Source organism: Lissotriton helveticus, chromosome 6, assembly GCF_964261635.1.
Source record: "Lissotriton helveticus chromosome 6, aLisHel1.1, whole genome shotgun sequence".
NCBI lineage: Eukaryota > Metazoa > Chordata > Amphibia > Caudata > Salamandridae > Lissotriton > Lissotriton helveticus.
The window spans coordinates 1,880,784,200-1,880,856,288 of record NC_136067.1 but is presented as its reverse complement, the minus strand read 5'-3'; positions in this window follow the sequence as shown (position 1 = coordinate 1,880,856,288).

Genomic DNA, 72,089 nt, shown 5'->3' with positions numbered 1-72,089 from the left:
TTGGGACTAAGCTCAAAATGTCAGAAAGTGCATGGCCCATCTCCAACCCGTCTGGCATTTTGACAATGACTCAGTACTATGAGAATAGGGAAAATGAACAGCGAGACAGAACGGATAAAAAGACTAAGGACTTAAAGATGAAGGTCTTACTGCAACAAGCATACCCAACCCCGACCCAAAACAGAGGTGCCCCTAAGTTTCAGCGAATAGTTCAGAGACCTGCCCCTGTGACTCCTCGCCCACCGCTGGGACCCAACCAGCGCGCTTATTGTTGCCAGGGGGGTCATTGGCGCGATGAGTGTCCCTTGTTGCCTCAATACAACTCTAAAAAGTAACAAGACTTTACGAGCCCTTATGGATGAATAGATAAATTGCGGCGCAGGTATAAGTGTTGCTGATATAACGACACCATATAAAAAAGAGAAAAAGGAAAGCGGGCCTTAATTACTCAACGTGAACAGCCAAACTAATATCAAGTAGTATGTACAACTCGACAGTTAGAAAGCGTAACATACGGCATAAGTACCTGTATTCTGATTTCTACCGCAAACTAGCTCCCATCGGTGGAATTCCGGCGTCTGACGTCATAAACGGAAGTGGTCGATTAAACCAGATCCTGATGGTTACCGCTAAATATAGTCCGCGGCCCGTGGAGGGAGTTACGGTGGGGCAGGGAGGCGGGGAGGGGGAGGGGCGGGGTGGAGGGTGCTAAAAACCGGCATATGGATAATTGCAGGTAAGTAAACAATTTAATTAATAAAACGAATTTCGTAGCGCGCACTGCATCGCATTTTGCGATGCATGGCGTGCTACCAATTTCGTGTTATTAATTAAACTAGCAGCCTGTCCCGACCTTGTCTGGGAGCAATCAGGCTTTAGGGCCCCCGCCTGCCCCGCCCCCGCCCGCCCCGACATTGTCCGTGGGTCCCCCGGGGTAGCAGCCCGTCCCGACCTTGGCTTCAGGGCCCCTGCCCGCCCCGACATTGTCCGTGGGTCCCTTGGAGCCTTACCTCATCTGCCGCACCTCCCCGCGCTCCTGAGTTCACCGGTCCGCCGCTCCTCGCCGCTCCTCGCCGCTCCTCCTTGCCTGGCCGCCGCTCCTCCCCGCGCTCATGTCCGCCGCTCCTCCTCGCGCTCCTGGACGCCGCTCCTCCCCGCGCTCCTGATGTCAGCACGCACGTCGCGGCCGGCGCTACTTCCATGGAACTACTTTTTTTATTGTAAATTTTTTAAATAACTTATATATTTTTAATTTATATAGCCTATGTCCATCTGCAGACCCTGACAATTACAACGATGTATCGGGTGTGTGGATTGGCGCTGTGGTTCCCGAGTTTACCCGCCTCAAAGGTTCAAAGTTCTTCCTTTATAATAGTAGTATAGATTGTTTACTTACCTGCAATTATCCATATGCCGGTATTTAGCACCCTCCACCCTGCCCCTCCCCCTCCTCGCCTCCCTGCCCCACCGTAACTCCCTCCACGGGCTGTGGCTGAGTGCTAGGCACCCCTAGTTATCAGAAACACTTCACTCTTTTTGTACACGAGCATAACGGTTGCGCATTGTCAGTATTAACACAGCATTTTGGTGACAGACAACGCCCCTGTGCATATTTTTCTGCAGTACTAGACCTCGTGGCCCGCGCACTACCCAGTTGCTTGAGAGCTGCAGCTGCAGCTGCCATATCCATTTGCCAATCTGCTGGCCTGGTCCTGGATACTGCACTTACAGTTATGGTTCCTCACGCAGTTGACACTTTATTAAATATGACAAAAACTCAACATCTCACTAGTGCACGGTTGTCCGGATACGAATTGACTCTCTTAGCCAGTCATATCACCATCCGCCGCTGCACTACGCTAAATCCAGCTACATTGTTACCCTTTGTCGATAGTGACACTAATTCGGATCCACATGATTTCGTCCTCCGGACGGAGGATGAAACTAAAGGCCGCGTGGATTTGACTGACATACCCCTCACTGATCCTGATGGTACCCTGTATGTGGATGGCTCTTGCTTTAAACTCCCTGATGGTAGCACAATTGCTGCCTATGCTATCACCACTTTACAGACAGTAGTGGAGAGTGAGAGAATACCTTACCAATCAGCACAGGCCTCTGAGTTAGTAGCACTAATAAGAGCGTGTGAACTGAGTACAGAGATGGCCGTCAACATCTACACTGACAGCCAGTACGCCTTTGGCGTGGCCCATAATTTTGGGCGCCTTTGGGCTGAGAGGGGATTTTTCACTTCTCACGGTACTAAAATACAGCTTGGTCATCTGGTCAGCAGATTGTTAGAAGCATCAAATGTAGCACCCAAAAGAAAGTGACCGATGACATAGGAAGGGGTAATGCATTCGCTGACCAGACTGCAAAGAAAACAGCCAAAGATGTCTCTACCCGTATGTATGTAACGGGCCCCTCAAACTGGGTACCGGAGAAGGGGATGCACGAGGATACTATTGAAAATGTGAAGGAAATACAGGCAGAGGCAACTAGAGAGGATAAGGCTCTCTGGGAAGAGCAAACAGGCCTGTTAAATGAGGGTGGCTGTTGGACGGACCTGTCTGAACAACAGCGATGGTTGTTACCCGATGCCTATGTTTTGCCAGTGGTCCCTATGGCTCATGGCCCGGCCCACATTAGTGCAACAGGTATTTGCAAATTGCTATCTCCAGTATGGCAAAACAAACACATCCCAAAATATGCTGAAAGATTAGTCAAAACGTGCATGATTTGTTTGATGCATAACCCGGGAAAAGGCACACCAACACCTGTTGGGAGTTTTGCACCCCCATCTTACCCTTTCGAAGTGCTCCAAATAGATTACATACAGATGGAAAGGTGCAATAATCTCCGATATGTCCTGGTAGTTGTGTGTGCCTTTAGTAAGTTGATTGAGGCCTACCCCCTTAAGGACAACACTGCCATCAGTACCGCAAAAATACTGTTGAAAGAATTTTTTCCAAGATTTGGAATGCCCAGAATTATCTGGAGCGACAACGGAAGCCACTTTATAGGGTAGATAATGAAGAAAGTCTGTGTAGGGATGGGGATCAGACAGAAGTTCCATGCCGCCAATCATCCCCAGTCAGTGGGTTTGGTTGAACGTCACAATGGAACACTAAAATTGAAAATGGCAAAAATACAGGCTGACACAGGACTGTCCTGGCCGGATGCCCTACCCCTTGCCCTCCTATCAACTAGAGCCACGGCACATTCTCGTACCGGACTATCTCCGTACGAAATAGTGTTTGGTCGGCCAGCAAATGTTTGGGGAGTACCCCGCCCAAAAAGCTACTCTGACATTGAATACCCGTTGTTAATTGATTACTTGCATGAATTGACCACTAATTTACGTCTCATTCATCGTCAGGTGCAAGATATCCTGCCACCCAAACCCGAGGGCCCCGGTCACACCATCCTACCCGGTGACTGGGTGTGTGTCCGGAACTTCCAGAGAACAAAGAACTTGGAGCAGAGGTGGAAACCATCCCAGCAAGTGTTGCTGGCTACGAGGTCTGCAGTGAAGGTGGCAGGAAGAAAAAACTGGGTTCACGGTGTGCACTGCAGGAAAGTGCCTCTACCGCTACCATACGACCACTGGGTCAAGGAAGGCCTGGGAGACGACGAGTGTGAGAAAGTCCCATGCTTTGCACCCTTCAGTGACGCCAACATTGCCTGGGCTTCATCTGAACGAGAGGACGACGACATCCTGCAATCTGCCGTTCCTCCGCATCTGAGGTTACGGGACACTCAACAGCCAGAGCCCTTGTTTGCTGACCAAACAACGCCCAGGTCCATCCGATACAAGCTCTGACCCAGAAAGAAGGACTGAAGAGACAAACATCTCTGCCCTCTGCTCGACATGGTCTGACAAATCGCTGCAGGGCTGTGATACACCAGCGCAATTTTTTAGATCAGAGCCGGTACAGCGGATCGGAGCGTGTCAATAGGACTGACGGAATCACTGACCGGCGAAGCAACCACCAATCACAGGCAGCACCTAGGGAAGACCAAGTGAAACAGACGATGAACAAAGTGAACACTGAAAGCTCGAAGAGCAAAGAAACAAGAAAACGAGAATGCATAAAGACAATATGTGGCCGGTACTCGATCTGTCTAATAGTATTACTGACTATCTCACTGATACTGGCCTGCATCGGGTGGGTAATACATGCTGAAGCACCTGAGTTTCCTACCTCCACAGAAACACCTCACCAACATGTATCATTACCCACCCATGAGACAAACAGAAGGACAGGTTTCTTCAACAACACCTTCATTCAAATGTTACACCAGCACCAGCTTGTGGTGAACACAACAAACTGTTGGGTATGTGGTTTGCTGCCACATACTACAAGTACCGGGATGTCCCTGATTCCTGCTCCCTTCTCTTGAGGTGGTTCTGCCTAGAACTGGTTCACTGTGCTCTTTGATGCATTCTATTCAGGTGACACATTCACACAATCCGTGGGGAAGATCAGTAGCAGACAAGCATTCCGCCACATCATGGCTGCGGAATGGCCAGGCATGGATAAAGTCTCAGCAGAGAGAAATGCGTATGAGAACAATCATGGGTCCTTTTATCCACAAAGGTGGGGGAAAGAAAAGACTGCCATCTCTCCGAGATCTCCCTGTCTACCCACATCCCGGAAAGTACTGTATAAAAGGCAATGGAACAGTATGGGTTGGGTGAAGTGACTGCGCCTACACACTCCAGCTCAATGGTTCGACTCCCCCAGCTCTGGTGTCCTCGCTGAACACGTACTTTGTGTGTGGGAACAAGGCCTACACCTGGCTGCCCAAATCCTGGGCCGGCACCTGTTACATTGCATGGTTACTCCCTCCCACCTACACAGCTGATGCAACACACCACATCCAGAAGAGAGGTGTGATTGACGCTGACGACACAGCTGGCCAAGAGTTTGGGGACTTTGCTAAAGGGTTCCTCCCCTTTTGGGGCCCTATGGTCAACAGTCGCAATCTGTGACACCTCACAAGGGGGTAGAGGCCACCATAAACGCAACTGCCGGTGCCCTCAGTAACATCACGGCGGAACTTCAAGCAGACCGCCTCATGACCTTGCAGAACAGAATGGCACTCGACATCGTACTGGCAGACCATGGGGGGGTCTGTACATTGATCAGGACAAGTTGTTACAGCTACATCCCCGATAATGCACCAACAGTCTATCAAGCAATACAGAGACTGCATAAAATAGCTTCCGACAACCATCAGGACGAAGGGTCATGGGCCTTAACAGGCTGGTTTTGGAGCATGGTATCCCAGTGGGGAAGGAAGATAATGATCTTCGTTGCCATCATTGCAGCCGCAATGTTCTCTTGCTGCCTCTGTGTGCAATGCATGCCCGCACTCCGTGGGCTCTGTGCAACTTCTCGGACATCCAAGCAAATGAAACTAAGCAATCACAATGCCATGATGATGATGGAATGAGAGGTCCAGGAAATGATGGACATTGACCTAGACGACGATTGATTGTTGCCTCTGCATGGCAAAAGGAGGGAACTGTCGAACTGTATTTTAAAACGACCTACACGACTCCATTTTGTGTTGCTATGCTCTCGGCAACCTGGGGCCACGTCCCTGTTAAAACTTGCACAACCCTCCCTGCTCCTTGTGGTCGGGCCGATTCCGAGAAACTGTCTGTGTGCCTCAACCCCCCCCAGCTGTGCCAGAGACTCGGCCGTTTCCTGTCCATTGTTGGTAACCCGGCCTGTCACGACCAACTGCCCCGTGACCACACCAACTGATAGGGGAAGCACGAGGCGGTGCACTATGACTACACCAATGGACAAGTGAAGCACGAGGCCGTGCCCCATGACCACACCAGTTGGGCAAGGAAGCACGAGGCTGCGGACATTGTGCAATCGGAGACAGATGTCCCCCGGTCCCGATTGCACCACACGAGACTGACGAAGAACTTGTCAGATGAGGAACTTAACTAAATAACGGAACTTGTGTTGTGTAAATGGGCGTGGCTAGCGCTATAAATATGTGTAATGCTGTGGAGTAAAGCAGCAGTCTCCGTAGAATCGATTTTGTACCATTCTGGGACCCTGTCCTTAGCTCGAGCTAATAAATTACTTACTTCCCTCCACGGCTGGTCGTCCTGGTCTCTTTGGTAATGTATGATTTGTGCAAGAAGAACCCGTAGATTCTAAGGTGTCCCTCGCACCACTGGCTTTGACTCTCCTAGTGAGGAGGGGTCTCCGAAAGCCGGTTCTACAATACCTTCACTTGCCATGGCAAACCATGGTACGGTTCGGCTGCATACTTGCACGGCTCAGCTACGCGGCTCGCCACGGCATGTTCGGAAGGAAGTCGTGTCCCCGCCTGACGCACTGACCAGACTCTGTCATCCTCCTCGCGGAAAATCCAGCTCCAGTGTTTCTGACTCCCCTTGCGGGGTGTTGGAGATCGAGACCCGGAAAGAGATTCCAACCTCTTTCATTCTAAGGTATGAAGCAGACTAGAACCTAGGTGGACTCTTGGCAATACTAAACTGTAGCTCGCTATACTTTAGAAACAGAAAACAGCACCTACTTCTTACCACGTACTACACTTAGGTTAGGTACACTGGGGGTAGAACTACTTAGAAGCACCAGATGAGTATTCACATTTTAGCCTGTGTTTTTATGTATGTATTTTTATGAATATATGTCATAGCTACAAACCATGCTATTGCAGTATTAGTTTATCTTACTTCTAACGGTGTACATATTATACTTCGCATTCTGTCTTACGATTGTAGCAGTACATATCTCTTGCACGAGAAATAAGACTGTTCAATAAACCCTTTTTATTGAAACGCCCATCTATCTATTTCTGTTTAACTCTGTAGAAATGAAGCATGCACGATTGACTGAGTGAAACTGTTATCTATTGTTTCCACGATTCTAAGACGTGTTCCGATTCTAAGGGAAACAAAGTTGTCATGTTTATGCGGTTGTCACAGGCTAATCGCTTATTGTTCATTCGAGAAGTTTCTAGTGACCTCTGAGTTAGCTGGCACACACAAGTAATTAAGTTTAATGTACCCAATAGAGACATACTGACCTCAGTCCTATGTCAAAATTATTGTGTATATTATTCCAATGCGCAGAGCCTATCAGGGATATAGGAACTACACTACTGTGGGAGAATGTATCTTCCATGGGCCCATTCAGTCCTTGGTCTGTTTTGTAGAGGGCATTCACAGTGGTGCCCGGCTTTGTTGGCATGTGGGCCCTTGGCAGTAAGCACTGCTTCAATTTTTTAATGCGCCGCGAGCAGTGGGCCTTGGTTCCATTGGTTGATCGGGCTCTTGGAAATAAGGCTTTGTTCTGTCTGTTTACTAGGGCCTTAGGAGGGGATACCACACCTATTTATGATTAGTGCTACCGGTTTTATGGCATTTATTTTTTCATATTTCCCTCTGTATTGATCCATATTTATTTTTTGTCCATCTTATTGGTATTTATCCATATTTATTTTGTGTTTTGAGAATGAATGAATTTGTTAAATTGTATATTTCCATATTTATTTAACTGATAAACATGTACTTATACTTTAATGCATGTCACGTTGTAGCAAATTAAGCAGCCAAATATTACAAAACACTACACCCACAGCTAAATATTAGCATAATATGCAAATATATCCTAACATTTGGCTGTAATTAAGGAAATCTCATCCTGTTTTTTAACTGCTCATGATGTCTTTCTGTTCATCTGTTGGCCAGAAATTCATGAAGTACAGCTTAGAGAGTCACTCACATGAAGCCCAACTTTCTGTTTTTAAAAATAAGTACAGCGAGGAAACACATTGGGGATTAATGCTCCAGGTTTTATGGTATTTTTGGGGGGCATTTTTGTCTGTATCCATATTTTTTGTGCTAATTTTATCAGTATTTATCCATATTTATTTAGGGTTTTGTGAAAAAATTCTGCTGAAACTTGTATATTTCCACGTTTAGTTAAACAATAAATATGTACACACTCTTGAATGCCTGCCAGGTTTCAGTGATATGAACACTCACAGAAGAAAAATCAATGCACTTATTTGAAAATAGGCAAATTTCAGTATCAACCATGTGCATATCTACTGCGGTTTAAGGGCCTTATTACAAACTTGGTGGTGCGGAAGCGGGCGGTTCACCACCGCCTTGCTCCAGCGCCGACAAACCCAAACGATGCCTACCCACAAGATCACAATACAAATCATCAATGCTGCAATAAATGAGCCTTTAATACTACCCCACCGTACGACCGCCACACTGTGTTCCAGCACGGGTTGAACTGTAAAGTCCATGCTGTGCTGGAAAAGGTGGGGTGCTTCCACACAGGTGGGCACAACATGTGCCCCCTTGCATGCATCTACATGCATGGGGTAAGGTGGGCCCTGTAGTGCCGCCTTTGTTTCCCTGCAGCCAGCTTTTACATTGTGGTGCACACCGTCATGTAAGGCCGGCAGTGGGAACACCAAAATATGCATGGCGGTGCCACATACGCACCACCAGAATATTCTGAGCACCGGACTGCCGTGCCACCACCAGGGAATGCGGTTTCCTGGCAGTTGCAGTGGTAAAATGGTGGTCCAACTGCCAATCTTATAATACGGCGATAAGGCCACCGGTGCTGCCGTGGCTGAAACACCACTGCTGCGCCCCCACAAGTCTGGTGGTCCATGGACCGCCAGGCTCGTAATGAGGCCCAATGCCTATTTGCAAAAATTCCTTTCTTTTTTACCCTCTTATCTATCAATACACATAGCTATTGTCATGGCAGGGAGTATTTAGAATCACCCAAAAAGCAACCCAATTGCAGTTTTTATCCAAATTTAAAAATAAATACAAACGAGGATATAAACGGTTTTATGTCTGCATCTATCTGTAAAAATCAGTAAAAACAGAAAACAGGGAGCCTTATCTATGATTTATGGGACCCAGCACACTGAGCCCTAGCTACTATTGTATACTGGGTCCTCTGGAGTATGCATTGGTTCTGTTTGGAAATGGTGGCAGATGTATTTGTTTATGAGGTTGTTTGCAACTCGTTTTCACTTTGTATCTAGGGTCCTTAAGACAGAAGTCTACCTTTTATTTACGGGAAGTGTAGATCAAGGATTATTGGACCGCCCAGTGCTCACGCTTCTTATTTTCCAGTTATGAAATATTTGTACTGTGTGTTTTTGGGTGATGTCCGGAGCCCGTCAACCCATATCTGTGACAACACAATTTTTTGAGACGATGAAGTTGAGCATTCTAAGTTTATGTTGATAAAATGTCATGCCCACCAACATGTAGGTTTTCCTTAACAACAGTCTCCAACACAAGTTTCATTTGTACAATTTCCGTTTGACCTATACTTTTTTTTGTTATTGATTTTATTATTTGCACAAAACAAAATCAAAATCAGACATAAAGATCAGAAGATAGCTTGGTGTCTACTTTTCCGGAGCGAAATAGGAGAGTCGTGCCTAAGAACATTGTCAACGTACGCAGTTACAGAACAATAGGCTTAACTGAGTGATGCCACCAGCAAGCAACATCTACATGCTCTCCATTGCAACAAGGAACATCAAGAAAGACAACCAGGCTATATAGTATATGACACATCTACGGGGGAAACAGGGAGGGATAAGGGCGGCGGAAAAAGGTATAACTGCATAGACACTCAAGGTAAGTGCTTATCAGAAAAGAAGGTTATGAAACTGAGGGTTAATGCTCTCTGAAGCAGTGTACGCCATGCGAAGCCTGTGCATGTGGTAGTCAAAGGGTTACACTTGGTGTAGTTGAGGAAGATGGGGCGGGAGGTGTTTCGTCACGGTCCAGTACAGTCGCAGGGAAAGAGGCAGTGGAGTCGTGTTGCAAGGTTAGCAGATATGTACGATATATATTTGCCAGATTCCTTAGGTTGGGAGATGGGAAGTTAAAGTGTGGTGTACATCTCAGTTTGTATATCGCAGTACGCCATACTGCGAAGCCATGCTTCTGTTGTGGGTGTTGTCGGGCTCTCCAATGCATTGCAATTTCCCTTTTGGCTAATAATAATGCTGTCCCTAAGAACATGCGGTAGCAGGTTGAAATGTAAGAGACAAAGCCCAGCAGAGCCAGCTTGGGAGTAGGCACAAGAGTTGTGGAGGTCATGTCAGGCAGCATCTGAAATATCGAAGCCCAGAAAGCAGATATGATTGGGCAGAACCAGGTCATAAGTGCGAAGTCAGCATCTGCTAGCTGGCATTTTGGAATTTGGGTAGTTTTGTAGGGGTTGTATTTAGCCAATTCGACAGGTGTGATATAGCTTCTATGGATGAACTTAAAGTGCAGACCCTAATGTCGAAGGTTGGGGAAAACCTTCTTAATTTGCTCTAGGCTGCAGGCCCATTCTTTGTCAGAGAGTGGCTGTTCCAGGTCCTCCTCCCAATGGCATCGCGCCCCTCTGTCTTGCACCTGTCTGAGCCGAATACCCTGTGGGAATATTGCCTCCAGAGAGGTAGGATCGGACAAGTTCTGTTCGGGTTTGCTTTAAGGTGCGTCTGGGTGAAACCAGTGATATACAAACTGAGCCTGTGCGGCCAGATAGTGTCAATTAAAGTGGTGGACTGAAAATCCACCGCGCTCGTAGGGGAGTGTAAGTGTATTCCAGGCTATCCGTGGCCTCTGACCAGCCCAAACCAAGCGGAGCAGTTGACCTCGTAGCTGTGAAAAGAATGCCTTTGTTAGGGAGATGGGTATGTTTACGAATAGATATAGAAACCGGGGGAGAACGTTTATTTTGGAAAGGGCAATGTGGCCGGCCATGGACATGGGTAGCTGGTTTCAACTGTCCACCTACAAGGCTAGCTTGTCCATTCCCGGCCCGTAGTTTAGGCAAATTATTTGTTCTTTGCTTCTATGAAGAATAATTCCTATATATATGGTGGTGTTTGTCGCCCAATTGAAGAGATAGCTTAATCAGTAAGTGGGAAAATCTCAGACTTGTCCCAGTTGATGCATAGGCCCGACATGTTTCCAAAGCGGCCAATCTCGGCAATAAGGGGATGCAGGTTTGCAGCGGGGTCTCTGAGAAAAAGCAGTATATCATCTGCATATATGGATAGGAGCAGCAGCCTGGGGCGGAACCGGAGTCTACGTTGCATATGTTTCTCATGCAGATGTCTGACTAAGGGGTCCATGGCTACTATGAAGAGTAATGGTAAAAGCGGGCAGCCCTGTCGAGTGCTGCATGGGATCAGGAAGGGGTCAGATAGTTATCCATTTACCCAAATCCTAGCTGTGGGAGAAGAATATAAAAGAGAGACCATCGTGATGTAGTTGGTGAGCATACCTAGCTTACTGAGTGTTGCAAAGAGAAATGGCCATTCCAGGGAATCAAAGGCTTTCTCTGCATCAAGGAGTGCTAACGCAGTGGGGATGGTCGGGGAGATCCTATTTAATACTGAAAAGACAGTCCTGCGTTTAAGTGTGGTCAATCTATGCGGAATGCACCCGGATTGGACCAGGGAGAGAATTTGGTCCAGCAGTAGCAACAGCCTGTTAGCAAGCATCTTAGTGAGTATTTTATTGTCAAAATTGATCAAGGATTAAGGTTGGTATGAGGGGCAGGTAGTGGGGTCCTTACCAGGTTTCAGCAAAAGAGAGATAGCTGCCTCTCACATTGGAGGAGGAAGGGTGCCGTTAGTGAGGGATTTGGCGTAGACTTCAAGCAGATGTGGTATCAAAGTTTGTTTGTACTTCTTGTAAAAAGGCCATCTAAGCCTGGAGCTTTTGATCCATCAAGGGGGTTGATGGCCTGGCCGACCTCCTCTGCGTTGAAGGGTTTGCTAGGAAATTGTGCCTGACCTGTGGTTAGCCAGACCATTGCCACCTCCTCCAGGTATGTAAGGTGATGAGTCAAGTCAGTGAGGAGTTTATTAGTGTATAGGGACTTGTCATTTCTCACTAATTCTGTCAATATGTCTGTTGTCAGTTGCAACACTACTATCAGGTCGCCGTAAGGATGTGATATATCTGGCCCTACAGGGGTAGCGCACAAGGCGTGCAAAGGCCCTGCTGGGCCATTCCCCCTTGCCATACCTATGTGCTATTTGGTATTTGTCTGGTAGTGTGGCTTCCCTATCTGCGTGGTTATTGAACTCTACTAGGAGAGATTCCCGTTTACAGGAGGTGTCAGACGTGTCGGAGTTATCTAGTTGGGCCAGCTCAGTTTCAAGTCGGTGGAGACTGCCTCGTATCGCTCGTCACACCCCTGCTTGTTTGGAAATGTAAATGCCACTAATGTATGCCTTAAAGGCATCCCATAGTACTGAATATTGCATCACCAAGCACATGTTAAGAGTAAAGTAGTCGAGGATCGCATCATGCAACTCCGTTTTAAAGAGCTCATCTAGTAGTGCAGTGGAGGGGAATGTCCATCTACGTTCCCAACCAGTGGAGCAAGGAATTACTAGGTGAAGTAGCACAGGCACAAAGTCTGATAAAGTGCTGGGCAGTGTTTTTACATTGCGTATCCATTGACAAGGAGAGGCTTCTGCAAACCAATAGCCAATTTGTGTCCATGTCGAGTGCGGTGCAGAGTGGAATGTGTTACCCAGTTCTATGGGGCATTGTATGCGGCATGTGTCATGGAGAGCTAATGAGGTTAGAAGGACCCGGAAGTCCCATAACATCTGCGGTTTAGAGCCCTGCCCAGTTCCAGACGAGTCACGGCTGGGATCCAGCGAAAGATCAGGTCCCTACCTAGGATTAATGGGTCCGATTCATGTCTGTCAAGCAATGTGAGGAGCTTGGAAAAAACATGCAGGGTTGTCAGTGTTAGGCGCGTAGACGTTAAGGAACAAGGTTTTCTTGCCCAGCAGTGACCCTGTCACTAATATGTATCGCCAGTGTTCGTATACAATGGTGGTGCTATGAGTGAAGGGGAGGCTGTAATGTATCAATATACATACTCTGCGGGAGTATGTGCTGTATGCGGCAAAGAATCGATGAGGGGCCCAGGAGGACGCAAATGGAGGGAGGGTTGCGGGGGTAAATGAGTTTCCTGTAAAAATGCTATCTTAATGTGGTGCCTATAAATGTAGGCTAGTACTAGCTTGCATTTCCGGTGTCATGTAGTTCCTATAAATCTATATTGGAACTGCACGTTTAGACAACTTATACTGTAGGACTGGAGTCAGACTAATTCTGGACACCCCCACTGGATATAGCAGCCTGTATGCCAGCTAGCTCACAGTGCCACTAGAAACCCCTCTTACCAAGGAGAGAATAGTTCTTGGCAACTATCGAACATGACAACCCTGAACCCTCAAATTCTTGGAAACAGTTTAATACTTTTCACTCAGTCACTCGTGCACGCTTCGTCTCAGAGAGATGCACAGAATAAAGGGTGGGGACGTTTTTCAAAAAGCATTTATTGAACCTCATTATAGTGTAAAATAGGTTTGCTGAAACAACCATTAGACAATAACAGATATAAATGATTATAAGCACTAGCAAAGTAAAAGAATGTTAGATTTCTACCATTGTGCTAAAACAATGAATACAGGTAAGTATATAAAATACATGACAGAAGAATGTGTACTCCTACCACGCGTCCCTAACTATATGTTGCTAAGTGTACCTAGCATGTGTGAGGTTGTAAAGCCAAGAACCCCTCTAGGATAAAGTCAACCCAGTTACCTGAAGTTAGAGACTGTGGGACCCCGTCTTGGTCTAGAGATGGACACCCCGCAAGGGATGTCAGACCACTGCGAGCTGGATTGTCTGCATGCAGGAGCCTCAGCATCTTGCGTCAGTGTGTCAGCATGGAAGTCCTTTTCTCCTCTGACTATCTCAGCAAGAAATGCTGTGAATATACCCAAAGTGGTACCCCCTGGGGATATACGTTGCTGCGTCATGTCGGACTAGGATGACGAAAGGAATGACCCTTGTACATAATTATTTTGCAGGAGATGGTATGCCTGTTGTCCTGCTGTGATTCAAAGAATCCTCAAGCTAATGAATGAGACCTAAGCTTTTCGGAGAAGACTCCATCTTTGGACATTACCCTTACTAGGTAAAAGGTCAGTAATAAGAATCGTTATGTAGTGTAATGGTAGGGAGAATATAGGTGAATGGTAAGGAGACTACCTGAGCCTATATTAGGGTACCTATATGGAACATAACACCCACTCATTATCTGACTGGCCGACATTCTAAAAATTGTATGGCTAAATGAGGTATGCAACTATCAACAAGTCAAATAAAAATAAAACTGCGTTTTATGATTTCCTTTGGCTTAGGTGCTTATTATGTGAATTGTCCTGTAATGTTCTATGCGGTAAGTGCACTGGAAAGCTTGTTGTTGTGCACTCTCTCTCTCTCTCTCTCTCTTTGAGCCTACCTATGCTGTCCAGGAATGACCATGCTGGGACCAATTCCATAAGACAACTGGGTGGACTCACTCTTAGTCATTCACTTCACAGAATGCTGTGAATACGCTTTTGAATAAATGAAGACACTGTACTTCACAAGTACACGTCTAATTGGCTTTAACGTAGAGGTGTGGCGCCGCGGCCAGGGCGACTGACGCTGGAATCTGAGGATCAGGGTTCGATCCCCGGCTCCGGCGGCAGGTTAGTCCAGCACCATGTGACTCTGGGCAATAGCTCGCTTAATCTTCCCGACGGCCCCCAGCGCCTAGAGACCCTTACGGGTGATTGTGCGCTTTACAAATGTGGATTATTAGTGTTTGAACAAATTGACAGGAACAAAATACCATATTATGCCATGTTACTGCCCCTCTTTTCTGTAAAATGGTGGAATTTAATTGGCTGAAAATGAAAGGACGTGTAAGACGACTGATGTCCCCTAATCTGACCCTTAAAAGGGAGCTATATGTCGGTGGCTTTCGTTTGAATGCCTTAGTGGCACCACCATCATCGTTCATGTTACCACAAACATTGCATATAAGTTGTAGGGACATCGCAAGTCCTTCATTAACTAGTGAAGTAGCTAGGTTGTATAGGATGATGTAAAAATAATAATGTTTACAGAAAATGATTTGAACTAAACTGAAAGGAATGTTATAGTAAGCCCTGCTGAGTGGGTACTGAGGTCAAGATGTTTAGTTAAAAGTAAGGAACATTGACAGGATGGGACAGTGCTCAGCCTGTGTACTTTATGGTGCACAATACTAGGAGGGGTACCTGTATGCCCATGATAATAGCGCATCACACTTTTTATTGTGGTTAGCAGATCTTGAAGAAAATATAGTCCTGCAGGAATTTGTTTGTAACAACGGGTTTTTGCTGGAGAAGTCAGTTTAAATTTGACAGGCTATATAATTAATAATTTCTTGCCACAACCATAAAAGTAAAAGGAATGGACACAAGAGATAATACCTATGCTGGAAATTCCTAGAGTTGTTTGCAGACCTGCACAACAGTGAAGGTTCATGAGTGAATAATATACACAGATGTAAAGATTCAGAGTATCCATATTATCTTCCTTTTAAGTAAATGATACATATTTCCCCAGCTGCTTGGGATTGGGAGAGAAATCTAAATTGTGTAATGTCTTCCCCTGCCAGTTCTCTAAAAATTCGTTTTATATTCACTACTAGATTCAGGACGCCCTCCAGTCATTGGAAGAGAGAGGTCGGACGCGATGCACAGCCTGGCTGCTTGTCATGAAACACCTATGACCACGACCAAGGTGGAGCCGCAGAGCAAAGATATGCTGGACGAGGCACTATCACCGACAAGAAGAATGAAAGAGAGAAGGGCTGTCCAGAAGCCCCAGCCTGTTGGTCTACTTGTGCCTGAAGTCTCAGCCCATTGGGCCTAATTGGTGGGCTCACTTGTGTGGAGTATCTGCCCCCCGTTGTCCATCTCCAGTCTGATCCCACTTCACCCTCTCTTCCTTTGACTCCCTCAACCCCCTTTTTTCACAAGGGGTTTTAATCCACTTGAAGAAGGAACAGTGCACGAAGATAGAATAGGGTTAGTAGGGATGGACTTCACGGATCAAGAATAGGGTGCGGGTACCCTGTCTAAGGTACCAGCGATAGATTAGTTAGTGAACAGGGCAAAGGTACTGTGATCCCAGAAGAAGAATGACCTTGCCCTGCAATGTGGAATCTGGATCCGAGCTGGATGCATAGCTCCACCGCCGGTGCTCTACAGCGCCAACGCTAGATGAACAATGGGAGCCTACCAGTGATGGCTCACTGTAAAGGACACTGGAAAGAAGAGCTTTGACAAAGATCATTCCCTGACCATCAATTATATTAGGTTCAAATTCTCTCCCAATCACCTTGTATTCATTATGCCCCAAATGGACAAGAAAAAGGTTTCCCTTTGAAATTCTACATCAATTGCATCCATAGTGTCATTGTAATAATAATAGCATAGGAATATCATATGGAAGAACGAGTAAACTGTGTATCACAAGGATTATACAACGCCAGTTACCATCATGAATATACTTATTAGTTTGGCTCCTCACATAGTCCAGTTCTCAATAATACACTTAGTGGTCCTTATCCTACAAAACAATTAGCATGATAAACTCGTTTTTGTGTTAGAATGAATTTACTGCATCATCTAAGAATTATGCTCATCACCAAGTTTAAACGTGTGGTACAGCAAATACCCTTTTGTATACACTATCTCCCAGTTTGTTACATTCACTGCATAGAATTATTGACAATGCTGTTTGTACTGATAGCGATCTTCTTCTCCTGCTGTCTATGCATCTGCCTGTACAACCTGTATGCCACCAAAGACTACAATGAACAGCTCAACTGCATGTTTAGCTATGGGGCATCTTGAAGGACTGGGGTTGGAAAATATCAATGTTTCTCTTGGTCCCAGTATTGGCAATATTTGGTTGTTGTTTGGGTGTACACTGTATACAACCTTTGTGTCCTCTTTGTATAAGTACCTTGCGCCCTAAGACTATGGACACTCAGCTAACAAAAATGAGAGTAATGTATGAACAAGAGATACAGGACATTATGGAGTTCGAAATAGACTGACAAGCTGGCTAGTTATGTTCAAAGGGGCGACTGTTAAAAGCAAAACGACAATCATGAACATTATCTATGCCATCTTGTCTGCTGGAAGTTCTTACGTGCACATAAACTGCAGTCATTCTGACGGACCGCAGCCATTTTGTACTCTGTTGGTCACCTTCGTTTCACCCTGTCCTTGCTAGCATCCTTTTGACTCTCTGACCAAACCTGATATGTGTGCTGGGGGCTATAAACTATTGCCACGACAAACATAAACACCACCTTCTGCCACAAACTTGTTTTTCCTCTCTCTCTGTTTACAGGCAAACCCATGAATACTCCTACACAAACAGGTTCCAAATACCAAACAGACTCTTGCAGACTCTTGCAAACATGGTTTATTGCACTGCACACAGCAAGACTTGTTTTTGCCAACAATGGGACCTGTTTTTATCAACAGAACGGACTCTTAGATCTGGCCGGTCTCACATATTTTAGACCCTGAAGCAAGGTCCAGCTGCAAGATAAAATTGTCTGTTTTGACCTGGGTGGGAGGAGAATTAATGTTGGGCTTGTGTAACCATGTTGATGAAACAATGGTGGGCTTGTGTAACCATGTTGATGAAACAATGTTGGGCTTGTGTGACAACCTGCCCGGGGCAGAGACTCCAAGCTGGTAACCATTATAAACTAAACAAATACATTGTGTCAAACCTGTATAAAAGGAAGAGCCAAAGCAGTTGCCAGCAGAACACCTCAGCAGATTACCACGGTGTCTGTTGGCAGGTTCTCCTCCTGAGAAATAAACCGTTTTTTTTGTCTTCCAGTTCCCAGCGCCTGCCTCATTATTTTGATAGCAAATCCAAAGTGAATTAAAGGTGACCCTGTGCCGGGCAGCATTGGGGGTCTTAGGAGACTCGCTGCTTTTCACAACAGGAGTGGAAGCATCCTGTGGTGGCTCTAAGAATTACAGACATCATCATTGGAATACGCTGAAGACACTGCAGAACATGGGCCGTTATCGGGTCCAGTAAAGCATTAATGTCCGGTGGCGCAATTGTTGGAAGTGTCAGACAGAGATCCAAAACGCATTGTTGTCTGCAGAACAGGCATCGGAGGACAGGCAGAAAACATTTGAACCATAATGGTCTAAATGACAAGAACCAAGTTTCACTCAGTTCTCAAAGACGAGGTGTGCCCAGATGAATTACCATACAATCATAGTATCGGCGCTCCAAGAGCATGCGTTCCATCTCCTTGGTGACTGGGACGTCCATTACGTAGCAGAAAAATACCTGCTATTAACAACAGGACCAGCTGAAACCCTCCAAAAATGCTTCCGAATATGTAGTGTATAAAGTTAAGAACAACTCCGAGGATTGTCTGAAGGTTGCTTACCAGTCCAGAACATATGGTCTTAAATAAAGATGGGTAGTAGTGTTCCCTAATAGGGAAACGTCCGCACATTCGTAGAACAATCTTGTAATGTATACGTGCAATATAAGAATTTTTTATTTTCCTAAGAATTCTGCATTAGGGTACTCAATTTAGTTTTGTTCATATGGTCTTAAATAGGTGGACAATACTCGTCGTATCAGACATGTTAAGGATACATTGTAACATTTCTGTGAAATGGAAAGGGCAGTTTGTTTGTACTATTGCCTGTATCTCAGCTGAGGACCTTGCAACCTGGCGATCATAAATTTCTCGGGCGGAGGTTAAGGGCACGGTTTGCTGTAGAAGCATGGCTTTCATTCGGCTCAGAGTATCATACAGTGTAAAGGGAACATTCAACGAAGGCCATAACGGTGCCTCCCTGACTGTATGGGTCGGTGGAAACAATACTTGCTTACAGCAAGTAACCCTGGAGCTTACAGTAACAAGATATGCAATGCCCAGGAGCATCCCACAACAACCTTGATCATTCAGCATCAATTAACTCCCATTGGAAAGTAACTCAAATACCGGATTAATCACGGCAGCTGGTGAACCTTTCAAGTGGCAAGATAAGTTAGCAACTGAACTATTAGAAGGCCCCATGAAGCATGATATCCCGGCTATGAGAGAGCCACTTAAAGAATTCTCGCAGTTGGTACCACTAAGAAACATTTCTGTGTCCCCATTCCTGCATCGAAATCTGTACAGCAATTCCCAAAATTCCTTGATGAGTTCCCTACCCATCGCTTCATATCTGCCCGCCTGTTGTTGTTCTAAGCAATTCTGAAACTGGAAAGTAGTGACCGGTAATGTTATGTGGCCATGAATTAACTATTCTATAGGCGTTGACTCTGCCACAGTAACTGGTAACTTGTCAGGTTTTTCAATACGCAGCATTGTATATTTTGCCCCCCTTTGTGCCATTGTAATCTGTTTTTCAGTTAGATTGAATGCTGAAAATAGACACGTACTGTTGCTCAATAGCCAAGGCACATAACCAGCATGGAATGATTGCAGCTTCCAGCTCAATAGCATATTAGAACGTAGTTGAGATTGTACGTGTTGTAGTATGGACAAGTCCTGTTCTAGTATATGAATAGCAGAAGATACAATGTTGCCCAGTGAATAAATCTTGGATGTTAATGTAGTCATACCATTGTCGACTACAGCTAATGCCTTTTCTAGGTTAAATCTATCTATCTCACGGAATCTCTCCACGGCTTCTTGTTGAGAGATTTTCCAGCGTTCATTATAGACAACATAATAGAAACGTTTCTGACGTGGCTTTCGGGGACCTAGTAAAAAATCCCTTAAATCCACTCAATCTGAAAGTAAGGATAAGTGCTGTTTCACCGGGGACAGTGTCGAGGTTTTTAGCACATCGAAGCACAACTTGCCTACACTACCCCCGGATGTTGTTTTTGTACATATTGTGGGTCTAGCCTATGGATACTAAACACTTTGGCTGTACCCCTGAATCTTGATTGACATCTATCTGTGTCTGTGGGCCAAACTAACCATCCATTCCAATTGGGGTCTGACGTATTGTACTGTATGATGTCATCTATTGTATACCCTTCACTTGATGTAAAATTGATGTGTGAAGGTGTTAGAAGCCGTGGTGTGTTCAAATCCTTATTCTTGGCTAGTCCTAGGCAGAAAGTCTGTTGCACAGTTTCATTCAGAAATGTAAGTTGTTGTAGAATGAGGCATGCTCTAAAAAGTGCTTCTGTTCCCTGAACTTGCCATTCTTTAGAACCCCAGACTGATTTTGTGTCTATTTTGCCTTTCCATAAGTCGAAACCCTGTACACACAGCTGGGCAATAAAGGATGCAGAATAAATCTGTTTGGTGTTAGCATATTTTTCACCTGTGCAGGTGTAGGTGCAACCTTATAGTGAAATGAGGTCTGGTCAGAAGTGTTAAACCCTGAAAATTATGAACAATTCTATGCAAAAGTTTTCAAACTAACTTTCTGTGGTTTCGGGCAATGTTCCCATTGGTGGTAGGTGAAAACATCACGTGGGATACAGGATTTGTTTAAAAAGGGATTACCACAATGGTGGTAACAGTACATACTATCAAAGTCAGATGTGTCTTCTAACATTTCATTGTTTGAAAATGCAGCAGATTTTTCTAAATCAGACAACATATTATTTATAGTTTTAAAATCCCAACCGTCAGAAAATTTACTTGAGGTAATAATATCATTTAGAGAAATTTAAAATAAATGTGGTATTTTTAACAGTTCAGTACGGCCAAATACATCATAATCAACCTTGTATTTGTATTTGGTAAATTTGTATTTGGTAAATTTATAGAGCGCGAATTGTTGCCCGGGGGTTTCCAAACTATACCATCAGGAATTGAAACAGCTGTAATGTTCACGGAAAACAAGTCTCTTTGTTCACGATGAGATGATCTTTGAGGTTTCAAGACCAAGTTCACATTGGATACTTAAGAGCGTTCTGGGAGATAATTTTCATTCAATAGTAAGCAAAAGACAGTCACTAGGCCAATCCAGAACATAAAAAATAGTATTCCAGATATTATCCATAGCTAGAGCCAAGGTGATACTAAGTAAGTCTTTTTCAGAAAAGTGCAGAATTCTCAGATTTGTTGCTTATGGTAAACTGGAGCTGGCGTTGTCGCAGGTTCGCTGGGATCAAGAGAGAAGGTATCAAAATCGATGAAGTAGCCAGATGCAGTTCGATCAATCGTTGGTAGCTAGGCAGGTTGTTTTGAATCAGCGGGTGTGTCTTGTTGAGGCATGTTAATGTAGACATCGTGCGAGGTCGAATTGATATTTGTCTTTCATTTGTAGCGTGAAGTTCTGTTTCTAGAGGAACAAGTTCCATTTCATTGTTGGAGATTCCTTCACCTTGAATTGGCAACTCTTCAAATGTTATGAGTCTTTCTGTCTAAACTTCCTGTATGGTACCAAGAGGAGTGCTGCGGCTACCCAGGAGCCCACGAGGTCTACTATTCAGTATCGCCACATAGTGCGGTTTGATCAGATCAATGTAGACAAATCTCTTTTCTTTTTTTGCTGGTAAGAGTCGGAAGAAGTAAGGTTCTTGTTCCTTCAACAGCCAGGACAGGTACAGGCTTTCTCAAGGATGGCCCAGATTCTCTCTTCTCCTCGTTCTTTTCTCTGACCAGGTTCCCAATTTTTGGGACCCAGACAGGCCTTGCCGTGACTGATTGCAATTCCCCAGTGGCGGTGCATTTCACCAGCATGTTGCTTAGTAGTGCTCTAGATTCATTCAGATCCTGTAAAACAGCCAAGCGTTCATTGATGTCAAAATCTTTGTCATCTGCCACTGTGCCTTCACAATCAAGATCAGGTACCCACATTCTCATCCCAAATAGGACTTCATAAGGAGTGACACCCCTTAGAGAACTTCTTGGCATGTTATAGGTGATTGACCCAACTACCACCCGAACCTAATACTCTTGGTGTAATTGACTGCTTTAAGTCCAGTTTTTTCCTTCCAACAACTGAATTTCCCTTGGGATGGTACGGAGAGGAGTACCGCAATGCTATTCCCAAACCTTCCATGGCTTTCTTGTAAGGCCTAGAGCTAAACACGGGACCACGGTCAGAATGTAATGTGCCAACTGCATATGTCCCTATGAAGACTCGCAAACCTTTTATAACAGTTTGAACGTCAGCTGAGTGCTGAGGCCATACCCATAGGAATCTTGAGCATGAATCTACTGTCTCCAATATATACTTGTAAGCCCCATCCAAATGTAGGGGGCTGCAGTGGTCCAAATAGACACACGCGAGTGGTCTGTCGGAAATCAGTAAAGGTGTCTGTGCTGGACGCGCCATGGTGGAAGCCTTCATCTGCTGGCAGATGTCGCATTTTAAGACAACATTCTTAGTCTCTTTCATTAAACCAGGCCACCAATAGCATTGTTTCAGTAAAGAAACTGTTGCGTTAATCTCTGCGTGTTCAGAGCCTAGACCCTTGTGTGCAGCTAGTATGAAACCTAATCTGCAGTCCATGTTTGGTATTACTCCCCGACTCCTGGAACCTGAGCATAGGGAATGTTGTTTGCATCTAACTTGTAGGAGTATTATAGTGGAAAGCCTTTCTGTAAGGCTTTGCATTTTTTGCGTAAAGCAATGACAGCTACTATTATCTGCCCGTCTATTCTCATTTTTGAACGAGTGATTGCAGCTATGGAAGCAGTATTAACTGGACCCCTTTGCAGCTTCATCAGCCTATGAATTCCCTTCAATTTGAACTTCATCACGTTGATGACTCAGCGTGTGTATCACATGAGCTCTTGGTAGTTCGTTTTTCAACTCAGCTACCTGTTCCCATAGCAACTTCTGCTTAATTGTGCAACCTTTAGAGTCTCTAAACCCGTTCTGACCCCAGTAGTGAACATATTCGTTGTATGACTGGGCACAGTAAAATGAATCACACACTATGAGTGTGGGGAATTCCCGATCCGTATTTATTAGTGCCAGTAACAGGGCCTTTAATTCTGCCAGCTGAGCCGTGCAGTTTCCTATAGACTGTGCCTTGTATCACTGGGATGGAACTTGCCATACAACCTTTTACAATCGCACAAGCGGCGCTGTATTGCTGTTTACACCCTATGGCCAGCCAAGCAGATCCGTTAGTGTAAGTAATATATTCATATCGATCTAGAGGCATTATTTCATTTTGGGAGGGGATATTCTTGTTCATATTGCAGGATTGCGTGTGTTTTTAGCCTTGTGTCATATCTGTATTCTACATCTGTTGCAGTGAGAGAATTAGCCCATTGTATCCATCTTGGCCCACTCCCGTGCGTATGTGTGTTTTAAGTAAATTGGAACGTGGTCCGAAAAAGCTGGTCAAATTTCCGTTTCTCCCTTTGGGCAATCCATAACAATTTCAGGCGGCCAATCTTTTTCAGCTAAAAGGATGTCGTAGCCATAAGTCAAGTTCTCCCAAAAGAGAACTTTAACTTTTCTGGGTTTGTCTCCCTCCATTTAGAGTGTTATCTCATGTAACCTATGCGGGACACTTACCCTTGTATCAGGTATTTCCACCGCGATGTGCTCATTCCACTCATCTGTCGCCAGCAATTCCATCAGGCTCTGGCGAGCTATTATTACTTCTTCTGCGCTGTCTAGCATTGTCAGAGCCCATTCCCTGTTCAGTAGTTGAGTCCTCAGAATTCTGGGCATGTCTAACTTTGAGACCTGCTACCTTCTTCTTGTTAAATTTAGGTTTAGATTGTTGCTTGTCTTCTCTTTTAGAAGTGTAGTTTGAATCGTGTGGCGTGTCCCTGGACTTCGTATGCTCTTCTTGCCTGGGTTCTGACCGTCCTGAGAGGAAGGTGTATCAGTATCCTGATACCTGTCAGGTTGGTTAATGTTATCCCTATTCCTAAAGTTGTATTTCCTTTTGGAGGGTTCCTGTTGAGGAGACCCACTCCTGGATAGAGATGTTTTCTCTAATTTTCTTGTTTTTATTGTTATGATCCTATTTCTTCTTAGACAAATCAGGTGCTTGCTTTGTGTTATCCTTCTCAGGACCACCCATGAGGTGAGGTTTTGTTGCTCTAGCTCCCAAACTATCTCTACCTAATTCAGCATAGGTGTCTGTGAACATTTTAGGTAATTCACGTTCCTGTTGTAAAGAAGTGAAATCCTACACGCGGTGGAATATTGCTACTGCTGTTGCCTTGAAGAACCGGGTTTTCTTAGAACCCAGCGGCGCCAGGGACACGCCCAAAGTCTTCGGGTTCACCTGTCTTGGCAAACAGAGACACAGAATACTTCTAGGTGGCGTCAGAGATCAAATTTATTAGCTGCAGCTAGTAACAGTAATCCCAGCAATACGAACACGGTGTACAACTCAAGAAACTGTTAAATTTTCATAGAGCAAGACATCATTATTTATACACCATATTCTCATTATAAATACACACCCACTGCGCAAAATTCTGACCAATAGGACACATTTTCTAACTGAGTATCACATTAACAAAAACCCAATTTACAGTAACCCAACCCAAAAGTTAATTATTAGGAATGTCCCAAATTCAATTTCCACAAGCCGGACAACCCCATAATTGAAAGCACTACCCATGTAATGAAAAGTCGTAAGGAAAGAAACAATTCAGATGCTGATTAGGATAAGATATGTGCAAGGAAACTAAAAGTTAACGAGGTCCTGAACATTGATTGGCAATCTCAGACAAGAATCAAACCAAGGGAAATTGGCTTCGTGAAGGGTCAGTTTCAGGTGAAGAGGTCAGCATCCTGCAGTTCACTCACAAGTCAGAAAGGACAAGTTAATATGTACATGGACAACGAAGCCCATGCAACTTTGTTTGTTCGTTTACTTCCAAGGCCTACGTGAGGGCAACATAAAATGGCGTTATGAACAACGCAAACAAAATGGAGTCCAGTCCCGAAAACCACGGAACCTCAGACCTCCTTTTGCCATTACGTAGGCAATGACCTAAACTCACGTCAATCTGAATCCAGGTCTATATCTGTTCTCATCAGGTCATCAAGGTGTTGCTGTAACATCATCTTATTATCCTTCGCTTCTCTCGGGACTGGTCTTTTCACACAGATTGTAGCACAAAGACTACAAATGGCGGGACCACACTGGATGCATAAGCAACACGAGAAAAGGATCGCTAAAGCCATACCAAGGAACATCAGAATCTTCCATCCCTATTTGGACAGCATTTCCCAAAACCATCCCATCAACGACCAGTACCCTTCGTCTACATGTATAGACTCAGCAGACTTATGTAACCTCAAGATGGCTTGGTACACTGTCGGGGCGTTATCTGGTATGAAAACGCAGCAACTAGACCCGATCAATTTACATACTCCACCTCTATCTGCAAGTATAATATCTAAAGCAAAGCGGTTCTGTAATGTCATAAGGCGATCCGCTTGAAGCTTGGCTGTAATATTGCTAAGGGCACCTGTAGTCTCATTTATAGTGGCCTCGACCACTCTCGTAAGCTGACGAATAGTCCTACCATTAGCCATAGGACCCCAAAAGGGCAAGAAACCCTTAAAGAAGTCTCCAACTTCTTGTGCAGCATTGTCTTTCACATCGATAACACCTCTACCATATCTTGTCTTATGGTAGTCGAAAGCAGCTGTATATGTAGGGGGAAGCAAAAACGCCACATAACATGTGCCTGAAAAGTCAGAAGGCAACCATGTATATGCTCTGTCATAACAAACAAAATACGTGCCTTTAGCTGGCACGAACGGTGGAGATTTCTGGGACGTATAGACATAGGTATGAACACACACACTCTTACCAAACTGAGCTCTCGGATTCTGACCATTACCTTGCAGACAAAAATGACCTTGGTGGGGTACAATCCAAATTGGGGGAGACCTTTTTCGTCTCTCCTTCTCAGTCAAACTAATGCTATATTCAGTCTTGTTCCAACCAATATATGCTCGTACTTCATCTTTAGGGATAGCATTATATGTATCAATATCTCTGACCATATCTACTATTCCCTGTATCAAGGCATTATTATTCGCACTATCTTTGACGGAACGTACAGGAGATGCTTCATTCGCATAGATAAACATTGACTGGAGTGCCCATACTGACCCATTAGGCGAAAAAGGCAAAACCAAATATGGCATTCCCTTATCAGTCGTATGCGGCATAAGACCACACTCCCAACAATTCGTGGTATTTACAACTAGCTGATGCTGATGTAACATCTGTATAAACGAATTGTTCACAAATTCTAATCTTCGTGTCTGTTCATGTTCAGGCAACGTATGAAACTCATGTGGGGAAACAGTAGGAAAAGAAAGAGTAGGTTGGGAGGTAGATGCAAGTGTCTGTTGTGATGCATAGAAAATCCAACCCACACAAACCAACGTAATATTCAAAAGCATAAGAAAACACATTATTAAAAAACATTTGCTACGAACCAATATACACATTTGCACTCTGAAATCAACTCTTTTAACATCCTTGTTGGACTCCAAAGACTCCTAACGTGCTGCTCACGGCAATTTTCCCTCTTCACTTAAGTGTGCGCCAAGATCGCACTAACGAACCTGAACCGCAGACCTTGGGTCAATACGCGGCTCACCCCTTAAGAACTTATACCGTGACCCTGCAGCTGAGTCCGGATGGTGACTCGAAAAAGAAAAAGTAAAAAAAAGTCTCTTGATCTGACAAGGTGTAATTCACTACATAACATTTTTTAGATTTATTTGTCCATTTCAAACGTCCTTTTTCGATCTCAGATTGCAGCGCTCTTTGCCAGGCACAGTTTGATCCTTAAAAAGGAGTTCCGGATTCGTCGTGTCGAGTCTCAGAGACGGAGGCACATCAGCTTGCAGAACTTCATCATCCTCGCGTTCCGACTGAGTCCATGTCAAATGAGCATCACTAAAAGGCACGAATCTAGGGACTTTCTCACAATCTGTGTCAGCTATTCCATCCCTCACCCACTGATCATACGGTAAAGGCAAAGGAACTTTTGTCGTATGGGTGGCATGCACCCAGTTCTTTTTAACAGCTACTCTAACAGCAGTCCGGGTTACCAACAACACCAGAAAAGGTCCAGTCCATCTCGGTTCCAAGTTCTTGGATCGCTGAAAATTCTTTAGCAGAACATAGTGACCGGGTTGGATCGTGTGACCTGGATCCGCAGACGCTGCCGGTAAACTGTCATAGACCTGTTGGTGGAGAACACGTAATTTAGCAGTCAAGTCATGTAAGTAATCCACCAACATAGGGTACTCAAGGTCACTGTATTTCTTAGGACGAGGCACACCCCAAACATTCGCTGGACGACCAAACACTATTTCGTATGGGCTAAGTCCCACACGAGAATGCACTGTCGTCCTTGTTGACAAAAGAGCCAACGGCAAGGCATCCGGCCATGTAAGACCAGTGCTCGCCTGTACCTTAGCTAATTTCAGCTTCAAGGTACCATTGTAACATTCAACAAGTCCAGCAGACTGGGGGTGATTCGCTGCGTGGAACTTCTGATTTATCCCTAATCCCGCACACACTTTCTTCATGACTCGGCCCACAAATTCACTCCCATTGTCCGACCATACAATTCTCGGCAAACCAAATCTAGGGAAATACTCTTTGAGCAAAACCTTAGCTGTAGACAAGGCAGTATTATCCTTTAGGGGGTAGGCCTCTATTCATCTGGAAAACGCGCAAACAACCACAAGGACATACTTCAGATTATTGCATCTCTCCATGTGAATGTAATCTAGCTGTATCACTTCAAATGGATACGTTGAAGGAGCAAAATGACCAGCTGGAGTTGGAGTTCCCTTGCCAGGATTATACTTCAAACAAATCATACAATGCTTCACAACATTCTCAGCACATTTCGGAATTCCAGCATTCTGCCATACTGGAGCCAACAACTTACATATCCCTTTCGAACTGATGTGAGCCATTCCATGCGCCATAGTAACCACTGGGAGCACATACGCATCAGGCAACAACCATCGCTGGTGTTCTGACAACTCAACCCAACAACCTGTCGAATCCAACCTACCCGTACTTTCTCTCCACGTACTCACTTCTTTCTCAGTAGCTTCAGCCTGAATCATCTTCACACTTTCTATTGTGTCTTCACATATTCCACTTTCCACAACCCATCTTGAAGGACCTGCCACATACATACGGCTCATCATGTCTCTCGCCGTTTCCTTCGCAACTTCATCCGCAAACGCATTCCCTCGACCTACATCGTCCACAACTTTCTTATGCGCACTACACTTCACAATTGCAATCTACTTTGGGAGAGCAAGGGATTCCAAAAGTTCATTCACTAACTGCCCATGCTGAATTTTTGTGCCATGGGAAGTAAGGAATCCTCTTTCTCTCCACAAACGTCCAAAACTATGGGCAACACCAAACGCATACTGGCTATCAGTATAAACATTCACTCGCTTTCCCTCTGACAATACACACGCTCGTGTCAATGCAATCAACTCTGCTGTTTGCGCAGAATTCTGTGCTATGTGTGCTGTCTCAACAACTGTATGTAAAGTTGTGACGGCATATGCTGCAGTCGTTTCACCATTCGGAAGCTTAAAACACGAACCGTCTACCCATAGGGTACCATCAACATTCTCAAGAGGAGTATCCTTCAGATCAACTCTAGCTTTCGTTTCTTCCTCTGTACGAAGAAAACAATCATGCTGTTCTTGAGCATCTGACTCTACAGAAATTGGCAACAACGTAGCTGGATTCAACACATTACATCTTCTAATGTGAACATGGCTAGCCAAAAGAGTCAACTCATAACCTGACAGACATGCACTAGTAAGGTGCTGTGTCTTGGTCCTGTTCAATAAAGTATCCACTGCATGTGGGACCATCACAATCAACGTATTATCCAATACCAAACCAGCAGACTGTCGGATAGAAACAGCCGCTGCCGCTGTAGCACTCAAACAGCTCGGCAACGCTTTAGCTACCGGATCTAACGTTGCTGAAAAATACGCACATGGGCGTTGCTGGTCTCCGAATTGTTGAGTCAACACTGACAATGCACAACCTTCTCTCTCGTGAACATACAACGTGAAAGGTTTACTGTAGTCCGGAGTACCCAATACCGGAGCCAAACACAATGCATCACGTAATTCTGAAAAACTTTTCTGACACTCATCAGACCAAGGGAGAGGATGCAGAGTATCTTTAAGAGTCAGCGCCAACAGAGGTTTCGCTAGCAGGGAAAAATTAGGGATCCATTGTCTACAATACGAGGTGATACCTAAGAAAGCACGCACTTCTCTCTGTGTGATTGGCACACTCATTTGCGTAAACGCTTGAATTCGTTCTGGGGTCAACCTTCTTCCCTCCTTCGACAAGAGATGACCTAAGTAGGTTACTTCTTGTTGGCAATACTGTAACTTGGAAGGTGACACTTTATGATGAAGGTCAGACAAATGTCGTAACAAGGAAAGAGTTGCCTCTTTATAAATCTCTTAGTCATCAGCGGCAACCAACAGATCATCAGCGTACTGGATAAGAGTAGCACCAGCCAGCAACACAAAGCTATCAAGCTGAGTTTTCAATGCCTGACTATAGATGGAGGGACTTTCACAATAACCTTGGGGAGCTCTCGTAAACCGGAAGCTTAGTCCTCCTAAAGAGAAGCCGAAAATATCTCTACTCTCCTCAGCAATTGAAATGCTAAAGAAAGCATTCTTTAGGTCGATAACAGAAAACCAGGCTGCTGAAGCAGGAATCAGAGTCAACAGAGCAGTGATATCGGGAACAACAGGAAACTGTGGCACCACAATCTTGTTGACCTCTCGAAGGTCGATCACAAACCGGTACACAGGTGGCTGAGAAGCATCAGTACGCTTAAGGACAGGCAAAACAGGACTGTTACACACGTTACCTCTCGTTTCTTCAACCACACCCTTCTCAACGAAATCATAGACGATCGCTAGAAGAGCTCTCTCTCCATCGCTAGAGATTTTATATTGGGGAATACGAGGTAGCCTAGCATTCCATTTGAGGGTGACAACATAAGGTGGAATATGCAAAAGACCAACATCATTAGGACCTGTAGCCCAAAGTGTATCAGGAAGAGAACGCAATTCCAGTGGAAGACAATCTTTAGACAAATACATCGGAGAAATCACTTTCCTACCCAAGGTAAGATGTACTCCCGAAGGAGAACAATGTAATGTCGCATACAATCTTTTCAGCAAGTCCAAACCCAACAGATTCTCATTACAACCAGTCGTCAAAATAAGAGGAGCTTCCAATTTACAAGGGCCAATAGAAAGGGGCAAAGGATTAGAAATCGGGTTTCAAACTGGGGCGCCTGAAAATCCTACGGAAACATTGGTCAAGCCAGACAAAGGTGCGCCAGGAAGTTTAGAGTGCATAATAGAACTCTTTGTCGCACCAGTATCCAAAAGAAAAGGTTCTGTCACACCTGATGTAATCACTTCAACATAAGGTCCACTCTGGTCTACTGGAACTGACACTACTCCCTCTCTTTGCCCATGGCTGTCCTAACTATCATTATAACCAGCACTCTCACTCTCGACATAATAATCATCAACATAGTACTGTGCAGACTGACCACTCGGAACATTCTGTCTGTCAAAATAATTCGCAGAGTTCTGAAGGAAAGAGGAACGCTCGTTCTGGGGTAACACACCACATCCCCTACCCCTAGGAGCTTGCTGGAAACCACCACAACCTCTCTGACCAGATACGCCATTCGCACGCTGTAACAAAGCCGGGCAATTATTCTTGAAATGACCTTCCTCTCTACAATAAGCACACTGATTAGGACCAGGAAAGAATCGCGGAGCATAAGGCTCAGGCTTCTGTAACAATCTCTGAAACTGTGGAGGTTGCTGAAACTGAGGATGATTCTGACGAGGCGGATAAGCTTGCTGCAAAAGAACCTTCGTCTTTAGATCTTTAGTCTTCTTCTCTGCTTTATCCTTCTCATCTTTATCCCTATTCTCATAATATTGTGCAGTAGCCAATATCTGGGCCGACGAAGAAACAGCCCATGAACTCTCAGAGTCCTTTAACTTATTGGAAAGTTCGGGAAGCAAATTAAAGACAAATTTGTCCACGAACAACCTTTGACCACCTTCCGTACTCATGTCCTGACCACTATGATCGATAAACGTTTCTTCAAACCTAGTGAAGAAATCAGACACACTCTCGTCTTTCTTTTGTTTGCATGCTGCTAACTTGTCCCAATTCACCCGTAAAGCAGGCATCATAGTTTTCATTAGATTAATAATCCTACCAGGTAATTCTGCAACTAAGGGCTCAGGTTTGGCACCTCCTACTTGCCGACCATCTGCAGCAACAATATTAGCCCACGTATCTCCTAATTCTGCCGCATGATTCTCATGACGAATCTTCGCCCACAAAGGTTGAGGAACTACATTACCCATTAACATGTCTATGTCAGCTAAATTCATAATACACGCTTCAACTGTCTGAGACAACTCCTTGTAATAACCGGCAGGATTCTTACGGGGGTCAGGTAAGGTCTGCTTAAGAGCTAGGACCTCTGCTCTCTTCCAAGGAACATGTATCCATACTCGCTGAAAATGGGCCGGTGCGGCCACAATACCCAAAACGGCATCGGCCTGAACTGCGTCTCTCCATACAGGGGGAACCTCTCCCATAGGATACTGCTTCACTTTCCTCCTAACAGAAGGATCAGGTTCGTACAATGGCTGAGACCGGAGTCTAGTTCTGAAGGCAAGTATCGTCTCTACAGCATCAGTAACATAAGATTCCACTATCTTCCCTTTAGCAAATTCTGACTGAACATCAAGCACTTCCTGCGGAATCTGACCCAACTCATTATCTTCCCATTCCTGCCTCAAAAAGGCACACATTACATTAAAAACATACCTTTGTTTAGGCGGCTCCCACTGAAAGAAAACATCCATAACTGATGGCAAATTGTACCTAGAAGCATTCAAAATCCATCTACGAGTCAATAAATCCAACACTGCTCGTTCTTCGGAACTAGGAAGCTGACTACGACTCTGCTTACGTTCCAAAACAGGGGTCATACTCAGTGGCCCAAACAATGGAGACAACAAATTGACAACAGTTTCCGTCATTCGCTTTCGTGCAGAAGGAGAAGAAGTAGGCGTAAAAACACGAAAGTTAAACTCTTGAGACAAATGAGGAACAAGAGCAGTAGGAGTCGAAGATGCAGAAGTAGAAGGCAAAGGAGTTTGAGGCAAAGCTGGAAGCAAAGCTTGCGACCCTAGAGTGGGTTGCGCAGTAGGAGGCAAAACCATCTGTGGAGCACCGGGTGGCTGAACAACAGCAGGAGGTTGAACAACAAAGGGTGGAACAACTGGGGGTAATGGAGGCGCAGTAGCACCCTGCACATAAGGGGATGGCAATCTCAGTAAATGAGACATCAAAGGATCTTTTTCAGGGTCTTCCGTCACTTTTGGAGGAGAAGACGGCAAGGCCGGATAACATTTATATATGGCCATGCAACGCTGTCTATCTAAAACATCTCACACTCGATCTTCCTCATCTATCTTAAACTGCCTAGCAGCTTGTAGTACTGACATATTCTTATCTTTCCTATCTCTCTTTGCTTGCTTAATTTCTCGCTGTTTGGCTTCCTTTCGCCAAAGGCGGAAAGAGTCAAACATTGCCGGCCGGGCTTTCTGCTTAAATAGCGCAACTTCTAAATTATCCAAAACATTTAATTCAAGACTACCATGTTGGGGCCATCGTAAAACACCATCCTTCCTAGTGTAGCGGACCCATACTTCATTATAAGTAATAGGACCCACTCCGTGTTTTGAATAGAGCTCATAAGTCGGAGTTCCAACCGGAGGTATCGGACACAAATCCTCCAATCGGGAATCCCTGTTGCAACCACAACTAAAACATTTCCTAATTTTGCTAAGACCAGGCATCTTATAGCTCCCTAATCTAGCTTCAAACTTCAAGGGGTTATCAACTATCGATACACTCGTAAATATACGAGCCCCTCGGCTTCGATTTTTGCAAAAATCAAATCAAAACCAACAACCAAAACAAAGTCGTGGGAGCGACCCACTTATACTTAACCAAAATATCTGTCACGCCACCAGAAGACCGTCTATCGTCTCGCTCTACAAAGGATCAATCAAGGGTCCAAAACAGGGCGACAGTCAGGGCGGCAGTCCTTCGTAGCCGTTGGAAAGCGGGAAGCCTCGCAGAAAAGACCTTCAGTCCACGTCGACATGCAGGGGTCAATGAAGTGGCGGCCTTCCTCCAGAATTTCCTCACGTGGCTCCTCACGATCCTCAGGCTTGGACCGGTACCACTGAAGTCACCCCACCGTTGGGCGTCAATTGAAGAACCGGGTTTTCTTAGAACCCAGCGGCGCCAGGGACACGCCCAAAGTCTTCGGGTTCACCTGTCTTGGCAAACAGAGACACGGAATACTTCTAGGTGGCGTCAGAGATCAAATTTATTAGCTGCAGCTAGTAACAGTAATCCCAGCAATACAACACGGTGTACAACTCAAGAAACTGTTCAATTTTCATAGAGCAAGACATCATTATTTATACACCATATTCTTATTATAAATGCACACCCACTGCGCAAAATTCTGACCAATACGACACATTTTCTAACTGAGTATCACATTAACAAAAACCCAATTTACAGTAACCCAACCCAAAAGTTAACTATTAGGAATGTCCCAAATTCAATTTCCACAAGCCGGACAAACCCATAATTGAAAGCACTACCCATGTAATGAAAAGTCGTAAGGAAAGAAACAATTCAGATGCTGATTAGGATAAGATATGTGCAAGGAAACTAAAAGTTAACGAGGTCCTGAACATTGATTGGCAATCTCAGACAAGAATCAAACCAAGGGAAATTGGCTTCGTGAAGGGTCAATTTCAGGTGAAGAGGTCAGCGTCCTGCAGTTCACTCACAAGTCAGAAAAGGCAAGTTAATATGTACATGGACAGCGAAGCCCATGCAACTTTGTTCGTTCGTTTACTTCCAAGGCCTACGTGAGGGCAACATAAAATGGCGTTATGAACAACGCAAACAAAATGGAGTCCGGTCCCGAAAACCACGGATCCTCAGCCTCTACTTTTATATTTGCTAATATTATAGCTGATACCTGGGCGACATTACCTAATAATTTCATCCCAAAGTTCAGAGCAGGTTCTGCTCCATACTCAGTATTGCTGCTAATCATGGGCTTATAACGTGTGTGGTGTAATTTAGTTATAGAATCCTGAATCTGTACTGCTTGTGTAGCTCTTGTCGTCTGAAGTGTGACTGTTCTCATCACAAACTGTGTCAGGTTTCTGTAAAGTTTTATTATTTCTTTATGAAGTGGATGTTGGTCTGCCACTGGCATTGTATAAATGTCTGGATGTGGTGTGTAAGCTGCTAGGACAGGCCAAGTGGCTCCATCTTTTCCGAGAGGACCTAGTCTTGCTTTTTGTTTTGTATGGGGAAGGGCTCCTTTATACCAGTTTATGTGCTCCTGGTAGGTGAGCGGAATTTCAATATCCTCATACGGACTGTATTCATCTGGTGTTTCACCTTCACCTTCAGTGTAAGAATAAAATATATTTGATTGTGCATCTGCTTGTGGGAATTTGACCCATGAATAGAATACCTCTGTTCTATATGATTAGTGTGCTTCAATCACAAAGGTTACTGTCCCACCCCTAGCTGTGACTCCGTAGTCTGTTCGCTTTTGAGTAAGAGCATACCTAACATTTTCTGAAATGTTTATTTCCCCTTCTATTTCTTCTTCCATGACTGCAGCAGGCTGTGCTCACACAGTGGCTTTTTCTTCAGTCATTGTTGAAAATCTTTCAAGGAAGAGTTTCAAGGAAACTCAGATAAGGTTTTATGCACAATAGGAACTATTTGTCTTTCAATCTTGATAATCCTACAGCCGATAAATAGGAATTTTAGCCTACTCAGCTGTGGCAGAATAGTTCACTTCCCAATCCAGACATCTTTGGGAAAATGTGAGTAGGGGGTCTCTGAGAATAGCACGACTGAACTACTTAGATTGTACTGTTAAATAAGTACCCAGCCAACATTGACGGCACCATGTTGTGTAGTTCCTATAAATCTTTCCAGGATCTGCACGTTTAGACAACATATACTGTAGGATTGGAGTCAGACTGATTCTGGACACCCTTACCAGATATGCCAGCCTGTATGCCATCTAGCTCACAGTGCCACTAGAAACCCCTCTTACCGAGGAGAAAATAGTTCTTGGCAACTATCGAACAAGACAACCCTGAGCCATCAGAATTGTGGAAACAGTGTACTACTTTTCGTTCAGTCACTTGTGCTCACTTCGTCTCAGAGAGATACCCAGAATAAACGGTGGGGAGATTTCTCAATAAGCATTCATTGAACCAGCGTCATTCTAGTGTAAAATAGGTGTGCTGAAACAGCCATTAGACAATAACAGATATAAATGATTATAAGCACTAACAAAGTAAAAGGATGATAGATTTCTACCATTGTGCTAAAACAATTAATACAGGCAAGTATATAAAATCCGTGACAGTAGAATGCATACTCCTGCGATGCATCCCTAACTAAATGTCCCTAAGTGTACCTAGCATGTGTGTGGTTGTAAAGCCAAGAATTCCTCTTGTGTAGAACCAAGAAAAGCCCACCTCAAGGAGGAATGGGGGCTTGGCGGTGCGGGAATCACCCGAGTCTACTCTTACCTCCTTATATAATAAAGTGGACTCGAAAACCTTCGTCTGCAGAGAGAACCACCTTTATTACAATAGCCCCGGTTATGGAACAGAGTCCCAAGCTAGTCAGAGACCAAACCCAGGGAGGCTGCTGCTTTACTCCACAGCGAACAAGCCTTATATACATTTTTATTTCACTCTTTTTACATTCAGTCTATTGTTCAATCAGGGCGGTGTTTGTAGTTGATGACCTGATCAAGGCTGTGTTTGTAGTTGATGACCTGATCAAGGCTCGGCATTCAGACCATTGTTCAATCAGCTTGATCAAGACTCGGCATTCAGACATTGTTCAATCAGCTTGATCAAGACTCGGCATTCAGATCATTGTCCAGATGACCTGATCACGGTGTCAAGGATGTTGATAAGCAGGGAGCAGAAGATGAAAAACAAGCTTGTTTACACAGGGCGTAGGGGTCTCATGGCTTTCTGTTGACGAATTGGCTAAATACAAAGAACAGGGGGGCTTGGGTATGTGATAGTTTTTTTTAGCATCAGCAGAAATGGAGGCTGTAGGCAGGGTTTTGTCACGAGATGGCAAGGAATGGAGGAATGTAAGGAAATTAATAGGACCTAGTGAAAACGTATTTTCTCCACGAGGATAAAGTCAACCCGTTACCTGAAGTGAGAGACTGTGTGACCCCATCTTGGTCTCGAGATGGACACCCCGCAAGGGATGTCAGACCACTGCGAGCTGGAGTGTCTGTGTGCAGGACCCTCAGCATCTCGCGTCAGTGTGTCGGCATGGAAGTCCTTTTCTCCTCTGACTTTCTCAGCAAGAGATGATGTATATTTACCCAAAGTGGTACCCCCTGGGGACATAACTTGTTGTGTCATGTCGGACTGGAATGACGGAAGGAATGACCCTTGTACATAATTATTATGCAGGAGATGGTAAGCCTGTTGTCCTGCTGTGATTACAAGAATCTTCCTGCATAATGAATGAGATTTAAGCTTTCCAGAGAAAACCTCATGTCATCTTTGGACATTACCAATAACTAGGTAAAAGGTCAGTACTAAGAATTGCTATGTAGAGTAATGGTAAGGAGAATATAGGTGAAAGGTTAGGTGACTACCTGAGCCTATATTAGGGTACCTAAATGGAACATAACACCAGGGGTTGCTAAAGGCCGCTTGCATTCCAGGATAGCAACCTCGCTTCAACACTTGCGTCAGGCGTTACTGTCATAAAGGTGCCGGGGTGAAAGTGTGCAGGAAATACATGTGGGGTGTGCTGTATGCGGAAGAGAGAAAGAAGAACGTGAAAAGAGGAAGGAGGGAAAGAGGAAGACCTAAAAGAGGGGAAAAAAAAGAAGTCCAAAGTATCCCAACTCTACCCACACCAGGGAAAAATGACCTGGCGGATACCCAAACCCACGTTCTAGAAAAACAACATCCCAACATCAAACCATTTGGATTAATACGTGGGGGGAGGGCAGCGCTTCGGTAGTCCAGTGCCCTGTCTGTGTATATTGTCACCAAAATAGATAGTTATTTGTAATAGGGTGAAGAACCTTAGTCTTCACAAAGCCCAAGTATAAATTTTAATCGTATAATGAGCAAAACAGGGAAAAACCATTATATGAAAAAAAACAGTAACATGGTAGTCTTATGGTAGCGAAGCGGAGATTGAGCCATCGCTACTCCGAAGGGAGAACTTCTTTAATTGCCGCCAGCTGTCGGACAGGAGATGAGCGACCAGATGAGTGTGGTGGGCTCTTACGGTTGTTGAATTTTTGCAGAAAGCCAGGGCATCTGCCAGGGTGTCAAAGAAACGGGGCTTGTCACCTAGGGTTACCCGCACTCTCGCTGGGTATAACATGACATATTTCAGGCACAGTTTGTGGAGCTGTACTTTAGCAGCAGTAAACTTTTGACGTGCCTCTTGGACCATGGCTGTGTGATCGGGTAGAAGGAGAGTGTGGAGCCTTAATATTGCAGTGGGGTAGCGTCACGGGCCAGTCGAAGGGTGGGGTCACGATCCCTGTAGTTTAACATATGTGCAATTATTGGCCTTGGAAGGGCTCCCAGGGGAGTGAGGGGGCCCAAAGATGTATGCACCCTTTCCATGAGGAATACTTTGAAGAAGTGTTGGGGCCCAAACAAATCGGTGAGTAATGCCTCTACAAAGAGTTTGGTGCATACAAGATTGGTGGTTTTTACAAGGCCCAGAATCCGTATGCTGTTCCTCCTGGATATGGCTTCTAAATCTTCGTTCTTGATTGCCACAGCCTTAAGCAATCGTTCCATCTTGTCCAGATGGTGAGTTGTGTCTTTTGCTTGGTCATCATCGGTGGTTATACGTTCCTCTGCTGCGTCCAGCCGGGTGCTGTGCCTGTCCAGACGCTCTACCATTTTGTCAAGCTGCGTGGTGAGCAAGTCGAATTGTGTGTCAATGGCGTGGAACCCAGCTCGCAGTTCCACCCTAGTGGCTGCCTTGCCATCAAGCGTGAGGGTTTGCACTTCAGAGTCTGACTCGCCATCCATGTCTAGGTTCTGTCCTGGGCGGTTTGGTGTGCCCGGCCTGTCGAAAGTTAGCTTATGCTGTTTGGGATCGCCGCACCCCATTGTGTCTGCAGGAGGACGACAGCCTGCCAACATCAGTAGACGAAACTGGACTTGCTGGAAGCCATTTGCTTCCAGTGCGTCCTGGAAGAGAAGGTGAGTTTCTCCTCGGAGAGGAGGGATTTTGAAAACAGAGGCATTGGGGGAAAGAAAAGGGGTTTCCTTACCTCCAATGCCTCTTTGAGCATTTCTGCTGCATGATCATGCGATCGGGGAGCAGAAATGCCCACTGGACACTAGGGATTTTTTTTTGTTTTAGTTTGTTTATTTGTTTTCTAATGGGCAAGAGTCGCTCCCCTTTGGGGGGCATTTTGTGTGGCCATTTCTGCCCCCCTGGAAGGGCAGATCGGGCCAATATTATTTTGGATGGCCCACTAGGCCACCGAGGATTTTTTTTTTGTTTATTTTTTTTTTATATTGTAATGCGTGCGGGGAGCAGCCCCTTGGGCAAGGGTTGCTTCCCTTTGAGGGGCATTGTGTGTGTCCGTTTCTGCTCCTCTGGCGGGGGCAGATCAGCCTAACATTATTTTAAATGGCCCACTAGTCCACCAGGGATATATATTTTTTAGTATATTTTTTTATGTATCTAATGCATGCAGGGAGCGGCCCCTTGGTCAAGGGACACTTCCCTTAAAGAGGCATATTGTGTGGCCGTTTCTGCCCCCCTGAGGGGGAGCACATCGACCCAAAATTATTTTAGATGGCCCACTAGGCCACCAGGGTTTTTTTGTATATATAAATGTTTATGGGGAGTGACCCCTTGGGCCAGGGTTGCTCCTTTTTGGGGGGCATTTTGTGTGGCTGTTTCTGTGCCCCTGGGGGGCAGATCGGGCCAAAAATATTTTAGATGGCCCACTAGGCCACCAGAGATTTGTTTCATATAAATGTTTGTGGGGAGTGCTCCCTTGGGCAAGGATCACTCCCCTTTATGGGGGTGATTACTGTGGCCTTTTCTGCCCTCTTGGGGGCAGATCGGCCTTATGTTTTTGGCCCATTTGCCCCCAAGGGGGGCAGAAGCCATTAGACACCATGTATTGTTTTTGTGTTGTTTGGGGAGCGGCCCCTTTCGGGGCAGATAGACCATATGTTTTCAGGCCCATCTGTCCACAAGGGGGGGGAGGGTAAAAGCCACTAGACACCAGAGATTTTTTAATGTTGTTGGGGAGTGGCCCCTTGGGCAAGGGTCTCTCCCCTTTTATGGGGTGAATATTTTGGCTGTTTCTGCCCCCCTTGAGGACAGATCAGCCTTATGCTTTTAGGCCCACCTACCCCCAGCCTGGCTGGTGGATTGTGTGTGAACTGGTGCATTATTTGCATATGTAATTGTAATGTTTTATATCTCTCTTTTATTCTAGTGCAAAGCTTTTGGTTCTTGTTTGCGGTTTCAGCAGTGGTTGATCTGCAGTTTTGTGTAGTTGCATTTATTTGGTAAGAAAAACTTTTTTTGTTGGGTTTACTCTAAATTAGTATTATTGTCATGCATGAGTGAATTTTTTGTATGTGGTGTCATAACAGCAGCATATTTAGTTTGTGTTTTGAGCGTGAAATTCCTTGTGATGTGTTTTGCATTGTCTTATGTGTAATTTTCTTTTCTTTTTCTCTTTTAGTGGAATATTGTTGGTCCTTGCTGTGTCTGTGCAGAGTAGGTGGTGGTGAGTCTAGCTGCTTCTGACAAGTGTGAGTGGCATAGTTTTGGAGTATATAGGTCTTTGTGATAAAGCCACATTGTGTTTATTACTTATTTTACAAAGTGTTTGTTGTTGGTGACTTGTTTGACAAGTTACCTTTGTTATTAAGGATTATGGCTAGCCGCAGAATTGCTGCTCAGGAGGTGGTTGGTATGCTTTTTAAATCTTCCTCTGACCACGATTATGAGACTGACAGTGTGTCTGAGGGAGAGGAGGAAGTGCAGGATTCTGGCAGTGAGTTTTCTGTCCATGAGGAATCATGTGATGATGAGGCTACTTTCAGTGCGGATGAAGTGCCTGTTTTAGAGGAAGACACTGATGTGTCAATGGTGCAGCAAGAGGCATCTGGATTGCAGCCTGGGGCTACAATACTTCCAATTAGAAGTGCTGGACTCTGTATTGACCTAAACATGGTGTAGCCGGGGTTTCCTGCCTTTAGTGGTGATGCAGGGTGTAGAGTTAATTATGATTTTTTTGCCTATAACGTTTTTTCAGTAGTTTATGGATGATGTATGTTTGGATGAGATTGTTGAGCATACTAATTTAAATGCTGAACAGTATTTGAAGGACAACAGTTACACACTTAAGCCCTACTCTAGAGCTACCTGGTGGACTCCCACAAATCTGGATGAGATGAAGACGGTTTTGGGTTTGACTTTTTTGATAAGGAAACCGTCCATGGCTTCATATTGATCTACCAGTCCACTGATTGCAACGGCCATATTTCCTACAATTATGAGTTGCGATCAATATTTACTTGTACTCCGGATGCTGCATTTTGCTGATAATGCTTCGGCGTTGCAATGAGATCACCCTGACTGTGACTGTCTTTTTAAGATACATCCTGTTCTTGATCACTTTGTAGATCGATTTTCAGAGATCTATACTCCAGGGAAAGAAATAGCTGTTGATGAGTCTTTGGTCCTGTTCAAGGGTTGTCTGGTTTTTAGACAGTACATTCCTAGCAAGAGGGCACTTTATGGAATTAAGATGTATATGTTGTCTGAGAGTAGGACAGGATATCTCTATAATTTCCGGGTGTACACTGGTAGGGATTCCACTATTGTCCTCCCTGGTTGTTCGTACTTTAGGAGTTTCTTAGAAAATTGTGTGGGAACTTGCTAGAGGACTTTTTAACAAAGGTCACCATTTGTACCTAGATAACTTCTACACTGCTGTGCAATTGTTTAAGAATTGTTCAAAGTGGACCCTCTTGCTTGTGGCACAACCCGCTCTAACCATAAAGGTCACCCAAAAGAGCTTGTTTGCAAAATGCTTCAGAGGGGACAGTGCTGTTGAACCAGGGGGTCTTAGAAGCAGACCACCCAGCGGTGCAGGAAACACCCAAGTCCACAGCTTCCTCCAAGTATGTTAAAAAATGGGAGACCACACCACTGGGAGTGAAGAAACACAGGTTTATTAATCTGACACAGGAATCTCTAGAGATGGGAAAGTGTCCGTGACCACCTGGAGGTAGGTAATGGGAGACTGTTCAATTTGCAAGGAGCATGCAGCATCCTTTATAGGACGTGGACACTTCCTTCGCAGAGAAGGAATGCAGAAAGTTCATATAGCTTGCGGGATGGAGATACCGATCACCTGCCCATTGTCACGGAGATTGATGCTGGAATGGGGCAGTCTAAGCCTTAGGCACATCACCTGCCTCTTGCCGTGTAGTTTGAACAGGAATGGAACCCCCAGGCGAGGTCATCTGCCATCTCAATATTCCTGGAACATTTTAGCATGGGTGCGGGGAAAAGGTCAGCTCAAGTGCAGGTTGACCTGTACGTGGTCACTGGGACACAGGTGAAATGGACGCTGTAGTTACAAAGATGGTGGGGCACATGGCAACTTAGCAGATTCAGGTTTCACAGTGCAGTGCCTTGCATATTGATGAACTGCTAGCTGTGAGATTTGTGGACAGGAGGGATGTGTACGTGCTGACTTCATCCATGATGAAAGTACTTCACCTGTGGCTGTTTAGGGTCATGTTGCTGAGGTGCGCAAACCTGTGTGCATTGTAGACTACAATAAGCACATGGGTGGTGTCGATAGAGTAGATCAGAGGTTGGAACCTTACACTGCTATTTGTAAAGCTTATATTTGGTATAAGAAGTTGGCCATCCATCTTTTCAAATTAGCAACTGTTAATGCTTTTGTTGTGTTCAAGGAGTGTTCTCCAGCATCTAAGATAACTTTGTTTCAGTTTCAGGGGTCTGTGATACGCAGTCTTGTTGTAGTGGAACAGGCAAGTGTTCCTAGAGTTGGAGTGGTGGAGGATGTGGCTAGATTGAAAGATCGACACTTTTCCGATGTAATTCCTCCCACGCCCCAAAAAACAATCTCTGTAAGAGATGTAGAGTCTGCAAAGAGGTATGCAGAAGAAGAGTTGTATGCACTGTGCTGATTGTCCTTCTAATCCTGGACTGTGTGTGCCCACATGTTTCAGATTGTATCATAAAAAGAAATTTTGGGAGCAACCGTGAGTCTAATAGTGTACTGCCTGGTCTGTATGGTTTTATCTGTGTTGTGAAGTTTCACGGTTGGCATTAGAATGATGTCTTTAGTTACTGCTGTTCTGTTTGTAGTACTAGTTTTATATCTAGTTCCAATTGGTTTGTGTTTTCTTTCTTGTTAAAATAAATTTTATGACAGTGTGCGTTGACTGGCGATTGGCTGGTGGTGTGCATTGATTGGCACTTGGCTGGCTGTGTGCAGGGCTAGGTGCTCGGCTGGCGGTGTGCATGGGCTGGCGCTTGCCTGGCAGTGTGCATGGACTGGTGGTGGACGTGGGCTGGCATTTGGCTGACGGTGTATGAGTAGTGACTATCTGCTGGTCATTACACATTCTGTTAGCCAAACGCCACTGCGCACACTATGTCAACCACCAGCCGTTGTGATTGCTGTGTCAGTCATGTGGGCTTATGAAAATGATAGGCCCTTGAATGGTGCTGTGTGTTGATGTAAATGTTGTAATGTGCTGGGTCCGCGGCTGGCGGTGTGAATAGTCTTATTTGTCTCGTATGAAAGGTGTGTGAATGGCCTGTAAAGAGGTTGTTACCTTGCCGTGGCTTTACAGCTCATTAGCTGCGAGTCATTCGTTCAGGTTCTTAACCTTTTAATTATTAACAGTACAATCCCTTTTTGTGAAATCTCTTGTTAATAGACTTTTATGCTCTGAACCTTCACTCACCCTTGTGGCAAATCCAACCTGTCTGTGTGTAGATTTAAGGAATTGTTAGTTTTGTAGTAATATTTGTTTTTTCTGTCTCTCTGCCAGGGTGTTCATTGTCTCCACATTTTCTGATGATGTGAGTGTTGTAATGTGCTGGGGCTGCAGCTGGTGGTGTGAACATGTAGTATGAACGGTGTGTGAATGGTCTGTAAAGAAGTTGGTGCCTTGTCGTGGCTTTACAGCTCATTAGCTGTGAGTCATTGTGTCAGGTTTTTAACCTTTTAATTATTAACAGTGCATTTCCTTTTTTTTTTATCTCTTGTTAATAAAATATACATTGTGAACCTTTCACTCACACTTGTGCCAAATCCAACCAGTATGTGTGTGTACTTGAGGAACAGATGGATAGGAAGTCATATTTGTCTCATATGTCTTTCTGTGCTATGGAGTGGTTTGTCTCTAGGGAAAGTTTACTAACTTTACATATTGTTGTAAACCAAAGAAAATGGGGAGTGCTGGGTGGTTTGCCTCTCATGGATCCCCAAAAGTTTTTTACTCACAATGCCATGCAAACCTCAAACTGTGACTATAGTCATACATTTTTCTTGCATTACTGTGTCATAATATTCTGGTATCAGAAAAAAACAAAATGTTCCTACCATCCAGCATTCCCCCCAAGTCTCCCGATAAAAATAGTACCTCACTTGATTGGGTGGGCCAAATACCCGCGACAGGTAAAGGCCGAAAACGTATTGTGGAGACATCAAAATTACATATCACAAAAAATCCTGTTTTTATAAGGGGGGTTACCTGGGTTTTTGGCCCCAGGGTGGGCGGCCATCTAGGGAAACCAACCAAACCCAAACATTTCTGAGAACTAGAGACCTGGGGGAGTCCAGAGAGCTATGGCTTGCATGGATCCCCCAACGTTTTCCTATCTAGAATCCTCTGCAAACCTCAAATGCAGCTGAAAAAAACAAATGTTTCTCAAATTTCTGTGTGAAAAGTTGTGGTATCACCGGGCTGACACACATTTCTTACCACTCCACATTTCCCCAGGTCTCCCAATAAAAATGGTACTTCACTCGCGTGGGTGGGCCACGTACCCACGACAGGCAAGGGCCCAAAACCTATTGAGGAGACATCAAAATTACCTATCACAAAACAACCTGGTTTTGCAAGGGGGGTCACCTGGATTTTTGGCCCTGGTCTCAGCGGCTATCTAAGGAAACTACCAAACCCACACATTTCTAAAAACTAGATTCTGGGGGAGTTCAGCGAGGTATGGCTTGCATGGACCTCCCAATGTTTTCCTGTCCAGAATATCCTGCAAACCTCAAATTTAACTGAAGAAATCAAAATGTTCTCATATTTATATGTGGTAAAGTTGTGGGATCACCAGGCTAACACAAATTTCCTACTACCCAGTGTTCCCTCAGGTCTCCCGATAAAAATGGTACCTCACGTATTAAGGAGACATCAAAATGACCTATCACTAAACAACCTGGTTTTTCAAGGGGGGCATCTGTGTTTTTAGTCCTGGGCTCAGGTCCTTATCAGTGCGGGCCCCTTGGAGGTACAGGGCCAAAAGTTGATTACCCTAATCCAGGGCCACAGACATGGAAAGTGCTGCACAGCAGTAAGACGGGACTGGGCTGGGTCACCCAATGCAACGTCGTGGGGGTAGTTGGGGCTTCATGGGTATTCTGCAAAGCCGAGGATGGGAGGTAAATCTGGCAGCTCCCCACACACTCAGCTCCATTCTGCTATTGTGCCGCTGGGCAGCACTGCTCCCATGCCACTGGGAAGTAGCGTGAGCAGCCCGCCACCTGCCCCGAGGCCATGAGAGATGCACGAGGACACGGTTCCGTGCAGACCTTCTGCAGGGAAAGGCGGGCAAGATAACATAACCTGCACTTGCAGACAACAGCGCCGATGTGACTCGAGTTTGTTTCACCACAAAATGTCTTTCTTTTAAATTTTTGCACCTCTATGAATATTGGCCCGGGGCAACTGCCCCTGTGGCGCCGTTCAAGCTACGCCACTGCCTACAAGTATGGATGACATCTGACTCTTACACCTCATAGCCCTCATTGTCATTCACATTTATGAGTCATTGTCTCTATATCATTTGTGTGATGTAATGCACTCCGACACCCTGCCGTACAAACGTTGGATAAGAAGCACTATAAAAGAAATTAAATATACATGAGAGAGGGTCTATGTAAAGATGAGGGGCACCAATGGAGGGTGATAGCAACACTGGACTGGCCGAAACCCGGCATCAGGTGTTTCCCTGGGAGGCTGGAAGGGTAGGGATGATTTTGTTACTGAGAGCTGGCACTGTAAAGTTCCTTGTATATCCAGCAGTTTTCCGGCAACAATAAAAGTGTCATGATAACTCTGGTGACTAACGGACTGGAGAGAGAGTTTTGATTAGTGACAGTTTTGAATCATCTAAGGTAGCACAGAGGGTTAAAATGTCCGCTGCAAAGAATGTGTACCATGCATATCAAAGAACGGTATTTTATGTGCAGAGCTCAGTAGGTTACTGCTTTTGTCACTGAGATTCTTTTGTTACTGTGCAGTTCATAAGTTACATTCATAATCTAGCACAGGGAGCTATGAACTCACAACAAAGAGCTGCATGCAAGCTACATGGTACAGGTTACAAAGTTATGTTTTCTTCCCAGTTGTTCATTATCCTGATGTTGCTAAAAGGGGTTTGTTTGAGTAGAAATAAATTCTTCTCATTAAAGTCAATAATAACTGCGGTGTTACATTCTGGATCCTGAGTTTGTGCTTCTTCAGACCAAGCACTCTTACAAAATGCCTACCAGTATGGATGACATGCATCCTACACCTTGTAGTCCCTGTTGCCTTATGTAACAATTTCTATAGACTGATTTTCACACGTATGATTCAATGTCTCTGTATGTGTGCGTGATGTAAAGTGCTCTGGCAACCTACACTGGTATGAGAGTCGTTATAAAGCAAATTAAATACATGTGAGAGAGAGGCACTGTTGGTGATAGTGAGGGAATCATCGAAGAGTCCGATCAAAGATTGTCATATCCTGGTGCACAGTAAGGTCATCATTTACTATGCTTTAGAAGCTAATACAATTGAATAAAGAATGACAAATGTGTTGTAGAATGCACCATGTCTTCGCAAATTTTCTTGGGGGTGCAAAAACAAATGTGGTAAGCTGTCAGTTTTTTGTAACACACAACTTCTTAAAAATCTGAAAATGAACTGTGCAAATGTATCCGAACATATTAGCAGTTAGGAAACCACAAATGGACCACTTGTGTGTAATTCAGCAGTGTGCTGAAACAGAGTTTTAATAGGATCAAAACAACCAAGACACTTTACTTGGTGATGTTCAAATGATACATATTTGCCGAAACCACATTTCCACACATTTGTATTTGTGAGCTATATAGTTTTATCGGTAAAACGGCAGGTCGGCATTTTGCTTCCATTCAATAGAAAATGTTCTGTATGTAAAAGGCAGTGCCTCCTTCTGACCTACATTAATGACTCTACAGTGTATAGAGTTTCTAGTCTGTAGCACACTTCTGTGCTGGTAAGAATCTGCAGTTTACAGCTCACTGAAATGAAACAACCCGATCAGTATACTATTTCCCATATACAGGAAAAATAAGGAGGGCTGACATATTGCTAATACAACAAACAAGCTTCCCTTTTCCTTTTGTGATAGGCAGGAAAGATCGAAAACCACTGGTCTATACAAAATGCATTATCTCATGAAAGAACTGGTACAGGATATCGTCTTGCCAGGTTACCAAATTGACATAGTCATTTTTATACAGTGCCCCTAAGTAAAAAACAAAACAAGTACAATGGAATCTGCTATTAGCCTATTTTATTTGTCAATAGATCATCATAATTAACACAATACAATAAAAACAATTCATCATCAATGTTATTTAAAAAGATACAATCTCCATAGTATAATTAAAAAATTTCAAAAAAAGACTGTTGACGCGGCGTTTCGGTGTTCATAATGATCATCACCTTCTTCAGGACTACAATTTCAAGAGTTTAAAAACATCTGAATCGGTACTAACGTGAGCCTCAATCAATTGAGGTTCCGTGAATTCTGAACCCGTTCCATAAAGGTCATGGTTTCGTTATGAATTTGATATTAGCGAACCGTAACTAGCTAGTGCGGCAAGTATGAGTGTTTTCGTCCTGTTAGACTGATGGATTCACTACGTATTTAGGGATTTCGTTCTGAACCCTTGGGTTCCATTTTGTGTATGGCAGCCATTTTGTGGTTGCCCTCACATAGGTTGATGACTACGGCTGAACGAGTCTTTAGCACACGTACACTGTAGCTGACTTCTGAATGACCTGAGCGAACTGACCCTCTTGCCTGAAGCTAACCTTGTTAGGCCAGTTTCTTTCCCAGTAGCTGATCAAGATTGAGGATCAAAGCACAGGACATCGTAAAACTTTATTGCACACAAATATGTCTTATCTTACTCTCACCTGTTTCTGCTCCTTTCTCTATGGTCTATTTACGATGGGGATGTGCCTTTTTTATTATGGGTTCGTTCGACCTGTCTTAAGAAGAATGTTGGGTTTGACCAATAATTGATCATGGGCCGGGTAACTGAAAAGGGGGTTTTACCGTCATGCGATACTTTTGGTGTGGATACATGTGATTGGACAGTTTGTAAATGTAAGGTATTTGTCTGGAATGTGATTTTTGGCATTAAAAGGGATGACTTGCTTTGTAAAATTGAGCAGTCTCCTGAGAACTCATACCGTGATGACTTCTAGGACTTCTGTTACTGGCTGCAGCCAATAAATTTGATCTTTGACGCCACCACGAAGAGTCCCATGTCTCTGTATTCTAAGACAGGTGGACCCGAAGACTTTGGGCGTGCCCCTGGCGCCGCTGGGTCTTAAATAACCCGGTTCTTCAGTTGGCGCCCAATGTGGGGCGACTTCAGCGGTACCGGTCCAAGCCTGAAGATCGTGAGGAGCTTCGTGAGGAAATTCTGGAGGACGGCCACCACTTCATCGACCCCGGTATGTCGAACGTGGACTGAAGGTTCCTGACTGCTACTAAGGACTGCTGCCCTGACTGTCGCCCTGTCTTGGACCCATTTGTGATGCTTTGTAAGGCGAGACGATAGACGGGTCTTCTGGTGGCGTGACTGATACCTCAGTTAGGTATAAGTGGGTCGCTCCCAGTCCTTAGTTTTTGGTTCTTTGGTTCTTAGTTTGTTTGGTCCTTAGTTTTGATTTGAAAATTGCAATTTCCAAAGCCGAGGGACTTGTATATTTATGAGTGTATCGGTAGAAATAATCCCTTGTAGTTTGAAGCTCGATTAGTGAGCAAAGATGCCTAATCGTAGCAAATTTGGTACTTGGTTTGGTTGTGGTTACAACAGGGATTCCCGATTGGAGGATTCGTGTCCGATACCTCCGGTTGGAACTCCGACTTATGAGCTCTATTCTAAACACGGCGTGGGCCCCATTATGTTTAATGAAGTATGGGTCCGTTGCACTAGGAAAGACGGTGTTTTAAAATGGCCACATCATGGTAGCTATGACACAGAGATTCTAGATAATTTGGAAGTTAAACTATTTAAGAAGAAAGCCCGGCCGGCAATGTTTGACTCCTTTCGCCTTTGGCGTAAAGAAGCCAGACAACGAGAAATTAAACAAGCTAAAAGAGATAAACGAGAAAAGGATGTATCAATAATGCAAGCTGCTAGGCAGTTTAAAGAAAACGAAGAAGATAAAGCAATTGAGGTGTCAGATAGGCAACATAATATGGCTATTGATAAATGTTATCCAGCTTTGCCATCTCTTCTTGAGAATGCAACGAAGGACCCTGAGAAGGATCCTTTGATGTCACATTTGTTGAGATTACCACCCCCTTATGCACAGAGTGCTACGGCACCTCCGCAACCTCCAGTTGCACAACCTCTTGTTGCTGCTCAACCACCGGCTCCCCCTCAGCTGGTTCTTCCTCCTACGGCGCACCCTCCTCTGGGGCCGCCGACTTTGCTATCAGTTTTGTCTGGAACTACTTTGCCTCATTCTCCTGTACCTTCAACTTCTCTTGCTACTAACCCTACGCTTCTATCACCTCAAAATACTTTGTCTCCTGTCCTTATGACAGCTTCTCCTTCTGCTCGACAACGAATGACTGATACTGTTACTGGTCTCTTGTCTCCTTTCTTTGGGTCATTGAGTATGACCCCTGTTTCTGCACGTAAACAAATGCGTAGTCAGCTACCTGGTCCCGAAGAACGGGCAGTGTTAGATCTCTTGGCTCGCAGATGGGTTTCGAATGTTTCGAGGTATAACTTAGAGTCAGTTATGGATGTTTTCCAGCAGTGGGAAGCACCCAAGCAAAGGTATGCTTTTGAAGTTATGTGTACTTTCCTTCGTGAGGAATGGGAAGATAATGATTTGGGTTCAGTCCCTGTAGAATTGCTAAATGTCCAGTATGAGTTTGCGAAAGGGACGATAGTGGGTCCCGGAATTGAGAATGCAGTTGCGATGGTACTTGCGTTACGGAGCGATTTCCCTTCTCAGTGACTGTTTGAACCTGATTCCTCTGTTAGAAGAAAAGCGAGACAGTATCCCATGAGAGAAGTTCCTCCTGTATGGAAGGAAGCTGTTCAGGCTGATGTAAATCAGGGTATTGTTGCCGCACCGGCTCATTTTCAGTGAGTATGGGTACATGTGCCATGGAAGAGAGCAGAGGTCTTGGCTCTTAATCAGATCTTACTTGATCCCCGTAAGAATCCTGCTGGCTATTACAAAGAATTGTCCCAGACAGTTGACGCATGCATCATGAATTTGGCAGACATAGATATGCTGTTGGGTAATGTAGTACCTCAACCTCTATGGGCAAAGATTCGTCATGAGAATCATGCGGTAGAATTAGGAGATACTTGGGCAAATATTATCGCTGCGGATGGTAGACAACAGGGAGGTGCTAAACCTGAACCTTTGGTTACGGAATTGCCAGGTAGAATTATTAATTTAATGAAGACGATGATGCCTGCTTTACGAGTGAATTGGGATAAGTTAGCAGCATGTAATCAATCAATCAATCATGCCATTTGTATAGCGCACTACTCACCCGGGAGGGTCTCAAGGCGCTTGTAAGCAGAAGAAAGATGAAAGTGTATCTGATTTCTTCACTAGATTTGAAGAAACATTTATAGATCATAGTGGTCAGGACATGAGTACGGAAGGTGGGCAAAGATTATTTGTGGACAAATTTGTCTTTAATTTGCTCCCTGAACTTTCTAATAAATTGAAAGATTCTGAGAGTTCTTGGGCTGTTTCCTCGTCGGACCAGATATTGGCGACTTCACAGTACTATGAGAATAGGGATAAGGACGAGAAAGAAAATCAGAGAAAAGGACAAAAGACTTAAAGACAAAGGTTCTTTTACAGCAGGCGTATCCGCCTCGCTCGAATCAGCAAGAGTCACAGCAACGCCCACAGTTTCAGCAACCTCTGCCATTTCAGAGACCGCAACAGAACGTTGGGTATTTTCCTCCAAGACCCCCCTTGGGTTTGAATCAGTGTGCGTATTGTAAGGAGGAAGGTCATTATAAGAATGAGTGCCCTGTGTTACGACAACGTGCGAGTGGTATGCCGGCCCCAAGAGGTCGTGGTGGTTTTCAACAAGTGTCAAGGGGTAGAGGACGTGGTGCATTTCCTCAGAACGAACATTCCTTTCCCCCACAAAATTCTATGAATTGCTTTGATCAACAGAAAATTGCATCTGGTCAGTCGACTCAGTATTATGCTGATGACTATTATGTTTAGAGTGAGAACGCTGACTATAATGATTGCTAGGATAGCCATGGACAAAGAGAGGGAGTAGTGTTGGTTCCAGTAGATCAGAGTGGGCCTTATGTTGCAGTAGCCACATCGGGTGTGGTAGAGCCTTTTCTTTTGGATACTGGTGCAGCGAAGAGTTCTATCATGCACTCTAAACTCCCTGGCGCACCTTTGTCTGGCTTAACAAATGTTTCTGTAGGATTCTCTGGCGCCCCAGTTCGTAATCCAGTTTCTAGTCCTTTGTCTCTTTCTATAGGACCTTGTGAATTGGAAGCACCCCTCATTTTAACGACAGGTTGTGGCGAGAATTTGTTGGGCTTAGATTTGTTGAAAAGGTTGAATGCGACATTACATTGTTCTCCTTCGGGAGTACAGCTTACATTGGGTAAGAAAGTGATCTCTCCGATGTATTTGTCTAAGGATCGGCTTCCACCGGAATTGCGTTCTCTCCCTGATACTCTTTGGGCTACTGGTCCTAATGATGTGGGTCTTCTGGAGATTCCACCTTAAGTTGAAACGCTTAAAGCGAATGTTAAATTGCCGCGCATCCCCCAATATAGGATTTCTAGCGATGGTGAGAGAGCGCTTTTAGCAATCATCTATAATTTGATTGAGAAAGATGTGATTGAAGAAACGAGAGGTAATGTGTGTAACAGTCCTGTTTTGCCTGTCCTGAAGCGCACTGACTCTACTCAGCCACCTGTTTATAGGTTTGTGATCGATCTTAGAGAGGTTAACAAGATTGTCGTGCCACAGTTTCCAGTTGTTCCGGATATTACTGCTTTGTTGACTTTGATTCCTGCTTCAGCTGCCTGGTTTTTGGTTATAGATCTGAAGAATGCTTTCTTCAGCATTGCAATTGCTGAGGAGAGTAGAGATATTTTTGGCTTCTCTTTAGGAGGCCGAAGCTTCCGGTTTAAGAGAGCTCCCCAAGGCTATTGCTAAAGTCCTTCTATTTATAGCCAGGCTTTGAAAACTCAACTTGATACTCTTGTGTTGCCTGCTGGTGCTGCTCTTATTCAGTATGTGGATGATCTGTTAGTGGCCGCTGATGATGAGAAAACTTGTAAAGAAGCTACTATTTCTTTGTTGCGACATTTGTCGGACTTGCATCATAAAGTATCACCTTCTAAGTTGCAGTATTGTTGCCAAGAAGTGACCTACTTAGGTCATCTCTTGTCAAAGGAGGGAAGAAGGTTGACCCCAGAATGAATTCAAGCGATTGCGCAAATGACTGTGCCAAGTACGCAGAGAGAAGTGCGTGCTTTCTTGGGTATCACGTCGTATTGTAGACAGTGGATTCCAAATTTCTCTCTATTGGCCAAACCTCTGTTGGCTTTGACTTGTAAAGATACACCGAATCCTCCTCCGTGGTCTGACGATTGTCAGAAAAGTTTTTCTGAGTTGCGTGATGCATTGTGTTCTGCTCCTGTGTTGGGTACTCCCGACTACAGTAAGCCTTTTACACTGTATGTGCATGAGAGAGAAGGATGTGCGTTGTCAGTGTTGACACAATCTTTTGGGGACAAGCAGCGTCCATGTGCGTATTTCTGGTCGACTTTAGATCCGGTAGCTAGAGCGTTGCCAAGTTGCTTGAGAGCTACAGCGGCAGCGGCTGTTTCTATCCGACAATCTGCTGGATTGGTGATGGATAATACGTTGATTGTGATGGTTCCACATGCAGTGTATACTTTGTTAAATCGAACCAAGACTCAACACCTTACTAGTGCGAGGTTGTCGGGTTATGAGTTGACGCTTTTGGCTAGTCATGTGCACATCAAGCGGTGCAATGTACTGAATCCAGCGACATTATTGCCGATCTCTGTGAATACAGATGGTCAGGAACAGCATGATTGTTTTTTGAGGACGGAAAAGGAAACAAAAGGGAGAGTCGACTTGAAAGACACTCCTCTTTTGGATCCTAATGGTACACTATGGGTTGATGGGTCATGCTACAAGCTCCCGAATGGTGATACGACTGCAGCATATGCCGTAACGACATTAAGTACGATTGTTGAAACTGTACGAGTGAGCTATAATTCAGCACAAGCAGCGGAATTGATTGCATTAACGAGAGCGCGTGTTTTATCTGAGGGAAAGAGAGTGAATGTGTACATTGATAGTCAGTATGCGTTTGGTGTTGCCCATAGTTTTGGACGCTTGTGGAGAGAAAGAGGATTTCTGGCGTTGCATGAGACTAAGATTCAGCATGGACAGTTGGTGAATGAGCTTCTCGAGTCACTTACTTTGCTGAAGCAAGTTGCGATTGTGAAGTGTAGTGCTCACCGGAAGGTTACGGATGATGTTGGCCGTGGTAATGCGTTTGCGGATGAAGTTGCGAAAGACACAGCAAGAAATCTGATGAGCCGAATGTATGTTGCAGGCCCTGCGAGATGGATTGGTGATGTTGGAATGTGCGAAGATACGATTTAGAGTGTGAAATCAATACAGGCTGAAGCTACTGAAAGTGAAAAGAGCGTGTGGAGAGAAACTACGGGTAGATTGGATTCGACTGGTTGTTGGGTTGAGTTATCAGAACACCAAAGATGGATGTTGCCGGATGCATATGTGCTTGTGGTGGTTATGATGGCACATGGTTTGTCTCACATTAGTGTGAAAGGAATTTGTAAGTTGTTGTCTCCAGTATGGCAGAATGCTGGAATTCCCAAATGTGCGGAGAATGTGGTCAAGAATTGCATGGTGTGTTTGATGTATAATCCTGGCAAGGGAACTCCAACTCCAGCTGGTCCCTTTGCGCCTCCGACGTATCCGTTTGAGGTTCTGCAATTGGGTTTTATCCACATGGAAAGGTGTAACAACCTGAAATATGTCCTTGTAGTTGTTTGTGCCTTTTCTAGATGGGTAGAGGCATACCCCTTAAAAGACAATACGGCCTTGTCCACAGCTAGAGTCTTGCTCGAAGAATATTTCCCTAGGTTCGGATTGCCAAGGATGGTGTGGAGTGATAACGGAAGTGAGTTTGTGGGGAAGATCATGAAGAGAGTGTGCGAGGGTTTGGGAATCCGACAGAAGTTCCATGCTGCAAATCACCCCAAATCAGCTGGACTAGTGGAATGTTACAATGGCACTTTGAAGCTAAAGTTAGCCAAAATTCAGGCGAGTTATGGTCTTCAATGGCCAGATGCTATGCCGTTGGCACTTTTGTCAACTAGAACTACAGTACATTCCCGGATTGGCCTTAGTCCTTATGAAATCGTTTTTGGCCATCCGGCGAATGTGTGGGGAGTGCCGAGGCCACTGAAGTTTAGTGACATCGAATATCCTGTGTTGGTGGACTATTTGTATGATCTGATGATAACTTGCCACCAACATCTGTGGATCCAGGCCACACCCTCAATCCTGGTGACTGGATTTTGGTAAAGAACTTTCAGCGAACCAAGAATGATCAGCCCCGTTGGACCGGTCCACACCAAGTCTTGTTGTCTACGAGGAACTCAGTGAAAGTTTTCGGGAAAAAGAACTGGATCCACGGCGTACATTGTTAGAGAGCGCCGTTGCCTCTGCCGTACGACCAGTGGGTCCGTGAAGGTATTGCAGATTCAGAAACTGAAAGGGTTGAAGTTTGCACCATTTAGCGACGCTGAGTTGGTGTGGAGAGGCTCCGAGAAAGAAAATGACGATGTCCTTCAAGAAGCTGTGCCTGTGTCTCAAAGATTAGACACTATTGAGCCTGAACTTTTGTTTCATGATCAGACATTGCCTGGTAAAGGCCGTTATAATTTGCGACCAAGAGTCGTGGGACTAATAAAGTAAAAAAAAAATTCTTTGCTACTTTTGAAAATTCAGCTCTCCCATCTGAGAAACTGTTTTGACCAATTTTTGTTTTTCGAACCGCCATCCGGGTTCAGCTGTAAGGTCGCGATGTAAAGACTTGGGAGTGCAAGCCGAAGACACAAGGTCGAGGTTCTGGTTGGTCCTAGGGCGTTCCCTGGACTGACAGACGCATTCCTTAGCACGGAAGAACCAACCGCCACGAACCAGAAAAGGGGGTGGTGATGGACAGAGCATCTGAGTTAAACAGAACACTCATACCCAGTCAAAAGATCAGGGCTTGATCCATCACCGTTTTTTAGCTCACTGCACCATCCCAGTTCAGAACTAAGCATGGGCGGATCTAGCGGACCTCGCGTACGCGAACTTGCGGATTTACGGATTCGCAATCCGCGAAGATCCGCGAACTCTAGCGGATTTGCGGATTTTCCCGTTTTTTGTGTTGGCGCGCGTTCGCGCCGATTTTGGGACAAGTTCGCAATTGCGAACTTACTTTTCGGCTCGCAACGGCCGCGACTATGTTGTTTCTACGTCTGGTTTATCATCACAGGTTCACAGCACCCTCTGTTTCACCACTGCCACCCTCTGGGACACCCATGCCACCCTCTGGTACATCCTCACTGCCACCCATTAGGTTTATTTATCACTGTAGATTATGGTGGTTGAAAAAAGCAAGCACACCTGCCCTTCTTCAACTGCCATCAATTAATTTGTGTTTCATTAATGTGTCAGTAATTTTGAAAGTTCCAGTCTGGCTGGCACCTGCTTCCTTCCTTATCTGTAATTTGCTTTTTGTTGCAGTGAAATTTTTTTTTCACAGGACCTTTATGGTGTACTTGTAGCTATTCTATGAGCCTGCTGTTTGGGTCATAGCAGGGTCATAGAATAGTTGCAAACTCTGGAGGGGCCCATCAGGAAGCACTACCTTGAATGTTACTAATGTTAAGTTTGAACTTTTGCACCTGCTCATTGCTTTCAGTTTAGCTAAAATCGTTTTTTTCTGCAATTTCGCGCGTTTTTTGGGGCGCGAATCCGTGCGAGATCGATTTCGGAAGCCGCGAATACGTGCGAATACAAAATTGTTTTTTTTGCGACGTGTATGTTCGCGTGATCTTGCGCGTGTTCGCGAGGCGCTTCTAGCTATACGTTTGCCAAGTTACCCTATCGGTCGTACACGGGCGCGGCCATCTTGTTGGCGTGACGTAATTCCGTTTCCGCCAGCTATGTGTAATCTCGCAAAGTGTGCTGCTCGCTAGTACAATTTTGCGCGTACTCGCAAGGAAAATCTCGCGCGAACTTACCCACGCGGTCGTGAACGGGCGCGGCCATCTTGTTTCTCATTCATTGCTATGGTTCTGGGCATGCTTTCTCTATCCTCTCTCAATCTCTGCCATCCTTTGCTTGTTTGAAGTTTTTTTGATCTAATTTTACTTATTATCTATCCCTCTATTTTTCTAGCTCTATATTTTTGTGTTTTCTGCAGCTTTTAGTTACTTTTAAACTACTTTTTTAAACTCTTTTCTTTTCTTCTTCACTATTCTATTTCTTGTTTATCATTTAACTCTATTTCTGCCCAGACCATGGTAAAGGGAGCCGGGAAGCACCCTGAGAAGGGGAAGGGTCCCGCACCCCGTGCCCGGCTCCCGTGCGGGCGTTTAAGGGGGGAGCAAGTGGTCCCGAGGGAGATCTTCAGCGCGGAGGAAGTGGCTGCACTGATCTTCCACGTCCAGCGCCGCCTTCCCAAGACGATCCTGGGAGGCGGCAAGATCGCGACTGGCTATGGCATCCGGGAGCGTCGCAAGCGGTGGGAGAAGGTGTGCCGGGCCATGTACAAGATCTCTGGGGTCCGGCGCACATATAACCAGGCCACCCACCGCTGGACCGATGTCATGGACCGGGAGCGGGACTTGCTGGACGCGCTCGGCGTAGAGGTCCCCGGGCTTGGTGAGTAGTAGTAGTAGTACATTTACTACTCTGTTTTATCCTGCTCTGTTATTTGCAAATCTTTGTTCTTTACCAAGAGCAATAATGCTGCCGATTACATTGAGGTAAATTATATTTCAAAATCTTCTATGCATTTCAGGTGCACTGCTCTCCTTCTCAGTAGCCTTGCTTGCTACTATGCTTCTTTGTTTTGTATGTTGTGTTCAGAAGCATTTCATTGGCCTGAGAAATTATGTATGAGTGTAGTGTAAAGAAAAGAACTGCGTAATGCTAGACAGTAAGGGTCATATTTTCAATTACCGGCGCATCCCTGCAAAGTAGCAGGGATTTCGGCAGTAATTGTGTGCCATGCCACCACCACCCATTGGCCCAAAACGTCACAGAAGCCTTACGCATCTGTGCCGTAAAGGCAGCGCATTGCTGGAGTTGCGTGCCAACGATGGCGCAGCTCCAGCAATGCTCTGGGGTACCCTATCTCCCCAATGCTGCATCAAGCCGTACGTCGGCTTCAAGCGCGCAGGGTTTGAGTCATGCATCATTGTCCTAAAAGTGACTGATTGACATCTTGTAGATTTCCCTCAGCCACTTTTAGGATTCGTTCCTGCGCAGGTATGCCCTCCCTTGCGCCGGAACGCCCCCTGATGGCGCAGGGCTTTACAACGTGATGCATCGCCCATATGCCCATATGTGTTTTTTTTTAATATATACGCCGCACCAACACCATGGCGAGTCTTTTGTTCTGCCGCTGCGTCACAAAAGGCACGCAACAATGGAGGAAAATGAGCCGCAACTTCCGCAAGGGACTTCTAAATCAGCCCCAACAGACTGAAGTCCAGTCCTTCCTTTAGACACATGGCTATAAGAAGAAATAGTGGCGGTGGTGGCGGGTGGATTGATAGTTTGAGTATTCACTGATCTGCAAGCAGGATGGACTTTGTCTGTCACTTCGCGTGCTGCGCACTGCTGCCTGCAGTGCCAGGCCTAGGCAAACCTCTTTAGTAGTCTGTTTATTGAGTTACATAGGAACTTTCTAAGTCAACGTTCCGCAAATCAGGCAATACGAATAACGTAGTATACCACATGAGATAGATCCCGTGGAATAGTGGTCTATCTATTTGCTATTTTTCCAAAATATTTTGTTATTGTTCTTTTGAAATGTTTGATTTGGTTGAAAAATCTCATCCATGTTTTCTGGTTTTTCTTTCTTTCATGTTGTACATCAGCTCCCCCCAAGGGCAAGAGGACACAGGAGGAGGGTGCTGAGGATGCAGGCCAGGATCGGGCAGGCGAGGGCTCCTTTGCTGGCCCCAGTAAGTTTACATTTTAATAAACAGTACCTATTTTTTCCTAGCGATCCTCATTCGATTTTTTCTAAATCGTCTTTGATCTTCTTGTAGACTGGATATAAATTCTTATCCTGCCTCGAATATGACTCCCTGTGGTATTACTAGACTATTCTTATTAGTCTGTCTGTGTAGCTAACTAAGATTGGACATTTGGCAATTCCATTGGACTCCCATTATATTCAGCAATACCTCTATGCACTGTCTCCTTACTGACTAGATAGTGTGGCAGAGTCATTCAGCTCCCGAAGTCACCGATTATACATCCCCAATGATCTCTAGATTATCGTACGCAGGACAAGAGAGTAGTACGGAGTCACAGCACAGTCAAGAAGTGTCAGAGGCACTCATGCTTGCAAAAATTCCAAAACCTTTAGCTCATCCACTCTAGTCTAGAGGAACAAAAACCACAGAGTCTATTTAAGTTTAAAAGCTTTATTAAAAGTAAACACATTTATTAAAATCTACTTTGTCATAAAACTATTTAACTGAAAACGGAAAAGTGGTTAGTGCTGACGATTAATTGGACACATTTCTTGTGGTCGAGCCGAGCTCTCACCTTGTTTGAACTTGATCCTGGTCGTGTTCTTAGGAGTCAAGCTTCTGTCTGTTAGGAGAAAAAGTGGTGCGTGTTAAAAATCAAAAGCAAGCATTCATCAGTTGTGCATAAAAGTGCAGCAAGACAACAGCCTTCCCTGGAAAATGGGACATTTTTACTATGGAGTAGACAGTCACAAATTATTACATTGTATTCTGTTTTTTTAACATTTCTCCTAGACCAAATATTATATAGTAGTGAGTGGTGTATTCTAACATTCTTAAATGTACTTTGTAGGTGTAACATCTGGTGACGGGGCCAGCGCGGAGGTGGCTGTGTTGGGCGAGGACTCGGAGGCCTCTGGGGAGGAGGCGGTGCAAGAGCCGGCGGACGGTCCTGTGGGGGATCAAACGGTGGTGGCGGAAACAGGTAAGCTATATATTCCTTACTTATTGAGATTGAAGACTGCATAGTGTGCTTTCTGCACGGGTGTATTACAAATCAACCAGGTAGTAGCCTCCTCGAAATGTACTCCGACTTAGCTGTGAAGTTTTTGGTGAGAAGAATCCCAATAAGTTCTTAGACGAACGTGATGGATGGGATGAACGAAAAGCGAAAGAAGGGTGTAAGTAAGTGGGACGCGAACTTGTATGATGGCTGGCAAAGAAGAACGATATGTGTTTGCTTGGCCCCCGAGGTGGCTGGGAAGGAAAGAATATGGTATGGTGCATGGCTGGGTCAATGATGAAGCAAGGATGGGTGGAAGGACAGCAGCCTGGGTGGGTGAAACAGAAACTGTATGTGTGCGTATAATTTGACTGAATGGATGCCTGGAGCATGGTATTCTCTGACTCTTAGATAGCACATGTGTATCTAGAGAGAGTAGATGGTCGCCAGGTGAAGTAAGTGTTACCTTGAAGAGCATGTACCACCGCACCCGCACGTCCGTTCCAGTGCAGGGAAGGCAAGGAAAAGAAATTGTAAATGTGTCCAATACTACCATGAATAGTAGCAGTACTTTGTATTGCGTTTGCAATCACAGCATATATCTGGTTATTACGGTGGACACTCCGTACCTCTCTTAATAACTTTAGTTTACTTGTAGTACGTCATTCATGTGTGGGTGTATCACTGTTCACTCAATATTAAGCAAAGCACCTAAAGTCATCTCATCTGTCATTAAATACGTCCCATGTGAAGTGATAGATAATCAAATTAGTTAGCTTCTTCATTTTCCTTTTCTAGTACTCATTTCACTGTAGGGTGAAAGGTAAATTAATTAAGCAGTAGCCCTTGTAACAGAGTATTCTCAGTGCCACCCGTAATAGAAAAGTAATAGCTTCACCACCTGCATGTACTGGACCGGTACAGTAACGCAAGTCTGTCTCACTCATCATGGTGTGCAACTTTTTTTCTCGGGTGCAAGTTCACTGTGCTGTCCATGTCATTCTGCCGGCTTGCATAAGATAACGTACCAATTTCCCTAAACAAGAGAGAAGAAGAAGAATAAGACTGGTGTACTGTCATAGTCGACTGTAATGGAAGTCCATAGTGGTCGTAGAATTTGTTCATTAAACTACCACTAATGTTAGAGCAAGGATGCAGAAGTGGGAGGTTACATAGATACTGTCCTCAATAGTTATGTACTGTGCTTTCAATTTGCTACTTGTACTCTGTGACCCAACTTTCGGCTCAATCACTTTGTGTTATTAATAAGGAGCATTGGTTACAGACTATGTCTTTCTTTCTTCATATAGTTGCTCCTTCCAAATCAACAACAAGGAGGGAGCAGGCTAGATTGGCCCGGCAACGGAGGCTGGAGGCCACTGTCGCCGAATATCGGCGGCTGGTGGCCCTGGAGGAGGAGGAGGACACGCAGTCGAGCGGGGCAACAACGACATCCTCGACTGTGACCACTGCATCCTCCTCCGTGACTAAGCCAGCGGGACCGAGCCGGGCTAAGAAAGACGACCGCCACCGCCAAGCAACCGAAATACCAGCTGCCCCCCACAGGAGCTGCAAGGACCGCCAACGCCGCCTACGAGTCCGCATGCCCAACCTGGAGCAGGAGGTCCTGAGGTATAAGAACTTGGTTAAGGGCCTCCGCTTCGAGCTTGCCACCCTCCGCAAGGAGTATGATGCCCATGCCGCATCATGCACCAGCACCAGCACCCTCCAGTAGTGGAGTGTCCCTTGCCCTTTTTTTATAGACTTTTGGGGGGTGGGATTTGGGAGTTGGGATCGTTTTGGGACGTTTCAAAGACAATCGTTGGGGTTAGGGTGGGTGAGGGAGATTATTTTGTTAGGGCTAAATAAATATATTTTTAAACTTTATCTGACCATACCTGTTTTTTACTGCTTTTCAGTCTGGTGGGTGGGGGGCGGGGGTGTAACAGTAACTTTGTTTTCCTGAACAGTCGTAGGACTTTAGTAGTACAACCGTCAATCTCTTGTCTACTCCGAAATAATACTCCATTATACTACCTCCCACCAAACGCTTATCTTACCTGTAATTTGTGTTAGAAATTAGGGCTAGGCCCAGGGCTGGCTCCAGGTGAAATGGGGATTAACGTTGTCAATCCTGGGCGGGTGACATTTCCTCATTGCGGTGGTACTAGTGGTGTGACACAGTGGCAGTTGCATGCCTATGGAAAAAAAGAAAACGAAACCTTGTTTGTCCTCCTTACTGTAGCATTACAACGGTTACGGTACGATCGAGAAAATAGCAGGTGACAGTACACTAGAACAGTGCCATAATGTAGCCTAACAAATGGTAAAGTATTTGCTTGCAAGTATAACTAGTACTTGCGTTGAATTTATTTGACATTGGCTACTACTACTAGAAGATATAGTACTGAAGCTGAGTAAGTCTAGAAGATATCCTCGTATTCCTTCACCAGCCTGTTGCTATGACCTTATCCTCCCCAGCAAGTGTGTGGAATTATTGATGTCATTTTAGTCAGACATCAAGCAAAACAACACAGCCCGGGGGAAGAGGGTTAGGGTTTGTAAAATGGATGGGAATGGGGGTTTCTTTTTGGGTAGGTTTTGTTGAGAGAAGAAAAAAAAAGCAGAGCATGGACAAACAATAATTGAAGATACAGACAATCTTTGGTTACAAACTAAAGGTAAGCACATGCAGTCACACTCATAGAATAAAAGACAACAATGGATACTGTATCTGTATTGCGTATGTTGTTGGAGTTGTCCTGTTGAATTTGGTAAGTAAGTTGCATGCAGCAAACAATTCCTCTTATTGGCGGCACTCCTCCATTCCAGCTGACGCTTCGTCCATCAATGTGGTGACCACTGACAGAAGACACCCTGTCCACTGCCTGCCTGGCGGATGTTGACTGAAACCCGGCCTGTAATTATTGAACGGAAAACAGGAAGTGCTATTACAATACCACTGATAAATAAATAAAAGGTATGTACGCTGTGTGGTTCAAAAAGTGACACTTTGATTTCCCTAATAGACAGTACAATATTTTTGAAATTGCGTGCTCTGTCTGAGTCACCTTTTTAAGGATCAATAAGTATGGCCAAAATATTATAGCGGATCTTTCCCCTCAAGGTAGGTGTACTACTGTGTTTTAGAACAAAATTTGACCTTCCCAGCAATGCTCCCACCAAGACCCTTACTAAAGCCAGTCGCAAAAATGTAGAAGAACCCCAATCATATCTCCAAAAACGATGCCTAGCAGAAAAATGGTTACAAAACGTACTTTGAAAGTAACAGTAGGCCCAAATACAGACCGTGGATTGTATTCAAACCACTTGCAAGCAAGCAAAAGTATCCATAGCCAGCATCGCTCCAACAGTGCTCTACAACAACAGAACTGCGTTGCAATAGAACCCCCCGAAACACATGCAATCCTGCTGCTAGGGCTAACCCTAACGAACCCTAACTTACAAAACGTGCCAAAACTGGTGTTTCCTTATGGATTTTGTCCAACAAACTTCTAGCCGGTATTAGACCTTCCCAGGAATGCCCCAGGCAAGACCCGCCAACCCACCCGCAAAAAAACACCCGACACCCCCCAAACAGCGAAAAAGCTAAATCTCATACTTACAATGTCTCTCGGCCTTCGGTCCAAACGCGGCGCTGTGCAGCTAGGTCATCATCATCATCAATCATCATAACTCCTGTTTTCCACCACGGATTTCCTGAAAAGCAAATGCAATCAAGATTAGACTGTCGCAGCAGTGCTTCGACAAGACAGAGACCCCGGCCGCAACCCACCCACGAACAGCAGGAAGCCCCCCAAAACGCTACATTGAGCAAGATGTCAGAAGAAATAGCAAAAAAAAGGCTGTTCCTTATGGATTTTGTCCAAAACACTTCTATCCGGTATTAGACCTTCCCAGGAATGCCCCAGGCAAGACCCGCCAACCCACCCGCAAAAAAGCACCCGACAACACCCCCAAACAGCGAAAAAGCTAAATCTCATACTTACAATATCTCTCGGCCTTCGGTCCAAATGCGGCGCTGTTCAGCTAGGTCATCATCATCAATCATCATAACTCCTGTTTTCCACCACGGATTTCCTGAAAAGCAAATGCAATCAAGATTAGAATGTCGCATCAGTGCTTCGACAGACACCAAAAATTACCCACAAACACCCGGAACCCCGCCAAAGAGCACCTCAAAGGCAAGCAAGTCAGCAAAAACGGCAAGAAATTTCCACCTCATATTTGGTCCAAAACACTTTTGTCCATTATTAGAGCTTCACAGCAATGGGCCCAAATCCGTCAACTCACCCGCAAAGAAGTACAACACCCCCACAAGTGCTGAGTCTTTCTTCATTGGGCGTAATCCAGCACTCTGCTTGGAGGGAAATCGCAGTCTGGAGGAGGAGGATAGAGGAGCATGTTCTTCAGAACTTGTGAACCTGAGGAATGTAGACTGCGGCACCTTCAAATCAATAAGCAAACAAGTGAAGACAGTTCTGATGATGGTCTTGTTTTTGGGATTAGGTGATTAAAGTTTGAATTAAATTAACTGTGCAAAACAAAGAAAGAGAGACACAAAGCACACAGGAATAAAAGTGAATAAGGACGAAAAAGAAAGTTCTTGATTGATTGTCTCATTTTCAGGGCTCGGTGTCAGGGAATAAGAACAAGATTTCGTCATCATACTCTGCGAATTCAGGCTGGATGAGGTCAGTGACACCGAACAGAGAACAAATCCCCTCATCTACGTTGCCGTCCTCCTCGTCTTCATGCGGCGTGCTTTCTCGTACTTTGTAATCTGGTGGTATGAGGTGCTGATTCATCTTGATCATTGTCAGCCGCTCCACATTTTTGGGCGAGAGGCGGCTCCGTTTGGGAGTTACAATGCCACCAGCAGCACTGAAAACACGTTCAGAAGACACACTTGCGAGTGGGCAAGACAAATAGTTTATAGCCAGGTTGAAGAGCTGTGGCCACAATTGTTTTTTGCCATGCCAATACTGCAATGGCTCATCATTAAGAAAGACCACTGTTGAGTCATTCAGATAGTCCTGCACCATCGACTCAAGGTCAGCAACGGTTCCTCCACTTTGCTTACTTTTTGCTGTGGCTGTGACATTTTTTCGAGAACCATACCCAAGCAAACTTAGCCAATCCTCTACAACAGCCACTGTTTTTGTTGTGTGTGGTGCAGATGATCCAGTTGCCGGTGTCTTTAACGGCTGAGAGGTCACTTGTGCCCCAGCCACAGGTGCAGAAGTGGATTCTTGTGACTGGGGATGGCCTGCTGATGCTGATGCTGATGTACTGGCTTCTCCTTCAATAACCTGCCGTTCTTTTTCAAACCTCTTGGCTGACCAGGCTAACCAATGTTTGTACTTTTGAACATCTGCATCAGCAAAAGGAAAGAATGCTTCGCCTGCCAGCGCCTTTTTGTAGCGTGGATCCAGAATAGTAGCACAAATGTAATGCTGATCTGACTTGATCTTTTGAAGACGTTCATCACCACGTAGGCGCTCTAATAATTTCTCAGACAAAATGAAATGGTCTTTTTTTTTTTCATCTTTTTCAAACTCAGAAGACACCGCCATCAGTTGGTGCTCCAGCATGCACAACAATGGGATAGCTTTTCCCAAATTACAGTCCTCCTGGCTGACTGCACGCGTGAAGAACTCAAAAGGACGAAGCATGTCTGTCAGGCTTTTAACTATGTCCCATTGCGCCGCACTCATCCGCAGGTCCTCCTTCTGAGATGTACCCTCTGTGAAGAAATAGTGATCGAGTACCGTATACTGCTCATACAGACGCTCAAGCATGTAGAAGGTTGAGTTCCAACGTGTTGCCACCTCCTGGATGAGTGCTTTCACTGGCATTCCACGTATAAATAGCAGTCTCCGCAGATGCTTCCGGGCCTTAAAAGAATGGCTGAAATGGTTGCACATTTTGCGGCAGGTGGCCATTACCTCGAACGCTGTACTGTCTTTATCACTCAAGAATTTTTGAACTACCAGGTTGATACAGTGCGCCAAACACGGCACTCTAACATGGTCACCTATCTGCATGGCCTTAACTACATTGGCGCCATTATCCGTGGAAACATAACCAATCTTGAGTTTTAGGGGGGATAGCATTTTCAAGACCTTTTTGTTAAACTCTTCCAAAAGGTTTTCTGCTGTGTGACTTTTCTCCAAGCCAAACATGGCTAGTGTTGCATGCTTCCGAGCAGCTTTGAAAACTTTGTCCGGGTCAACACCTGCGTTTAGCTTTGCTAAAACACCTGAAAAAGAGACCCAGTGTCCAGTGATGCACATGTAATCAGCGCCTGCGCCACTGGTCCACATGTCTGTTGTCAGATGTATTGTGTGAACAGCACTCTTCTGCAAAGCTGCCCCAATCGCCTGCAGCACATCTTCATGTAGTGCTGGAACCGCAACTCTGGCAAAATAGAACCGGCTCGGAACCTTCCATTTAGGGCAGAGCGTTGCCACTAATTCAAGAAAACCTACCGCTTCTACAAAAGAAAAAGGTAGAAGGTCCACAGCTAGCATTTTAGCCAGCTTAGTGTTATACAGACGCGTCAGTGGGTGGTTGCGTTCATATGGCACGTCTGAAGTAAGCATTGTTCTAATGTTGCCCTGGACCAAGCATTTACGGGCTGATAATGACTTCGTTGACCCAATTTTGCTCGCTGGTGAACTTTTGTGCGTTGGTGTCTCACTCGCTCCAACACTCTTAGTGTGCCTCACATTGGGTGTGCTGCTGACAGGGGTACTGGGTGTAAGGGAAGTGTTTGACACGTCTTCTTCCTGCTCGTCATCATCAGATGAAACATCAACGTTTCCTTGAATTTGGCCTTTCTTGATCGCATCTAGGTGCGCAAACCATTTGACAGTGTGCTGTCTCCTAAGATGACCTCTCTGGCCTCCGGTACCATAGTTGGTACCTGGCTTACCACGACTAACTGCTTGCTTACAAATGGTACAAATGGCAAACTTTGGATTTTTTGGACAAACAGTAAAGAAGTCCCAAACTGGGGACTTGAAGTGTCTGTGGGACATGGAGGAGGCGGCGATACTGGTGGTGGTGGTCATGAAGCTAATGCCAGATGAAGTGGAGGATGTGGATTGCCCAACTTTTGTACGTTTTGCACTTTCACCGCCACTAATTAAGGTCGAGGTTGACGGAGGTCTCTTCTTGCCCGAAAGAAATATGGAAGCGGGACGAGTTGGTGTACTACTTAACTCCAATGATTGTGGTGTTTCCACTGCCTCCTCATCGACAACATCATCATCACGCTCAGCAGCTCTTCGGGCTAGGGTCAAAATGTCTGTTTGCTGCATGCCCGCTGGGGCTGCAGTGACCTTTATGATGACTGGGTCGTCGTTGGCAGAGTCTTCATCAGCAGCAGTATCCGCCACTTCTTGTTGAGACTCATCACACTCCATAACTCTGAGACTTTGGACGAGCTTCCTTTTACGCTTAACTACCTTTGTTTGTTCCCAAGTTTGATCCGTATCATCAGAAGGAGGTGTGCTTGAAGAGGATGTAGACACCACCCTTGATCTCTTCCTTGCTAGGGGTGTGGAAGACAATGAAGGATCATCAGGAGGAGTGGCTTCCTCAAATGATACCTCGCCTTGATTGTCGATTTCCTGATGTGCCCCTACTTCGGGAGGAACAACTATTGTGGGCACTTGTTGTGACCCTCCATGCACCTCTGCTTGCGCATCTCCTTGCGCTGCCTCTCCTTCCACATGTACTTGGGCTTGTACTTGCACATGTGATTGTTGTTGCGGCTGTGGTTGTTCAACACTCGTCAGATGAGCTACAACAACCTGTGTTGATTGAGGGACATTGCTGCTGCTTTCTTGCGATGAGCCAACATCACTGGTCGATGGTGATTGAAGAAGTATACTGGCTGCCTCTGCAGCACTCAAGGGCTTGGACTTAAGTTGGCGTGGTGGTGGTGGTGGCACTGAGCCCAATGGAGCGGGGGTGCTGCTGCCAGCTTGGTCCCCAGCAGATCCCGCTGCAGCTGCTGCAGGCATACTTTTCTTTTTACTCCCAAAAAAAGGGGCGGGCGGCACACCAGTGTCCTTGGTAACTTGCTTCTTCTGCTCCTTACTGGCACCTTTCTTGCTAGAGGAGCTACGGGTTACTTTTTTTGGGGCCATCTTCTTCAGAGCAGGTCAGCAGGCAGCAGTTGCACGAGTTGCAGAGGGTTCTGTGTCCAGACGTGACGTCGCGTGACGTTATGCTGCACACACCGCTGCAGGACTTCTTCCTGGCACTGGTGGTTCTATTGAGTCTTCTTGTGCACCTAAAAGCAATGGAAGACAGAGGAACATCAGTTCAGTTATACACCCCAAAAAATCGACAAAACACAGAAAAATGAGCACAATCCCATGCCATCCATGATGTTTACATTGAAGACACCCCACAGAAAGACTAGGGACATGCAAGTATGCAACACTCACTACCCCTGGGCATAAGGGATGAAAAGTAGGCAAAATAAGTGCAGGCCTCAGACACTGCCTCTCCTCAAAATGGCCCCCTTACACCCCAAGCACATGTTGCCTGTACCAGCCAGCACTCAAGATGGCCACCACCACCACCCACATGGCCAGTCCACATCAACAGTAGTACACCCACAAAAAACAGAAAAACAGCCAGAAATCACCACAATCCAATGCCATCCATGATGTTTACATCAAAGAGAGTGAGACCACACCACAGGCACACTCAGTCCATGCACCACCACCACCCCTGGGCAAGCAAAAGGCCACACCAGCAGCCCCCCAAAAACGACAAAAAACAATAAAATAAGCACAATCCCAGCCCATCCATGGCCTCAATTATGTTTAAATTCAAGAAGACACCCCACAGAAAGACTAGGCCCATGCAACACTCACTCACCACCCCTGGGCAAAGGGCCACACCAGCAGGCCCAAAAAAACGACAAAAAACAATAAAATCTGCACAATCCCAGCCCATCCATGGCCTCAATGGTGTTTAAATTCAAGAAGACACCCCTCAGAAACACTAGGCCCATGCAACACTCACTACCCCTGGGCATAAGGGATGAAAAGTAGGCAAAATAAGTGCAGGCCTCAGACACTGCCTCTCCTCAAAATGGCCCCCTTACACCCCAAGCACATGTTGCCTGTACCAGCCAGCACTCAAGATGGCCACCACCACCACCCACATGGCCAGTCCACATCAACAGTAGTACACCCACAAAAAACAGAAAAACAGCCAGAAATCACCACAATCCAATGCCATCCATGATGTTTACATCAAAGAGAGTGAGACCACACCACAGGCACACTCAGTCCATGCACCACCACCACCCCTGGGCAAGCAAAAGGCCACACCAGCAGCCCCCCAAAAACGACAAAAAACAATAAAATAAGCACAATCCCAGCCCATCCATGGCCTCAATTATGTTTAAATTCAAGAAGACACCCCACAGAAAGACTAGGCCCATGCAACACTCACCACCCCTGGGCAAAGGGCCACACCAGCAGGCCCAAAAAAACGACAAAAAACAATAAAATCTGCACAATCCCAGCCCATCCATGGCCTCAATGGTGTTTAAATTCAAGAAGACACCCCTCAGAAACACTAGGCCCATGCAACACTCACTACCCCTGGGCATAAGGGATGAAAAGTAGGCAAAATAAGTGCAGGCCTCAGACACTGCCTCTCCTCAAAATGGCCCCCTTACACCCCAAGCACATGTTGCCTGTACCAGCCAGCACTCAAGATGGCCACCACCACCACCCACATGGCCAGTCCACATCAACAGTACACCCACAAAAAACAGAAAAACAGCCAGAAATCACCACAATCCAATGCCATCCATGATGTTTACATCAAAGAGAGTGAGACCACACCACAGGCACACTCAGTCCATGCACCACCACCACCCCTGGGCAAGCAAAAGGCCCCACCAGCAGCCCCCCAAAAACGACAAAAAACAATAAAATAAGCACAATCCCAGCCCATCCATGGCCTCAATTATGTTTAAATTCAAGAAGACACCCCACAGAAAGACTAGGCCCATGCAACACTCACCACCCCTGGGCAAAGGGCCACACCAGCAGGCCCAAAAAAACGACAAAAAACAATAAAATCTGCACAATCCCAGCCCATCCATGGCCTCAATGGTGTTTAAATTCAAGAAGACACCCCTCAGAAACACTAGGCCCATGCAACACTCACTACCCCTGGGCATAAGGGATGAAAAGTAGGCAAAATAAGTGCAGGCCTCAGACACTGCCTCTCCTCAAAATGGCCCCCTTACATCCCAAGCACATGTTGCCTGTACCAGCCAGCACTCAAGATGGCCACCACCACCACCCACATGGCCAGTCCACATCAACAGTACACCCACAAAAAACAGAAAAACAGCCAGAAATCACCACAATCCAATGCCATCCATGATGTTTACATCAAAGAGAGTGAGACCACACCACAGGCACACTCAGTCCATGCACCACCACCACCCCTGGGCAAGCAAAAGGCCACACCAGCAGCCCCCCAAAAACGACAAAAAACAATAAAATAAGCACAATCCCAGCCCATCCATGGCCTCAATTATGTTTAAATTCAAGAAGACACCCCACAGAAAGACTAGGCCCATGCAACACTCACCACCCCTGGGCAAAGGGCCACACCAGCAGGCCCAAAAAAACGACAAAAAACAATAAAATCTGCACAATCCCAGCCCATCCATGGCCTCAATGGTGTTTAAATTCAACAAAACAGTTGTATCATGCACCCATAACCAACCCTGGTCCTACTGGATACTGTGGCTACCCACAATATAATTTATTTAATTTTCTGAAAAAGTTCAAAAATTGTACTTGCAGCAACTGTAATGCCCCAAACAAACTTACTTGTGAAAGTTGATTTCTAATCCAAAAGTGATCCAAAGACAGTCAAAAAGGCCTCAAATCCAAATATCCAGCAGCACCCACAAAAAGTAATCCTTCCAGCTCCAGATCCAAATGAAAGTGACCAGGAGATGGACAAAGCACTGGGAGGAGCCTGCTGGACAGGAACAGGAAGTTGGAGACTGTGGGGCACTTCCTTCCTCCCCCCCCCCCAAAATGGACTCCTTGCAAAAAAAAAGGCCATGCAAATGTCAACCTGAGGAGTGATTCTGATAAAAATCATAATTTTCTGAAGGTTTATCCTGTTTGCTGGTGATTTTCTTGTGCGAAATTGCAAAATCTCTATTTCGCAAGTGCGAGATTGTTCCTTTCCGCCGCAACTACGTGTTCGCAATTGCGAACTCTCGCGAGGTGTGCTGTGCAAGGTGGCAAGCCGCGAGTACGTATTCGCGGGCGACAAACTCCCGCGGGAACACGCAGCAAGATCTAAAATGGCGCGTCACTCGCAAAGAAAAACAACTCGGCAAACGCTAAAATGACGGAAAGTGAACGCCGTGCACCACGCCGCGCGCCGCAACCAAGCAAAAAATCCGCCGCGAGCGGATTCACGGATTTTCGACAAATTCGCGAGCGTTCGCGGATTGCGAATTTGCGGAAAATCCGAAAAATCCGCGAGCGGAGCGGATTTTACGCCCATGCTTATTCAGAACCTGGCTACATGCAAATTAGTCTGTCCCTGGCCCAGTGCATCATGGGAACAGGGCAGACCAAACTACCAAGCCAATTCTTTACTGGAAAGGAAACAAGCTTCCGGGGACCGGTTTCTGGCATTGCAGCCGTCTTCGGCCCGGCTTGCTTGAATCCTAATGGTGCAGTGAGCAAGGGACTCACATCTGAGCATACCCTGCCACTCCTATAGTGGCCAAAACGATTCAGAAAAGGGGGTGGTGATGGACAGAGCATCTGAGTTAAACAGAACACTCATACCCAGTCAAAAGATCAGGGCTTGATCCATCACCGTTTTTTAGCTCACTGCACCATCCCAGTTCAGAATCTGGCTACATGCAAATTAGTCTGTCCCTGGCCCAGTGCATCATGGGAACAGGGCAGACCAAACTACCAAGCCAATTCTTTACTGGAAAGGAAACAAGCTTCCGGGGACCGGTTTCTGGCATTGCAGCCGTCTTCGGCCCGGCTTGCTTGAATCCTAATGGTGCAGTGAGCAAGGGACTCAGATCTGAGCATACCCTGCCACTCCTATAGTGGCCAAAATGATTCAGAAAAGGGGGTGGTGATGGACAGAGCATCTGAGTTAAACAGAACACTCATACCCAGTCAAAAGATCAGGGCTTGATCCATCACCGTTTTTTAGCTCACTGCACCATCCCAGTTCAGAACCTGGCTACATGCAAATTAGTCTGTCCCTGGCCCAGTGCATCATGGGAACAGGGCAGACCAAACTACCAAGCCAATTCTTTACTGGAAAGGAAACAAGCTTCCGGGGACCGGTTTCTGGCATTGCAGCCGTCTTCGGCCCGGCTTGCTTGAATCCTAATGGTGCAGTGAGCAAGGGACTCACATCTGAGCATACCCTGCCACTCCTATAGTGGCCAAAGCGATTCAGAAAAGGGGGTGGTGATGGACAGAGCATCTGAGTTAAACAGAACACTCATACCCAGTTAAAAGATCAGGGCTTGATCCATCACCGTTTTTTAGCTCACTGCACCATCCCAGTTCAGAACCTGGCTACATGCAAATTAGTCTGTCCCTGGCCCAGTGCATCATGGGAACAGGGCAGACCAAACTACCAAGCCAATTCTTTACTGGAAAGGAAACAAGCTTCCGGGGACCGGTTTCTGGCATTGCAGCCGTCTTCGGCCCGGCTTGCTTGAATCCTAATGGTGCAGTGAGCAAGGGACTCACATCTGAGCATACCCTGCCACTCCTATAGTGGCCAAAACGATTCAGAAAAGGGGGTGGTGATGGACAGAGCATCTGAGTTAAACAGAACACTCATACCCAGTCAAAAGATCAGGGCTTGATCTATCACCGTTTTTTAGCTCACTGCACCATCCCAGTTCAGAACCTGGCTACATGCAAATTAGTCTGTCCCTGGCCCAGTGCATCATGGGAACAGGGCAG